Below are 72,089 nucleotides of genomic sequence, written 5' to 3' on the forward strand. Positions count from 1 at the left end.
TATTGAAATAAGCCCTTCATATCTGATTCTTATCTACTTTAAGCTTGGGAGAGGGTGTTGAAATGTACCAATTTATGATTGTTAGGATACATGTAACATGAAGAGTTGCCCTCAGGTATTAAGTAGCCACATTTACAGGCTTAAGTAAATTTTGAAACAATCTTATTTCATTTATCTGGTAATTATAGAACTAAGTTTATTATACAGATTATAATTCTGTACTAATTTCGTTTCCACATTAGCAAGTATACATACATCTCAGCAGTGTTACTAATTGATACTTAAAAATAAAACATAAAAAATTATATTTTCTAATTCCAGAATACCTTACAGAAAAAATGAAACCAGCTTTTCGTTAGTATCTGTGGAATGAAGTTATGCCAACTTTGGGAACATTTTCTAACTAATAATCTTCTTAATATGAGCAACCTTATAAAAAGCATAATTAACGAACACAGGGGCGATGTTCTTGAGGACAATATTACGGAAATGGAAGAGGTTGTAGATGAAGATGAAATGGGACAAATGATACTGCGTGAAGAGTCTGACAGAGCACAGAAAGACCTAAGTCGAAACAAGACCCCGGCAGTAGACAACAATCCACTAGAACTACTGACAGCCTTGGGAGAGCCAGTCCTGACAAAACTCTAGCATCTGGTAAGAAAGATGTATGAGACAGGCGAAAACCCCTCAGACTTCAAGAAGAATATAATAATTCCAATCCCAAAGAAAACAGGTGTTGACAGATGCGAAAATTACCGAACTATCAGTTTAATAAGTCACTGCTGCAAAATACTAATGCGAATTCTTTACAGATGGATGGAAAAACTGGTAGAAGCCGACCTCAGGGAAGATCAGTTTGGATTCTGTAGAAATGTTGAAAATATGAGGCAATACTGACCCTACGACTTATCTTAGAAGAAAGATTAAGGAAAGGCAAATCTACGTTTCTAGCATTTGTAGACTTAAAGAAAGCCTTTGGCAATGTTGACTGGAATACTCTCTTTCAAATTCTGAAGGTGGCAGGGGTAAAATACAGGAAGAGAAAGGCTATTTATAGTTTGTATAGAAACCAGATGGCAGTTATAAGAGTTGAGGGACATGAAAGGGAAGCAGTGGTTGGGAAGGGAGTGAGACAGAGCTGTAGCATCTCCCCGATGCTATTCAATCTGTATATTGAGCAAGCAGTAAAGGAAACAAAAGGAAAGTTTGGAGCAGGCATTAAAATCCACGGGGAAGAAATAAAAACTTTGAGTTTCGCCGATGACATTGTAATTCTGTCAAAGACAGCAAAGGACTTGGAAGAGCAGTTGAACGGAATGGACAGTGACTTGAAAGGAGGATATAAGATGAACACCACAGAAGCAAATCGAGGATAATGGAATGTACTCGAATTAAGTCGGGTGGTGCTCAGGGAATTACATTAGGAAATGAGACAATTTAAGTAGTAAAGGAGATTTGCAATTTGGGGAGCAAAATAACTGATGACAGTCGAAATAGAGGCGATATCAAATGTAGACTGGCAATGGCATGGAAAGCGTTTCTGAATAAGAGAAATTTATTAACATCGAGTGTAGAATTAAGTGTAAGGAAATCGTTTCTGAAAGTATTTGTATGGAGTGTAGCCATGTATGGAAGTGAAACATGGACGATAAATAGTTTACACAAGAAGAGAATAGAAGCATTGGAAATGTAGTGCTACAGAAGAATGCTGAAGATTAGATGGGTAGACCACATAACTAATGATGAGGTATTGAATAGAATTGGGGAGAAGATGAGTTTGTGGCACAACTTGACTAGAAGAAGGGATCGGTTGGTAGGACATGTTATGAGGCATCAAGGGATCACCAGTTGAGTACTGGAGGGCAGCGTGGAGGGTAAAAATCGTAGAGGGAGACCAAGAAATGAATACACTAAGCAGATTCAGAAGGATGTAGGCTGAAGTAGGTGCTGGGAGATGAAGCTTGCACAAGATAGAGTAGCATGGAGAGATGCATCAAAACAGTCTCAGGACTGAAGACCACAACAACAACAACAACAACAAACACATTTTATGAATTTCGCTACAAAATGTTAAAAGACATGCTAAACACTATGTTGCAATATGAGAGTAGGGAACTATTATGTAATATAGCGATTTCAACCTGCATGTACCAGCGCATCTTTTATTCCAATCCATAATCTTCTATTTTTAATCACAAATGATGTAACTAGTAATTGTTAAAATAATATATAAGGAGTGTAGAACCCACCATCAGAGTCTTAGTTTTCCACCATTATCTATGAGCCCGTTTTGCTACAGGTTTGTAACAATATTACACATTAAGTATGTAATACTGCGAATGGAACATCAGATCAACAAGAATTCCTAATAGTAGCTTCATTCATCTGCAGATCTCTTTTTGCAACTATATAAGATATATCAAGGTGTTAACCAGCTTAGATCAATTTAAGATAAGGTAATTCGTATGCATATATATTTACAGGTTTCTAGTTAGACATAATCATTAGATTTACTCCTGGTATACAAAAAGTTTTTACAAATAACTTATTAAAATAATGAAATGCCACACCGTTCACTCATATGTCACTATCAGTCGCTGCACACACTACACAAACATTGTATCATAACGCTTCACTCACTACACACACTCACACACACACACACACACACACACACACACACACACACACACTGGTGATCTCTGGGCCATTTTCTGTAGCTCAGCTTCCCATTTGCTACCCTGAAAAACTCAGTCAGCATGCTTCCATACTGATTGAGATGTTGAGCTTAGAAAGAGGAAGTGGTGTTAGTATTGTGCTATGCATATCTTGGGGGTATGTATTTCCAGAAAGAAAAAAAGAAGGAAAGAACATAAATTTAAAGTGTTATGTAGAATGTTCGATGTTTTATAGTCATAATTACTATTATTATTTATTTGTATGACATTTTTTATCAAAGCCCTACTCTGTTTTATCTAAGTAATCATTCAATGTATAAAATGTATTGCATAACAGGTACTTTTTAGCTGTCCTTTTAAGCAAGTGTATTTTTGCAATTTCATTAATCTTTTTTTGTAATTTATTGTACAGTTTTATTCTTCGGTAGAAAATGCTGTTTTCAGTTTTGTGTTCATCTTTTCTTAGTAAATTTAAGTTGAGTCTATCTCTTGTTGCATGGTCATGAACAGAGCTGTTTGTGTTGTAATTAGCAATGCTATTTTAGATGTGTGTAACGCTGGTAAATGTATTCACATGGAACCGTTAAAATCCCAAGTGTTTTCAATAGATCTTTACAATGAGCTCGATCAGTATTTTTGGTTATTATTCTTATGGTTCTTTTCTGGTGTTTGAAAATTGTGTTCATTTTTTGTGCGTCTGTTCACAAAAAAAAGAATGCTGTAGTTCAGAACTGAGTGTACATATAAATAATATATATGTAAAAGACACTGCATGTTACACACTGATGATAGGAATCTAAGGGAATAACATGCTGATGACATTCTGTTTGCAAGTACCTTTGTGTGTTCACTCCACTTCAACAGAGAATCGATATTCATTCCTAGAAATATTGCATTTGTTACACAGTCTGTAGAAGTGCCATCTACATTTACTTTAACATTGACATTATTCCTCTTCAGACTGATAGTCGTGGCATTAGTTTTCTTTATATTCAATGTCATTTTATTGATTATTGACCAATCATAATCTTCCTTGAGAGTTTCATTTGCTTACTTGGCAACGAGTTCTCTTGTTTTCTAAGTGACTGCAATATTGCTGTCATCAGCAAAGAGAATTTTTTCACCATGAGTAACACTAGTTGGAAAGTCATTGATGTATATCAGGAATGGTATTGGCCATAATATGCTACCTTGCAGAATCCCTATATTAGTGTATTTTGGTTATGATAAGTGTTTTACTAAATGTTTGGATCGATTTGAAATATGTGTTATCTCTTGAAACTTTTCTTGGCTTTCCAAAACATTAGCTACATTTTGAAGAATGTAACAAATTGCAGCATATTTTAGTGGAGGCGATACGCGCAAAAATATTTTACAGCCACTGCAGCATTGAAGATCGACTAGAAACGAAGATGAATACTTGCTGTTAATTGCTACACCTTGTTGAGCTTCAAGCAGAAGCAGCAATGCATAGGTGAAGCAAATCATAAAATCATTTCACAAAGCATCACTATGCTTACACAATGAAAAACTGGTAGGAAGTGTTTTGGACTGAAACGGTGCAGGTAAGCAACATAATATGCCATGAGAGGACTGTGTGGTAGTGCCAATATAGTAGACTATTTTCTTACAATTCTGCTTCAAGGCCAGCGAAAGTTGGCTAATTAAGTTGTGCATAAGCAGATGCTGAGGTTAAGTAACAGATGGCATTTAGTGGTGGTTTCTAATGTTTCATGCAGATGTCACTTGAGTGGCAAAGGCGATGTGGGTGTCTCTCATGCTCAGAGGGTCCAGTCACAGTTGGTGCAGTTGGGGACGACTAAGTACAGTGTGTCCCAGAGCCTCTGCGATTAGCATCTCGCTGAGCCTAGTGGATGGAAACTTGACGTCAGGTTCTGTGATAAATGTGCAAAGGATATACTACCAAACAGCAGCAGGTCATCAATTGACATCGTTTTGCTGTACTTTGGCAGTAACCATAAACCAGTCTTCACGAAGGAGGGCAACACTCTTCAATTCATTCAACAACACTAAACCTGCTTAGTGGAAGCTGACTAGTGGCGAGCTGCATCCAACCCGTCTATACTTGTGGGTGCACTTGCTGGGTGGAGCCAGTGCCACCACCATATGCCGTGCAACTGATGCATTCGAGACTCAACACCATTGTGAAGCCAGTGGTGGCAGAGCACTAACTGCACATAGCCACAAACTTGAGTTTCCAGTATGACGAGAACTTTGAATGTCAGTGAGAGCAGTGAACGTAAGCAAAGTGCAAATTTATAAAAGAATGAAAGGCATAAATATAGAAAATGAATGTTCTTTCGTTTATTTCCTTGACTCTTTTACAGTAGACTCTTTTACTGGAAAGGTTATCACGCATAATTTACTGTTAGGCATAGTACCTTACTTAGTAATAGGATTTTGGTGGACAATATTTTAAAAGGACCTGAGCTCGTGTTTAGGGGTTTCCTGGTTACTGACAGTTAGGTAGTTGTAGATTTAAAACTGCCATTGCAGAGGAGCTTACGTGGATTGTGTTGACAGTTTTTATTATTAACACACTATATGATTTTTAAAATGTTACTGAACTGCCTTTCACAACTGGTTTATTTACATTCGATGTACGGTCTGTGAGTAAATTTGTAGCATCACCGGTTTTTTATGTAGTCACACAGAGACACACCAGTTACTATTTGCATCATATACCATATTATATCCTTTGTGTTCTTTACCCTCTTGTCAGTGAATACTGTCCCGTGAATCTCTCCTTGGTCTTAACCCATCCATCTCTGACATTTATGGCAGGAACAGCCACTACTATTACAGCAAAATCCTTTCTATCCCACTCCATAGTTCAGTCACATTCTTGTAGTCCTTCTCAGTAGCAAGAACTAGAAACAGAAAAAGTTTCCCATCTTATATTAGAGAACTGGAAGACATCTCCAGCTTCAGAAGACAGTTGATGACTTATCGACTAAAACAACATTATCTTTGAAATGCAGACGTTACCATGCACATTCCTCTTTCTTTCCTGATCTTTCTATTTCCCGTATTCTCAGCCAATACAGTCTCATTAAATTTCCTTTCCCCAGAACTCGCTGTATCAAAACCATCTATTTTGTTCACCTTCGAGTTCTTATGTCCGCCACTATCATTATTGTTATTATTGTCACTTTTATTATTACTATTACTGTCACTGTTAGTGGTAATAGCTGAAATACAAGTAGTGCCAGTATTAACTTTGATGTTCTATTGTCATTTTAATTTACTCTCACTGTCACTTCAGAACCTCAAATTATTTAGTACTATTTCTCATATTAAAATGATTATTTCTTAGGTAACTACGAAGCAGAAAATGTTCTCTAAGTGTGGAACCCGTGTCTGATATGAGAGACAGCTTCATGGTCCTAATATTAGTTTATATAAATAAATAAATAAAATATTTATATAGCTTTTTCAGTGGTTTAGCTCATCCCATATTCTTTTCACAAAACCTGTATGAATGATATTTCTGTTTCAAAATTATTTAACGCTATATATATAATAATATACCTGCTTGGATATCAGTCACATGAATCAGTCCAAAGCGAAGTGGTAAACAATTGTAAACATTTAGTGAATGAATGAGTTTTTGTGTTAATCTGTCGAATGTTGTACGAAGCTGCAGACAATTGATCATGTCATAGCTTCTAGTACACAACAATCACAATGAGTTTCGAGAAGACATTTTCCTGGATTTTTGTCAAGTAATTTAGATAAGGAAGTGTTTTACACACATAACATTGTTTTGTAAATTTAGACATCCTGCGAAACGATAAATATACATCCTAACACTTTGTAGTATATTAAGATTATTTGTTAAGTATTGATCGCTGAAATTTACAAAATGTAAAGGATGCTACTTGATAACTTGTCACTAAGTAGTAATATCATATATCTTTATGTACAGTTTACATTGAACGCTCAAATTTATTTTTTACTTGATATATTTATTCATATGAATTAAGAGAAGTAAGAATTTTGTAACTAATAATATTTTAAAATTCCTACACTACTTTGTAGTAATGAAGTGGAGTGTCCACAAGACTGTACATATGATTACTTTGTTCTGCAGTGAGTCTGTACTTTTGAATATCAGGATCCAGTAAACTAAATTTTTATATTTTCTTCCATGAATTTTGGCAAAATTATCCAACAGATGATTAATTCATTTCCAATTTCATCTCCATGATCAAGAAAAGTTACCTAAAGTCCTTTTTCACATGTTGGTCTACAGAATACAATTAAAATTAACAAAACAGTAATTTATTCACTACTGGCTCCAGGTTTGAAGAATCACTAGATTTGATCTTTAGTCACCCAATAAATGCTACAGGTAATATCACACTACCTAAGTGGAAAATCTGTTATGTCTCCAGTTTCATTTCATAATATTTACAAAGAATACAAGGAGTTCCAATAATGATTATAAAATGTATGAATAACTTACATATATTCCTTCTATGTGTCATCTTTCAAAATGAACTATCAGTTCATTTATCATTTCAGTTGATTTGCCAGTCTTTAGTACATTATTGATGTCACTGATCGTTAGGTTCCATTGACAGGAAGTATAATGAAAATACACATATCTTAGAAGTTTATCTAAAAAATCCGCTGTTGAATACCATTCACTGTACCAACCCTGTAGAGCTCCTATCAAATCATGAGGCAGCAAAACTAGTCATTTCTAATGATATTACTTCCATGAATCATAGAACTGTCTCTGCAATAATTTCTGTCTATAATTTATCATACTCAACAAAAACTTTGAATTTTTACTTTATTGTTCAGTTTCTTAAATGTATCTTATCCCAGGAGGCATTAGCTCATTGTCCACAATGTGAGGGGGCTCATCTGCCAACACTGAAAAAATTCATTTTGACTGACATCTTTTACAATTGATTCCTGGGTTAGAAAATCAAAAATGTCGATCAACTCGATCTTCAATCAGGGAAATTCATCTCCAAGAATTTCATATGCTGTGTCAAAAGGGGAACAAGGCATATCTTCAAAAGTCAGAGCACAAAATATTATTATTTTCGAAGGTGACTTTAGAGCTCACATCAAACTGAGAAAAAAGTTCAGTAATTTTTCACTAATATGACTTACGTTCAGCTCTACAGAATAAGAAAATATTTTGTCACTAACAGTTGCTTCTTAATGACTATTTGATTATTGGATGGGTGTTGCAAGTGTTGAGTGTTAAACATATCTCATTTCTCACAGACACTAAAATGCCAGTGAAGTTAATTACAGGAATAAACTTACCTTCAAATAACAAAATTGCAAATGTGGTTCTTGATGAGAGAAATTAGATATCAAAATTATTTCCTGGATAATTCAACAAATGACGAAGTATAAAAACCTTTAACAATTTGTATTTTATGTTAGTGTTATGGTTGTCTGAAAGTTTCTGTTTCTCTTAGGAATTTATTTAATAGTGCATTGTTTTTAAGTAGATTTGAATGAAGTTCATTCGTGTCAGCATCTAATTATATTAATTTTGGTTGTAGTTTCATCAAAAATGTGGTTGCAGGAATGGCTAGTGAAGTTGATGGTACAGGTTTCCTCCTCCTCTCCAAATTAAGTGCGACACTGTTGAAACTGGAAACAAGTAAGATTCATCCATAGAGTTCAGATTGGTTACACATTTATTCAAATGTCATGAAACTTTATGCATATGAAGATTTGTTAAATAGCTCTTTTAAGGTCCAAAGTAATCTATGCCTCTCACCTGAACAACCTATTTATTTCGGAAATCTCATTATGTAGTATTTTTAAGTGCTGTATTTCGAAAATAAAGGGTAAGGCTGTTACCTGAAGATGGAACTAAGTTTCTATGATGAATCCTAACTTCATATTTTGGAATATGTGTTGACTAGTGGAATAAGAGACACTTTTTCTGAAAATGATCTTTTGTAATGTGTTGATAATTCCAGGAGAAGTCAGTAATGTAAGTTTTTTTCATAAATATAATAAACTGGTGATGAAGAGACACTAGTTATGTTGATGTGATTGTTTTGTCTATGGAGAGTCTAAGTTGAGATGGATATTGATGTAGTGTGTGCATGATGTTGCAGTTAAGTGTGAGGTAACTGTGAGCTGCACTACTTTGAATTATTATGAAGTTAGTAAGATTATTACGAGATGACGTTGCAATGAAATTATAGGTCTCTTCATGGATTACTGTAAAGTCAGAGGGATAAAAATGTAATATAAATAAGAATATTAACATTGCATTTTAGAAGTTTATGAGGTATCATGAGAAGTGTAGAGTGGGATGTGATACTGAATTAAAGTTCAGGGGATAATATACGTTATAAGTATTGGATTATATTCACTGAGTCATTTTTCACAGATAAATAAAAATATTTTAGGAGGGCGCTTGAAGTTATGCTCAGCGAAACGGTGACCTATATTGTGTTATCAGTGTAACTATTACTCTTGTGATGAGAAGCAGTTGTAATACAAGCTTTAAACTGGCATCTAAATAACAATTATAAGTATCTAGGATAGCAGTCTACTGATGATTAAATGATGTTCTTATCTATAGTTGAGAAACAGCTGGATCTAATGTTAAAACAAGTGCTGCCAGGAGAAATATTAAACATAAGGGAAAATTAAGTAGGGGGATAAGTGACTTTTTCTGCTGTGAAATAAATGGGATGATGTCTATATACTTTTGTTACTTAACATTTTAAATAGCTTGTTATGACTCAAAACTGAAGAAGGCTCGTTTTTAAAACGTAAATAGTGGTTGTGAGTTCATATACCTGACTTTGTTGTAACTTGCTGTCATATTCTGAATATACTTGCACCTGCCTGTCATTTCTAGAACTAGCCTTGCATACACATTCTGTTATAATGATTTTATTTTAAATCACACTGCCATGAAATTTTTTAGATTTATTGGTTTTAATATGATGATTTTGACTGATGATGTTTCTTATGTTTGATGCTAATGGCAAAATGTATGTTTAGGTGTGATGATTTTTACACATTTTACATACATCAGTGACCATTATCTCATATTTTTAATTTACATGATTATTTGAATTATAATTTGCCTTTAAACTGTGGTTAGTCAATCTTGAACACATGCTATATTATATGTGAATGTATAATCATAAGTTTTTCATTTAGATGTGTGCCATAATTTATTTTAGTATGTGTACATCTGGTTGGAAAGCGTACAATAGTTAGTGATTAGATTTATCAGAAAAGTATTGTAAAATCTCTTTGGTGATGCTGAAAGTTTCATAATTTTGAATTTCGTTTTGATAATCATTTAGTAAATGAAATAACTTCAGTATTTTACTCAACTTACTAAGATATTATTATAAATGAAAAATCATATAAATTTTTTTTAGAATCATGAAAATATCTGTATGTAACAATACCTGTATTCAGATTTAAAAATCTATGAGATTTACTCATTCACTGCATGCGGAAATGTCTCTAAATGGAAAGGGGATCATAAAAGTACTTTAAGTTCTGGTTGATAAATATTGAATGGGGAAGAATTTGTAAGGAATGGAAATCGAATCAGGAAAGGACAACAAAAACAGCATCTAAAATTTTTAACAAATATTATATCTTATTTATTTATACAATGCTAAAACTAACAATTAAATTTTGCTGGCAACACAGCCACAGATAAATTTATTTGGACACATAAAGACTCATACTGATTCAGTTTTACCAGCATCTACTATTTCACATCATTTATTCACTTTTTCATCTCTTTATTTTTTTAAAAAACGACTCTCACTCATAATAAGTTATGTGTAGAATAATGAATTATGAGTGTAATTAAATTTACAACTTTGTGTAGTCATGGAGAATATAATACAAACAACTAATATAGCTCACAACGCTCATCTATGTCCCATACTCATGAGTTACCCGTTGTGCTAGATGTTTTGGAAAGCTCTTTTTCTATTTTGATGATGTCTGTGCAATATTATACTCATTATTCTCTAAGTGTTGATTATTAGTAAGCATATGAAAAACAACATATTGTTAATGAGTTATAACTCATGTTGTTTTCTGAAAGGAGATCAGTTTGTAACAATTATCATTAACAAAACAATGAAAACATACTGAAGGGTGAATGTTAAAGCCTTTTTTTACAAGTAAGAAAAATGATTAAATACAGTGATGTGGGAGGCAGTGACACAAGGTTATGCAGTCTGGTCAGAAAAAAGGGATGTTACTCAAAATTTATGAGTTAAATTAAAGTGATAAGTAATACACAGAGTGACCCAGCAGCAAAGGTCAAAATTAAGTGGTATGGCTGTAATGACTTTTAGAAGCAGAAGTTTCTAGTAAACATGGGTTCTAAGGTAAATACCTTAAGTACTCCGAGTACTTCTTCATCTTCGATATCGTCTAACAAATCTCTTCTATGGCAAACTCTTCACTTTCCTTATTTTGGGAGGAAGTAGTATCGATGAAAACAAGAAAAATACTAAGTTGAGATCTTAGATGTATACTTCAGGAGCTATAAGAACTTGTTTACCATAAGAGGCGTGTTTCACAGTATGAGGTGGTCTTAGCTCTCAAGGTATTTATTTCTTGCTTCAAACTATCATTTCTTTCATATCTATGAATACTGACCATTCCTCTTGGGACAACTTATATAAAAAGTAATTTGATGTGAAATTATTTAAACATTTAATTACATAACTTGCAAGTAAAACAAATATAAGCGGATTCTCAAAAAGCTACCAATGTTGGTGCAGCTGTGGCCATGTGTCTCAGTACTCTGTTAGGGGAGCTTCTTTCAGTTCAGATTATTTTTGCTGAAGACTGGACTTGAATTGGTGTGCAGCTAGAATCAAGCACAATGGAAAGTTGAATATTATGTTTGTCACACCTGTAATGAATATATGAAGTCACAGGCTGATTCTAAGTCGTGTTTTTTCTTTATACTGAAGATATTACATGTACCTATTCAGACCACCTTTGAAATTTAAAGCAAATTGTTTGCATATATGCAATATTAGAAAACAGAGATAGTTTTTGAGTTATTTTGTTATTGATATAGTGATAGCTGACATATAGTGTTGAGTTTAGTGATGTTCAACCAACAACATCAATGGCCAAATCAAACATTTTGTAACACTTCAAAATTCAGTATTAGGAAGCATAAACAACTGGGATATCATGTTAGACTGTATTAGTAAAATTACTGATGTGAAAAGAGATATTCAATCACACTGCCTATTGTATAGACTTGCTTAATTAATGTCATGAGTGACACTTCAGTTCTGTGTATCATTTATTCCATATTCAGGTTTTAAAATACCATTTTCAGGTTTATATAGTCAGTGTGTATGGTAATGCATAACATGCAGTTGGGCCAGTCAGTGCGAGTACATGGTATAAATGCTGATCAAATAGTGTGCATTTTATAAGCCACTATCAGTGTGAGCATTGTATAACTTATTACTACCACTGATTTTAATCGTATATGTAACCGTTCTATACAAACACTTAAGTCAATAAATAATATATATATATATATATATATATGTTAATAAGTAAAATGGTTAGATTAAATTCATAGAAGTAGTGAAAAAATGAATGTTATATGCTGAAATCAAATGACTACTGAATGACTGATATTCACATTCCTGTGGATGATATCCTCACATGAATTGCAGATTTATATAAATATAAAACAATTATACAACAATTATAGAATGTAGTGTGAGCACAGCATTGGACACATGGACTAAGTTCAGTTAACTGCACAGTAATTTACGAAAGTCAGACCAAAGATTCACAGACCAAATGTTCAAAATCGAAATATAACTTCCAATGTAAAAATAACATTCATTATCCTGAATAAACATGAATATAAGTAAGAACTACAGCAATAATTATATTTCACAGCTGCAAAAAGTTTCTTAAACAATGTTAAAGTTTTGTAGTAGAACAAAATCAATTATAGAAATCGATATCCAGTGACATGCTGAAATCTGTAATTCAGATGAACAAAATTATTCGAATTCCTATGAAAGGATAAAGTATTAATGTTCACAAAGTTATTAAAAAAACGGTAAGTATATAAATCAGGTTCAAAACAGGTGTCCCAGGTCTGACAAAAAATTGAGGTACATAACTCATGCAGCCGCTGGGCCCCATAGCCACTCAACATCAGAACACTCACCTACTCTGATTAAAGACAAAGGATGAGAAAAGTTCATATGGACCCTGCTGCTTCCCTTAAATGCTTTCCATTGTGTCATACCGTGCTGGATCTGGGTTAGACATTAAGATAATGACCACCTTTGAACTTTAAAGCTAATTGTTTGTATATGTGCAATATTAGAAAATAGAGAGCGTTTTTGGGTTATTTTGCGACTTCTTATTAATAACTTCTAATTAATAACCCAGTGTAATCAAATTATGAACGACGTTCACAAATTGTGCCTGTATCTGCTTTTTCAATCTGACGGAAATTATATAAATACACACGAAATAGTAAATTGTGGGCACTCATCTACTAGGAATATTAGGTAAGGATCTGGGATAATCTGCCTACATACTATACATAACTGTAAAAGAAATTATGGTACTGCCACATTTGCATGTAACTTTTTAATAAACTTCACCTACATCTCCATCTACATGGATACTTTGCAAATCACATTTAATTGTCTTCACAATTCTGTCATTCCAGTCTCGTGTAGTGCGCAGAAAGAACGAACACTGTCTTTCTGTACTAGCTCTGATTTCCCTAATTTTATCATGGTGATCGTTTCTCCCTATGTAGATCGGTGTAATCAAAATTCGGAAGAGAAAGAAGGTGTTTGGTAGTTCGTGAGGAGATTCCTCCGCAGCAAAAAACGCCTTTGTTCTAACGATGTCCACCTGAAACCTTGTCATCTGATGCTGTCTCCTCTGTTTCGCGAAAATACAAAAGGTGCTGCTCTTGTTTGAACTTTCTCGATTAACTCCATTAATCCTACCTAGGAATCATCCCAGACCATGCAGAAGTAATCCAAAAGGCTAAGTACAAGCGTAGTGTAGATAGCCTCTTTAGTAGATCTGTTACTCAAAGTGTTCTACCAATAGAACGCTGTTTTTAGTTAGTCTTCCCCACAACATTTTCTATATGTTCCTTCCAGTTTAAGTTGTTCATAATTGCAATTCATAGGCATTTAGCTGAATTTATGGCCATGAGATTTGACAGATTTATTTTGTAACCGAAGGATTCATGTTGATGACCTCACACGTTTCGTTGTTTATGCCCAATTGCCAATTTTCGTTCCATACAGATGTTTTATAAATCGTTTTACAGTTGGTTTGGTCTTCTGATGACTTTATTAGTCGATAAATGACAGTATTATCTGCAAACAACTCAAGATGGTTGCGCAGATCGTCTCCCAAATCGTTTATATAGATAAAGAACAGCAAAGGGCCTGTTGGGGATTTCCAGAAATCACTTCTGTTTTACTCGATGACATTCTGTCAGTAACCACAAACTATGACCTCTCTGACAGGAAATCACGAATCTAGTCACATAACTGACTCGATATTCCATGAGTGCACAATTTCACCGCAAGCCGCAGTGTCAAAAGCTTTCCGGAAATTCAGAAATACGGAAACAGTTTGAAATCCCTTGTCAGTAGCACACAACATTTCGTGTGAGTTGAGTACTAGCTGTGTTTCACAAGAACGATATTTTGTAAATGCGTGTTGACTGTGTCTCAATAGACCATTTTCTTCGAGGTAATTCATAATATTCGAACACAATGTATGTCCCAAAAATACTGCTGCACATCGATGTTAATGATATGGGGCTAAGATTCAGTTGATTACTCCCACAACCTATCTGGATGTTGGTATGGCCTATGCAGTTTTCCAGCCTTTGGGTACGGTCTTTCGTCGAGCGAACGGTTGTATGATTTGATACCTCAATTTCTACCGGCGTAATTGTTGCTCGAGAAGCCCACTGGTGTACTGCCGGTTCATAGTGTCCAACGGGCACAATATTTCGGCGATCAGATATGTCGCCATCGTCAGGTGCGCTGACGAACTGAGCTGTTGAGCGCGGGCGGCCGATTTAAATCCCCTCCACCCGCGGGCCACTCTCTTCGCCGTCCGCGCCCGCGCGCCGACGGTCGCGAAGACGTTGGCGTCGGAATCTGTCGTAGCGTCGATGTGCTTGCTACGTCCACCCTGGTCGCCAGTTCGTACTTCTTGCTGAGAGTCTTCTTAGTTACATTCATTGCTGGGTCCCAAGCCTCGCTGAGATTGTAGCCGCAATCTCGGTTAATAAGATCTTCCCTGGTGCGGATTTCGATAGCCTGGCTTATAACGCTGTATTCTGACGTCTCTCGAATAAACCATCGCTGGAGGCACCATGAAAGACGATCATCAACCTCACTGACATGGAGCTATCTCATGAGGCGGTTTCGATTCTGCGGAAAGGACTCAACTTGGCCCCCACCCCTAGGTTCACGCCGGTCGCGGACATCGTCAGTGCAGTGGAACAGGTTGCAGCGCGATTACCACCTGAAGCAGCTGAAGAAGTGCATCGGGAAACCTGCCGTGATCTGGCCAGAACTAAACCTACGAAGACTAACATTACCAGTAGAGAGAGGGCGGCCATTCGGGACCTAAGAGAGTGCTCTGAGATTGTTATCTTACCTGCTGACAAAGGCAATGCCACTGTTGTTCTTTCCCCTTAGGACTACATTGAGAAGATGCAGCGCCTGCTAGATGACGACTCCTATAGGAAGATCAACGCTGACCCCACGAAGAAGGTGGAGAACAAGACCAGCGCTCTACTCAAGGACGCGGATCTACCAGAGGGGGACGCCAAGAAATTGTCACCTCAAAGACCTGTACCACCAAGACTCTATGGACTCTCTAAGTTCCACAAAGAGGAGTTACCTATGCGCCCGATTGTCAGCAGCATTAAGGGCACCTACTTACTTGATGGCAAAATATCTGGCTGAATTACTTATCCACTATGCAGGTAAATGCCTTCGCCATATCCGTAATTCCGTGGATTTCGTGAAACGTCTCGACAACTTGAGATTGAAAGACACTGATATCCTAGTGGGCTTCGACGTGGTTTCACTATTCACCAGGGTGCCTCTACGAGAGTCAGTCGAGCTTATTGGGCAGAAATTTGACGAAAAGACCACCGAACTCTTTAGGCATGTATGGACCTCAACGTATTTTCTCTTTTAACGGGGAAAACTATGAGCAAACGAATGGAGTCGCAATGGGCAGCCGACCCTCGGCAGTGGTCGCGAATTTATACATGGAGCACTTCGAGGAGGAAGCCTTGGCGTCATCCAATTGGAAACCTACTTGTATCATCCTCTATGTCGATGATACGTTCGTCATCCGGCCCCATGGTAGGGACAAGCTCCTGGATTTCCTTACACACCTAAACTCCATATATCCAAACATCATATTCACTATGGAGACCGAAGCAGAAGGAAGATTACCATTCTTGGACGTCATGGTCGTGATGGTACCCTGAACCACAGGAAGAAAACGCACACTGACCTGTACCCGCATGCAGACAGCTGCCACCACCCTTCTCAGAGGAATGGAGTACTAAAAACACTAGCACACAGGGCGCGCAGCATCTCAGACGCAGAGAATATGCCCCAGGAATAGGAACACCTAAAACCGTGTTCCGAAAAAACGGGTACTCGGATTGGCAGATTAGACGCGCTCTCCGTCCCAACACCACAGCACAGCCTGTGGAGACGGATGAAGTCACGGAAGAAGAGTTAGTCACAACCTTTATTCCGTACAATGGCGCAGTATCGACGAAAATACGCCTTATATTAAAGAAACACAGAGTAAAAACCGTAATTTGCCCGCTGAATGAAACACGGGCATTACTGGGAAGTGTGAAAGATGACCTCGGTTTGAGGAAGGCCGGCTTATACCAAATTTCCTGTGAGTGTGGGAAGGCTTATGTCGGACAAACAGTACGCGCCATCGAAGATCGTTGCCGAGAACATCAAAGGCGCACTCGACTGAAATATCCAAATAAGTCGGCGGTAGCAGAGCAGTGTTTGTCCGAGAAACACGAGAGGTTTATGAGTGTACCAAGATCCTGGCTCTAAATATTCGGACAGCGTTATAAGGGAGGCTATCGAAATTCGCACCAGGGAAGATCTTATCAACCGAGATTGCGGCTACAATCTCAGAGAGGCTTGGGACCCGGCATTGAATGTAACTAAGAAGACTCTCAGCAAGAAGTACGAACTGGCGACCAGGGTGGACGTAGCAAGCACATCGACGCTACGACAGATTCCGACGCCCACGTCTTCGCGACGCCGGCGCGCGGGCGCGGACGGCGAAGAGAGCGGCCCGCGGGGGGAGGGGATTTAAATCTCGCTGCCCGCTCTCAAGAGCTCAGTTCTTCAGCGCACCTGACGATGCCGACATGTCTGATCGCCGAAATATTGTGCTCGTTGGACACTATGAACCGGCAGTATACCCGTGGACTGTTCGGGTTGTATGATTGTTAAGTATGGAACTATTGGATCAGCAAGCTCTGAAACAAACCTAAATGGTATACAGTACGGACTAGGAGACTTACTTTTATTATGTGATTTAAGTTGCTTCAGTGTCTTTAGTTATTTATACACATACGTGATTTGGGAACTAACTTGTACTGTTTACTGACAATATCAGCTTTCATACGACACAACGTATGATAAGCTCGCTGCATTGGTTTAATTATCGATTTTTAGAGTTTGCTGTAGCTAAAATATTAGTAAACTTCATCACATTTATCCTAGAATTATGCTTGAAGTTGCAACGAACTCGTCTCATGGCTGCGATTTTTTGGGTCTGTTAGATTTTTGTGTGTCATGTTTGTCGCATCTACAACATCATTGATAATTGTGGCATCTTTCATTTCAGTAAGCAAACTTTCCATTGTGTTGGCTCCATCTTTAAGCTGAGAATCCACAATTTGGCGTCGGGCAGAACCCTTCGTCTACCACTGGGTCATCAGCCTATCTACATTCCTAAGCTTTCATAATGCCTCAGATGAATAGCTCCACACGATTTTGTGGTATAGTCTAAAGTTTCTGGTGCATTTCATCAGAACCAATTGTTATGCTATGAACTTTAATTATTGCTGCATCTGTTATTTATATTCATGTTTTTTCAGGGTAATGACCTCTGTTTTTACGTTGCCACTAATATTAGGATATTGAACAATTGGTCTGTGAATGTTTACTCTGATTTTTGTAAGTTACAGTGCAGTTAACTGAAATTTCTTCATGTCTGTTTGTGTATTGAATACTATGCTCGCACTACAAGCAATAATTGTTGTACAGTTGTTATGTATTCATTTAAATCTGTAATTCATGTGAGGATATCATCCACAGAAATGTGAATATCAGTCACTCAGTATTTATATGATTGAAACAAATAACACTCTCATTATGTCACTACTTACCAGTGCACATGTCTGGCATGAAGACCTGAAGAGCACAAAAATGTGGAACAGTTATAATGTAAACTAAATCTATGTTGCCAGTCTTGGTTATGTAAGTTATTAGAAAACTGTGATTTTATCTTACTTTGCTCTCAAACTTGATAGTTTTCTTTGGGTAATCCGTTTTTGCAACATCTGCCTGAAAAACTGTAGTCTTGCTCAGAAAGAACGGTTTGTTAACATTTTAATTTTTTGTTCAGAATTTCTACACACAAGACTGAGAAATATATGACTAAAAAAATTACTGTTCACAAAATCCCTAAAACCTATAATTTTGATGTATTTCAGTGAAACAGACTGCAAAATTTGAAAAATTTTGTGATCCATGATTTCTGAGCTAGCTACTTTAAAAATATTCAGGTTTTACTTACAATTTTCGTAATTTTGGAATGATTTAAATTACTGTGAAAGTTTCCTCGACAATTCCTTTTAAATTTTCATATAAGTGACTTATTCACCCAAGCTGAGGCAAAGAATAAAGAGTAGTTACTATGTAATAGCCAACTGGAGGTTTCATAAGAGTTTTTAAACGATGAAGTAATTTTGATGAAGTTAGGCATTTACATGTCAATTTCTATAAAGTCACACATATTTTTCTTGCATCGCTATCTCTGGAGTTTTCGGATGCGACTATGTGATCGAGAGATATCTGCAAGTGATCTTGTGATTTATGTTGATGTTACCACATCTGACACTAGGGCTTCTCAGTCCCATTTTGGTTCAGTCACATAATTAGGAACAGACTACTTAGAGGTTCCTTGAACATTAAAAATTGACCAAAACCAGTCATACAGCCCTTTATTCTTCAGTACTTCTTGTTTCCATATTCTATAATTATATTATTTTGTCTTATTATTTAAATTTGATAACTAGGTTTACTTGATAGCAAGCACCATGAAAGTAAAAAATTCGTCTTATGCTTTGTTGGCAATCTTACCCTTACCGGCCAATTTGTAGACTTAAGTAAACTCTAAATCAGTAAGCTGACTCGCTTCTAGTTCCACCTTTTCTGTGAATTTCAGCATGGCATCTGCAATACATCTTGCACCCAGCTGTTAAAGCTTGATGAAAGCTATAGGTTCTTCTTTTGTCATATAGGTAACACTGTAAGTTTCTGTAATAAATCTTGCTTCACAAATCATTTGTTCATTGTCACTAATATTAGCAGTCTCATAAGCCTAGAATGAAAACGCTTCATTTTCTTTGACGTCTTTTTATGTGTATGATCATTTCTTAGATTATAGACTCACAAATGTTCTTCAGGTGTACTCTGTAATAATTAAGAATTTTGTCTCCCGTTTCCGTGCACAAACGAAGTACTTCTTAAAAAACTTCCTGGCAGATTAAAACTGTGTGCCAGACCGAGACTCGAAATCGGGACCTTTGGTTTTTGAAGGCAAGTGCATTTTCAACTGAGATACGCAAGCCCAACTCACTACCCTTCCTCACAGCTTCAATTCATCCAGTACGCCTTCCTACCTTCCAAACTTCACAGAAGCTCCCCTGCAAACCTTGCAGAACTAGCACTCCTGTAAGAAAGGATATTGCAAAGACTTGGCTCACCAACAGCCTTACTCGCAATATCCTTTCTTCCAGGAGTGCTAGTTCTGCAGGGTTCACTGGAAAGATTCTGCAATGTTTGGAAGGTAAGTGACGAGGTACTGGCAGAATTGAAGCTGTGAGGAAGGGTCTTGAGTGGTCTTTGGGTAACTGAGTTGGTAGAGCACTTGCTCGCGAAAAGCGAAGGTTTCGAGTTCGAGTCTCTGTCCGGCACACAGTTTTAATTTGCCAGGAAGTTTCAAATCTGAGCACACTCTGCTACAGAGTGAAAATTTCCGTTTGGACTTCATAAAAACTCTCCTCTACACTGCATTCTCCAGGAAGCGAAATATCATGAGTGCTATAAAATATTATTGTTTTCAAAAAACACTCATCTTCAGAAAGAAACGAACGCCTTGAATGACTAGAGACAGGACGTTCTTATTCACAGGACGTGAACATTAGTATGTTATACAGGAGTGATGGGGATTTCAGTCACCTCCGTTCAGCAAGTGACCTGTTTCCTATTAGATATAGGTCCTCCATAGGCCGTGATAACTTGTCCCATGCGTGAAGCCATCGACATGTATAACGCGAGAATGGTGTTTGGTGGTATAACCATCCACGTTGCTTTCACCTGGTGTATCGGTGGTATTTGGCACTGGCTTCCAGTGCTGCACCTCTCGTTTCACTGTACATCGCGCTTTTTAGATTTACCATAAGTCTTGTGATCTGGAGAGTCAGGGCAAAAGACTGACATCCTGTGACACAAGGAAGGCACCAGTTCATGCAGCAACATGTGATAATGCATTGCCTTCCTGAAAAATAACGTCTGATGTGTTGGCTGAATGGGTATTGCTATGGGTCGCAGGAAGTTATTCACGTAAGTCACGCTGGTCAGAGTGCCCTGGACTTTGCTGTCGGTCGCATTATGTCATTCACGTAGGTCACACTGATTACACTGCCCTGGGCATGGTTATGGTTTGCAGGACATCATTCACGTAGGTCACATGGTCACATTGCCCTGGACACTGCCCCCGTTTCATGTACCATTGCTGTCTAGCATATTTCTGCACATTTATCAAAGGCAGGGAGAGAAGTGGACGATGCGCACTTAACCCATGCCATAATAAACAGCGGAGGACTGCCACCGCTGATAGCCTGCGATGTGTTCCACTGTTCCGCCAGAGGCGAGGACGACGCAGATTTGTCTTGTAGTGCCTCAAGGATGAGGTGTTGATCTCCTTGGGGGGTGGGGGTGGTGTGGGCATAGTAGTACGACGTGACCCATTTCGTTGCGTTCTACAGCTTTCCGTCAACCATTCTGCACACTGAACTGCAGAAACACTTCGTCCCACAACTGCGGCAATTTCAAGGATGGATGCAGTATTTTACCTTATGCAAGTAATGCACCCTCTATCATACTCATTGATTTTACGGTACGGTTTGCACGTACATCTGCGAGGCAACCTGCATGTCTGCTCTGATTGCTATGATCCATTACTTTCAGTTTATAGCGACAACTAGTGCCGCAGGCACATTTTACTTGTAGGTGATGTTGCGCCGCGGTATCGATGTTGACTTTATACTAGCGGGCCGACATGGTTCGCTGCTAATCACTTCTGCAGAACATAGTAATATACATGTCCGGTGAATATAAACTGTATCTATAGTAGTTCAAGAGGATCTGCTTTTTCTGTACCCAAATGTAAATGTGAGTTTTGTTCTGTTTATCCCCGGTGGTTTAGGCATGGGTGGGAGTGATTTTTGAACAAAATTTTATCATTTCAGCTCCACAAAAGACAACCGTCACGTATTTTTTACAGCTATGTGCTTTTAGATATACCCCAGTTTCTTCAGGAAAGATTTAACTATTAAGTTAGTGCCTCATCTGTTCATGGATTATAAGTGCATTTTTATAACAAAAGATTCCTCACATAATAATATTAGTGAATAACGAAGTCACAAATACCTGTACAGTATCGTAGACCTAGATAAGAGAAAATCGATAGTAAAACTATTTCGCACATTTGACGACACATTGCAGAGGAGAACCGAATTGAAGATGAAGTCTTTGTATTGTAGAAGTGTCTGCATTTGTCAGTGGTGAAATACTTCGCCAAGTTAGATATTTCATTTAATATATGTTGCTGTGCAGTCACTTTAAATGAAACACAGACGTATCAACATCTCTGCATATCAGACTAGGTTATAGCTTGAAAGAGGTCCATAATTAAAGAATTTGTTGTTAGCGCATTCGAGCAGATGTAATTTCGATGGACTGCTCACGCGCTGCCTGCGATATGTAAGCTATAAGAGAATCTGAGACCAAAGAGCAGTGTTCACTGCAGTAGGAACTGTGTAGCGCTAGGAGTAAGTAGATGCTAGCGAGCAGTCATGTGAATGGAGTTGCCTGGGCCAGTCGTGGGGAGCGATGGCGGAGCCTGAGTGATATAATGTAAGGTAAAAGCAGCCTCATGCATATGTAGTATTGTTATCTCAAGTCCCATGTAAATGTTAAAAAAAACTCTTAATAATAATCTTTCTCATAAAAAGTAACCTTTGACAATCATTCATTTCAATGTAAAGAATTTACTAATTTCTCCAATCCTTGGTCATCCCGATTATTGAATAGAAAAATCATTTGTTTCCTTTTATACATGACAAGTCTATTGGGCAGCATTGCACAGAGCTGCGCCAAAAAAAAAAAAAAAAAAAAAATACTTATAGGAGCAGATATATATGCGTTATCTGGCGACTTAATTGAGGTAAGATTTTTCAATTTATTCAGAATCAATTTTCAGGGCCATGACGCAGCACTGCTGATGTTCTAAATTTACCAGTTTAAATTCACAGTTATTAGTGAAAGGTTATAAGTGAGCGACAATTTTATTGAGAGGTTAATCACATTGTATTACTGGTAGGTTACGGATTTTTTCTGTTGGGAGGTTACTCTGAAAGAAATAAATAATTATTTTGTTTTTACTCTTGGAAGGTTACGGAATTTATTTTATGTTGGGAGGCTACACTAAATGTCAATGCTAGAATTATATTTTTTACTGTTGGGAGGTTATTGAATAAGGATCTTTGGGAGGTTACACTAAATGTAAATATTATTTATATTATTTTCTTATTTTTTGTGGGGAGGTTACACTTGGCGACCCTGCCAGGATCGTATTTTTGTGAATTTCTGAGAAGTAGTTATATATCTGCTCTTATTTACTTAATATTAAATGTAGTTTGCATCCGGCACAACGCATTTACTAATTTGTCACTCTTTCCTTCACAGATCATCAGCAATTCATTGCTCTTTATTGTAATTGTATTTGTTCCATTTTTGCTTTACCTTTGTTTCATTTTGTGCTTAACTTTGATTTATGATAATGCCGCAAAATACTACTAACAGTACATCACGATGTGCAGTGAGTGAAAAAGCTGACTCAAATAATTTGATCGATATTACTAGCGACACTCAGTGTAATGGTGATAATCCCCTAATTACAGATAATCAGTGTGTACCGATCACTAGTAATGATATTGATCCTAATGATGAGCAAACAAATTCAATTATGTCCACCGTAAATGTAACAATTGATGATGCAGCATGGTCCGTTACAATGAACGCTTTCCAGTTTGACATGCTTGATTTGCAAGATATACGTAGCGAACAGATAATTGTTTCTAACGAAGGTGAACATTATACACAAAACACGTCAAGTTTATTTCATTCCGATGTAATGACTAACAGTGCACATCCGACTCACAAACCTTTTTGTGAATCAGACAATGACCAAATGGTTACACAAAACGTGACACATGCAGATATACCATCACACAGCACAGAGAATACAGCATGGATCGAGTTATAGCATTATTGCTACAACTTAATGAAAATTTCAAACAACAACTTAATGAAAATAATGAAAATCTCAAACAGTCAAATGATAAACAAGACAACAATTTCAAACAACTTAGTGAACTGACTGCAGCCATTGCCGTGCAATGTCATGATACTAAAGAACAATTATGTGAGGAAATTAAGGCTTGTGCTAGGAATAGTAGTGAAGAAATTAGATCTGTTGCACAAGAATTAAGTAATACACATGCAGCCACAACGAAATTACTTAGAGATGAATTTGGTGCAGTCGTTAAACAATGTTCTGAAAATGCAACACAGTTACCCGACGAGTTTAAATTAATGTCATCAGAACTTTCATGCACACTTAATGCGAAAGTAGATACGAAATTTAAACAACAAAACAGCCAAATTGACGAACGTTTTAATCACCACCTACAAAACAGTGAAACGCGTTACTGTAAATTTGTACAGGAACAGAACAATGTAAAGAAACAAGTCATGGAAACAATTACTGCACAGAGACAGGAAGATAAGCGTAAATTGTTTACGAAAGCAAAAACATATGTAGACAACAATATTGCTACAGTATCAGACGAAATTAATACTATCAAACAGTTGAACACTGAATTGCATGATGAAATCTCCACTCTTAAAACAAAAGCAGACACTCAAATAGTAGACTTTCAGACAATGACCAGCAGACTTGAACAGTTTGAATTAATACGGGACCCCAATGCCATCAAAGCAGACGTTAAGAACTTGAACAAAACCACACATAAAATACAAAAACAAATTAATGCCTGTGACACTAAAAACGACGATCACGTAAAAGCACTGACTGAAAAATTTGATGAATTGGCCAATCGTATTGAGGTTATCGAAAATAACAACGACACTAAATCAGACAATACGTCACCAATTTCGTTCAATCAAACACCCGAACTCCAAAACTTACAGCAGACAATCAGTGAGATAGGTTTGTCGAATAATACATTACGTAGAAAATTGTCATCTTTACAGCAAGAAGTGACAGAGATGAAAAATTTTTCAGCCTTTAACACGGCACAGCATACGCCACATTCCAAACATTTGTCACACTTACACAGCCAGAGTAATTTAGGTAATTTACAGAGTGTACGTGACTTAGATTCCGAACAGTCACAGATAAACAGATTATCATACAATCCTGAACCTGCTCAGACATACAGAGACGATTATTTTGATTATAAGCAATTTTTATCCTTAAAAAAATCTAAGGTATTTAAAAATGACAGAACACAAATACATCCTTTGGACTGGATACAACAATTTGTTTTTGAATTTTCACCGGCATTGCCTGTAACGCAGAAACTAAAATTTATTTGCAGCTCGTAAGTGACCTCAGGGGATTCATTACACTTCGATGAATATGTGCCGTAGCGTGAACAGGGCCCTGAGCCTTAGCAGTGCTATTTCATCTTTAGTTTTCTGCACTGCTGCCTTCTCTTATACTATCCTTTATATCTATCAAAACAGCTCTTCAACTATCGATCTATGTAGGATTAGAATTGAGTAATGAAAACCTGATATGACAAGTTTTAACTGAAAGTGACAGTTTTCATGAGACACTCGCGAAATAAAAAGAAATACCAGCATAATTTTAATAAGACAAAATTTTAATCATCAGTATGTACAAAATTTTCAGCAACCGCAAACACAATTTGGTAACAGTAGAGGCTTTCACCGCAACAGCATCAAAACCAGCCGGTTAGTATACCTAACCAACAATGTAGTCTGCAAGGTCAACCAAGCTTTAATGTTTCGCCGCCTACACGTATAGCGTCGGCTCCACCAAATAGTAACAAGGAAATGGGTACGTACAGAAAACACATCATTTCAATTCCTATCGCAATGCGCCGTATAGCAATGATTATCATGACAGACGTAAAAGTAATGAGCACAGTTTTGAGCGTAACAGTCAGTCCTACCAGCAGCAGAATCATCCACAACAACTGATTATTATGAATAAACAAGACAGTCGGTATCATCCCGAACGTAAAACGTCAGGAAGAAATAACAGAACAGTACAAAAAGTTGAAATGCCACAGCATCCTCCCGCAAATAACAGCACGTCAGAAAGAATTTGACTAGATACAGTACAGGTTGCATCTTCCAGCAACGTAAGCACTACATTTGACACACATACTCTTGTTCACGAAAATGTTATTACTTTTGACGACATACGAGACACTCTTTTGCATGAAAAACCTGTTATTCAAAAAACTATTTCCCACCCTGTCATTGAAGTAAAGATTGGATCATGCAAATTTTCAGCAGTAATCGATTCTGGATCACCTATGTCAGTCATAAATTAAGAAACCTTCAATGAATGTAACAAAGAGAATATTTATCCTACGTCACCATTAGGCAGAAATAAAATAAAGGGAGCAGTATCTAGTAAAGGAGTAGATGTAAAATTTCAGATACACTTATCATTTTGTATTGCAGGTCATACGTTTCACTCAAATTTTTGGATTGTGCCCTTATTGACAACAGACGTTATTTTAGGTACGAATATTCTGGTACAACACGACGCAATTATTGACTTTCAAAATTCCTATTTAATGTTAAATGATGAAAATGTACGGCATTAGAATTTCAGCACTCTTTATCAGCAGAAGAACAAACAATTAATCGGACAGAGGTCATTTCAGCATCACGTAACATAGACTGTCATTCCACATTGTTCACAGATACGTATGTTCGCAACTACAATACACCAGACAAAGCCGACTATGACGTTATACAAACGATTTCTGATAAGGTTAAACAGAGCAGTGCAAATACAGACGACGAACGTAGAGAGCTACGCAATACTCATTTACAGCAAGCTCCAGTTATTGACAACGTCCCTGGTACTATGTCCGGTTTTATGTATGAATTTCAAGTTAAACAGCATGACACATTTAAAGCCAAACATTATCCCAGTCCTTATATCCACAGAGAACAAGTTAAGAAAGTATTACAAGCTATGCTAGACCAAGGAATTATTGAACCGGCAGTTAGTCCGTACATAAACCCGCTCCATATTTTTAAGAAAAAGGATAGTTCACTTCGACTCGTGCTTGATTCGCGTCAAGCCAATGACATGATTATTAATGAAACAGATCGCCCACAGACACTAAAAGAACTTCTACAGAAATTTCATGGTACGGCTGTTTATTCCACATTAGATTTCAAGTCGGGATTTTGGCAAATTCAGCTCCATCCGAACTGCAGAAAGCTCACAGCTATTCTCTGTTTTGGTGACTGTTACCAGTTTTGCAAATTACCTTTCGGTTTAACAATTTCTTCAGGAGCATTTATTCGCGGTTTGAATACTATACGTCCGACAGAACTTAAAGACAGAATCACAACATATGTAGACGACATTCTTATTGCAGAAGCTAACTGGTCTGAACACAATTTGATTCTTGAACAACTGTTGCAAACTTTTCGTGCACATGGACTCACAGTTAATCTTAACAAATCGCACTTTGGCAAAACTTCCATAAAATTTCCAGGACATGTAATTTCAGCAGAAGGCATTGCGCCTGACCGGAAAAACTTCAAGCTTTTCGTGACATTACTGTTCCTACGACGAAGATACAACTACGCAGCTTTTTGGGATTGATTAACTTTTTCCGTAAATTTATTCTTTACTCTGCTTTAGACACCCCTAGATTATGCCAATTGACGGGTAAATACGCTATTTGGTCCTGGGATAGCCAAGCACAGTCTGAATTTGCTAATCTGAAACATGCTTTGTTGAATGCACCACTTTTATCACATCCAGATCTTACTAGAAATTTTTCCATTGCTACCGACAGTTCTAACACCGCTTTAGGCGTACACATTTTTCAGGAAATTGAGGAAGACGGTAATACAGTAATTAAAAACATCGCCTTTGCAAGTCGCATTCTGTCACCTGCTGAACGCAATTATTCTGTTACAGAACTTGAAACATTATATGTTGTATGGGCCTTTTCGAGATTTAGGCATTTTCTTTATGGAAGACACACTACCGTTTACATAGATCATAGAGCTATACAGGTTTTACTTTCAGATAAATTTACACATGACAGGTTAAGCAGATGGAAACTTTATTTACAGGAATTTAATTTTACAATTGCTTACATTCCCGGTACACAAAATATTGTAGCAGACGCACTATCCCGTTCTCTCAGCAACCAAGACATCGCAACCAACTTCTGCCAAGCAAATTTTAGCGTCATGTATATTCAACAAGTCGCATTTGAAAGTTTCATTTCGTCGTCATTACGAGACATAGCACAGGAGCAGAGCGAAGACAACGTATGGAAAGAAATTAAACATCTTTGGCAAGATAGGAATAATGTTACTATGAGAAACCATTACACAGTACGCAATAACATTCTGTTTCGCCGCTCTCACCCTGACAGCAACAATTGTTTAGTATGAATTCCTGACGAACTTCTTAACAAATTAATTTGGTATACTCATTTAAGTTACGCACATTATGGAGCAAGAAAATGTTTTGTTATACTGAGACAGAACTGTTATTTTGCTAACATGGAGAAACGTATTTGACGAGTTTTAGCGTCATGTAAAATCTGCCAGAAAGCTAAAACAGACACGACTTCACATATTCCTTCGTTACATCCTATTGTACCCGTTAAATTAAGACACATGGCCGCTGTAGACATTTTTGGTCCGATTCCCAGATCTAATAGAGGTTTTTGTTACATTTTTGTCGCTGTTGAACTCACTTCGAAATTTGTTACCTTCACTCCGTTACGCAAAGCTACTGCTAAATCTATTTCGAATGCATTTGTAAAACATTTTTTGTTCCTTGTAGGGCATTTATTGAAAGTAATTTCCGACAATGGACCACAATTTCGATCTGCAATATGGACCCGCATGTTACGAGCTAGAAACATTTCTCCGATCTATATATGAAAGTATCACGCTTCTTCGAACCCTTGTGAACGACTAATGAAAGAAATTGGTAAACTATGTTGAATATACTGCCATAAAAAACATATCGATTGGGATACACACCTACTCTCACTCCAGGATGTAATTAACTCCATACCAAATGAATCTACTATACTATCTCCGACTGTTATATTGAAAAATGTTGAACCACCTAACAAAATTAAAGAATTAGTATCCTTTCCTACATCTCGTCGACTACGCCACCATGAAATAATTGACATTGCGCTCAACAACAACAAACGTGCCGCAGAGCGGCGGAGACGACAGCAGAAACAGGTTTGTAGACGCCGTGACTTACACATTGGACAGGAGATATTAGTACGTACGCACTATTTATCCAACAGAGGAAAGAGTAGATGCAGTAATTTTGAGCTTCTATACGCAGGTCCATAATGAATTTGCAGCATTCCTCACCCCAATGTTACATATTACCAGTCCCAACTATTACCAGTATGTAACTAAATAATGCTACAAGTTTAAGATATATTTCCAGTCCTAAATGTACACGTCGAAACTTTGAGAACCATAAAAAGTAAAGGCAATCACCATGTCTCCAATATTAAACCCTTTACTGAATGAACATACTTTATGATTTATCACACTGTAATGCCATTTCCAGATATTTATATGACCACTTACTGATAATGATCGTATTTTTTCGCGGCAAGTGCCCGGCAAGGTAAGGTTAGCAGGTCGCATTTCTTGTCGTTAGACATCAGACCGTGCACATTTTCCACTTTTTGTGTATGTGTGATTGTTTTCCTATCGAAAGTAGAGTTTTTGTCTGTATGCACTATGAAATGCTTAAGATGTAACAAACATCAGCTGATTTTGACATTTTGCCTTATGATATCTCAACATCGTGACTATTTTACATCTTTTGCTACTACATTAGGATACTGTGTGTACATTTTTTGCACTTGAAAACTGTCTAAGTTTTTGACATAATACGTGTTCTGTCTTGCTATGCTGTATGCTTAGTTATATCACTAGAAAGAAGTTTTTATTTAATGAGTATATGATTTAAATGCAAGATATTATTCCATATTCATCATTTTCAGAAAGCAATGAGGTGTAAAAGAAATAAATTAAACAAACCACAGTGGTTTACTCTGAAATGGGAATTTCACCATCGGAACGAATGAAAGAAAATGCAATAACTTGCCATGAAGAGTAAATGGATCAGAATTAACAAGCATTAACCAGAATATACTATACACATCGTATGATAGCAGTCTTGACTAATTATTTTTCTTTCAGAATACGAGGCGATTATTGAAGGCTGTCAGACAGAACTACAATTGTTAATTTTAGTCATGAAATATGCTAGAAGTAAGAAACTCTATACTATGAATAGTTGTATGAAGTAAATGGTAATATGAATATGAATAATGAAGTGTCTATTTTTTGCAGATGATAATAAATGATGATGAATAGTTATATGAAGAATATGGTATTATGAATAATGAAGTCTTTCTTTGCAGATGATGATAACGATGAGGTTTATGTATTTTGTATTAGTTAAGAGATGCTATGTAGTTATTTAAATATTTGTTGCAGTTCCTTTTGACAATATGTCTTATGTCGCATAGTCTAATGACTGAATGTTTTGGGAAAGACAGCTAGAGTACATACATATTAAGTACACATTTCATTACCTGTTAATTCGAAGCTTACTACTTTTCAGCATAATATGCATTTCTTCTTTCATCTCAATAATCCATTTTGTATTTTTTCCAGATGAAGCTTTTCATGCTGTTAATATGCTATAAACACTTTGTTATGAAACCTGTTCTAATACTTGCATTTTTTTACCCATTTGTGTGTATCATTCATAAATGTGATCACATATACTGCCTTTGTTTCATAACTTTGCTACAGCTGGCTCATGACAAATGACGTTATTAATCCTTATTTCCAGCAATAAGTCAAAAGCATATATTTTCATGCCCCAGCAATTATCGATCCCAATGCAATACATTGCTAGCAAAAAAAATTATTACCAGTCCCAACTATTACCAGTATGTAACTAAATAATGCTACAAGTTTAAGATATATTTCCAGTCCTAAATGTAAGGCAAATTTTTGTGATGTATTGATTCCATTATGTCTATGTATTAGTGGACTATAGACCTTGACTAATAGTTACACTGTCTTACGTTTTAAATATGTCTTATGTCACTTACATGGTATCATATATAGTCACTAGCTACTTGTTGCTACACGCAATAACTCTTGTTTTGAATTATGACTTGTGAATAATGCTGAATAATGTTTTGTAAAACTATTTGAATACTTTGTAACTGGCCAATGAGAGCCAATAATTACTGCAATCAGATGAGTTATGAATAGTGTTTTGTAATACTCAATACTAGCTACATGTTTAGTAACTGGCCAATGAATGCCACTGTTTACTGTTATATGATGACTTATGTATAAATGCTATGCCAATAATTCCTATAAATAATATTTGGTTATACTCCATAAATGCTATGCCATTAATTAACTCTTGCTTTGAATGATGACTTCTGAATAATGCATAAAAATGGTTTGTAGCTGGCCAATGAGTGCCAATAATTACTGTAATTAGATGACTTCTGAATAATGTTCTGTAATAATTACTGTAATAAGATGACTTATGAATACTGTTCTGTAATACTCCATATATAGTACAGAAATGTTTAGTAACTAACAAATGAGTGCCAATAATTATTCAAATCAGTTGATAGACTAATATAATTCTATGATGACTAGCATAAGACTTAATGTCCTTCACCTTCTGACCCAATTACCAGCAATTACTGCAATATCCGTATGTCCTGTCCATCCTCATGATCATGGAGCACTATATTTGGTTTGTGCACTAATTCTATGTTAATGTAGGTGTATGGATTCTACCAGAATGTAGTGTTGACATGAAAGTGTCCACCACTGTGACTGAAGGAGATGTTATTATGGTCCTACTGTTTGGTGTACCTAATGTACTACAAAATGATAACATTGAATATTAATACATTTCAGTGTCTTGTCTACACTGATAAATACTTCAGGGAAGAGAACTTCAGATTGTCTCACTTGGTGTTGTGCTTCTGTAGAAAGTTATGGACTTTCAGTGCAGCTATGTGCAACCTACTGTGCTACAACCGTGATGCAATCCTTCCCATTCCTTTCCTAGTTCTTGTAAAATGGTAAAGACATATACAGTGCGTGTGCACTTCATTCCATTTGTTAATAAGATCAGTTGTCCTAAATATGCTAAAGACTTCTACAGTGTGTGTGCACTTTATTTCACTCCTTCATATGTCTAACCCATGTAAAAATGCTAAAGACTTATACAGTGTGTGTGCACTTTATTTCACTCCTTGATATGTTTAATTGTTATAAAACTGCTAAAGAGTCTTACAGTGCATGTGCACTTTATGTCATTTGTTAATATATTTTGTACTCAGTGCGTGTGCACTTTATTTCACTCCTTCGTATGTCCAGTTCATGTAAAAATGCTAAAGACTTTTATAGTGTATGTGCACTTTATTTACTTAGTTCTTTTAAAAAAAATGCTAAAGAGTTATACAGTGTGTGTGCACTTTGTCATTTGTTAATATCTTTCATACTCATTGCGTATACACTTTGTCAATCAGTTATGTTTATACTCTGTGACTGTAGACTTAGTAAACTAAATAGTTTACAGAAAAATTTGTTGCTCATGGCAAGTCCAATTGACTCACCATCGCTGCCAAATTTTGCCCCCCCCCCCCCCCAGTGGAGGGTTATGTAAGAGGTCCATGATTAAGGAATCTGTTGTCAGCACATTCGAGCAGATGTAATTTCGATGGATTGCTCACGCGCTGCCTGCGATATGGAATCTATATGTGAATCTGAGACCAAAGAGCAGTGTTGACTGCAGTAGGAACTGTGTAGCGCTAGGAGTAAGTAGTTGCTAGCGAGCAGTCGTGTGAATGGAGTTGGCTGGGCCAGTCGTGGGGAGCGATGACGGAGCCTGAGCGATATAATGTAAGGTAAAAGCAGCCTCGCGCATATGTAGTATTGTTATCTCAAGTCCCATGTAAATGTTTTTAAAAAATCTCTTAATAATAATCTTTCTCATAAAAAGTAACTTTTGACAATCATTCATTTCAATTTAAAGAATTTACTAATTTCTCCAATCCTTGGTCATCCCGATTACTGAAAAGAATAATCATTTGTTTCCTTTTATACATGACAAATCTATCGGGCAGCACTGCACAGAGCTGCGCAAAAAAAAATTACTTATAGGAGCAGATATATATGAGTTATCTGGCGACCTAATTGAGGTAAGATTTTTCAGTTTATTCAGAATGAATTTTCAGGGCCATGACGCAGCACTGCTGACGTTCTAAATTTACCAGTTTAAATTCACAGTCATTATTGAAAGGTTATAAGTGAGCGACAATTTTATTGAGAGGTTAGTCACATTGTATTATTGGTAGGTTACGGATTTTTTCTGTTGGGAGGTTACACTGAAAGAAATAAATAATTATATTGTTTTTACCGTTGGAAGGTTACGGAATTTATTTTATGTTGGGAGGCTATACTAAATGTCAATGCTAGAATTATATTTTTTACTGTTGGGAGATTATTGACTAAAGATCTTTGGGAGGTTACACTAAATGTGAATATTATTTGTATTATTTTTTTATTTTTTGTGGCGAGGTTACAAGCTTTATTGGAAATAGCTATGCGAACGACTGAAGGAGGGTTGCTGGAGCCTCCACCTTCATTGTGGATTCCACTATCGTAAATCGGAAATGAATAGGGTTCCATAGCTAAAATAGCTTATTTCCATTCTAAAGTATAAGTGGCAATCTTCAGGAAAATCTAGTGCATTAGGAAATCTAAAAACTTTTTGTTTATATGAGTTATTGGTTGTCGTGTCAACATGTAGCCACATCTCCAGTATGGACCTATTTACTGAATATAAATGTTGCAGACTGGTGATATCTTATTTCAGTAGAAGAGATAGAAATAATCTACAACATCTTTAAGTAGCGACATCACGTTCCACAATTTCTGAGCAAGTATGTACCGAGAATACTGTGCTACCTTGGCAGTAATAACATGCTTAGTTCAATGACACTACATAATTCTTAAATGAAATACATTTTCTTGTAATCAGCACCCATTAAGAGCTCAGCATCTTTCAAATGCCTGTAAACTGACAGATGTTCCGTTATTACTACATATTACACATCTTGTTGCAAATATTTATTTATATAGTGTACATATAGGAAACATAAGAGACAATTTAAACACAATGATTAGCAACTTTCAATGAAATTCCAGTCATTCCAGTACCGTATATAAATAACAGTTATTCAAAGAGTGTAAATACATACACAATTCCCTTGTCTTAGGGTGAAACATTCGAAAAAATTAGTAACATTCCTTATTAAAAATCATCATATATACACCACAGCATAACAAATTTTTATTGTTACTGGTAAGTAAAGCTATTAAAACAGTGAGAGGATTAATTTACTAAAGATTAAACCTTGCAGATGAAAATATTTTGCTCATTTATTATTTACACTGTACAGTTCGATAATGAGAATATTATTCTTCTGCTATGGCACTGCTAAAAACATTGTCAGGCAGCTGGAGAAACTGACTTTGGTAGAATACCATTCTCCTGATGAGTTAAAAGAGAGTAGGTTATAAACATACCACAAAATTCAGAAACAGTTTACTTTCTTTGTACTAATTACTCAAAATTAGAAGTGATGATCAAACATCATATTCAATTAAATTTGGGTCTTTCACTCAAATGTGGTGTTTGCTGATTCTTATAAACTGTGTGGGAGTAGAATATGATGTCAGGCATGATAAACACCCTTCTTACCATTATGCTGTAGTTTAAGTTAGCAGTTGCTGTTAGTCCTAAAGAATTTAACTTCTGTTAACCTTCAGAAGCTATGTCATTGACAGTTCGGTTTCATTCTGAACACTTATAGTGTCTTCTATGTTTAGTTATGTCCTTGACACTAAAGAAATTCTTTCGATCAATGTCAGCATGTCCATCCTGTTACAAGAAAAATTTAACATCGTTAAAGTGAAATTAAGTAAATTTCATACGCGACTTTCCAGTTCTTTTTAAATTAAGATTTAGATGGTTCACTGGGGAGTCTGTCCAAACCAAACATGGGTATAGAAGCGAGCAGCCCTGTATGACCCAAGACGCTCTTAACATATATCTTACCAAAAGATATTTCCAATAAGAGTGAATATTTTCTTGATTCCCAGCTGTTCTCTATCGCATCCTGCATAATGTCATGAGAACTGGATATTGAAATAATCATAGATATTAAATGGAAAGGAGAAAATCAACATGTTTTGGAAAAGTTATATCAATATCTGACCATAATTATAGCATAAACCATTTTTGCAGTGTTTCTAGAAACAAAATAGTGAGAAAAATTTTTTCCATAAAAGAAAGTGTCCCTTGAGCATTTTAAAAGGATGTTTACTTTGCAGTATAAATGTGTTCCATGTTCACCTAACTATATATTAAGTGTCAAATAAAATGTTTTGTTATTTTGCCTTTCCTCATACACTAAAAGCGGTCCTATCACTAAAGACGGAAGCATTTGACATTCAACCAAACAGAGATATCATGCCATACATATATTGAAACAATAAAAATTAGACATACATGGTTGATAAAGTTCTGTAAATTTACATAATCTTGCTCTAACTATGCTGATTTCTATAGTGCTCTGCATGTAGCTGATCAATCTGGGCTGATAGTTTTAATGATTATGGTGTTATAGGTTATATGTAATCGATTGTTGGCATTTACAATACCAGCTCTTCGTATGATAGTTGCGAAGAACAATTATAATGAGGCAGATAACAATTGAATGGGCAAAGATAGCATAATTTGCTTGTGAACCAGAGAAGAAGTTTGATGTGCAATATCAGAGAGGAAGATTCCATGCTAATTAATGATACTGAGTGCAAAAAAAGAGAGGAGGATAATCCGAGTGTATCTCACTGAGAGAAAAGAAAATGTTATTGTGGAATACATGTTGCAGGAAGCTTAGGAGCAATAGTGAATGCCTGACCAGTGTGAATTAATGAAGGGTGTGTGTTGAAAAGTGTGGCAGTACTTCTTTATTCTAAAGTGCAGTGTTACTGGATTTAAAAGTTTTTGTTCTAATTGGTTAAGACAGGTGAACGAGTTGAAGAAGTTTAATTGGTAATGAGAATAGAGTCCATAAAGTAATTGATGATGTGTTTCTGTTGTCAGTCAGCGACTGTTACGCAGCTGATGAACTTGAGAACGATATCGAAGATAAAGGTAAAGATTTTGCAACAATAGCTGTGAATCTTGCTAAAGATTTCGCAACAATGGCTGTGAATGTTATGTAGGATGTTGACCAACCTGATGTTGAATATTATGTTGATGCTTTTATTAGTTACTGTGTTTCAAGTGACGTTGGTAGGTTGGTATTTCTGCTTCATATGTAAGAGTCACAATATTTCCGAAAGAAAAAAATCATTGTATTTGAAGTTTGTCAATATGTCAGAAGCAATGTCCCCACTGATGATAAGGTAATAGGGAAAGTGGGAAGTACAGGCGGGAAATGTATATGAAGTTGAATGTATATGTCGCTGCACGAATGAAGCAGAGGCTGCAATACGTATTGCTGAGCCAACAAAAAACACTATTCACTGTCCACTATGAGACTGGATGCCATCTGCAGGCGTTGTGGGCAAATGGCGCGATAAGGAAAGAATACAAGCATGGAAAAACGAATGGAGAATCACTCGAGTGATGACACGAACTGCAAATGGGGAAATTCACTGAAATAAGCGACATGCACAAAGGGCACAGTTTCATGGCGCGACACCTAAAACGAGCATCTCAGTACATGTGAGGGTAATCGAATGTCGCTTACTACTAACGTGAACATCAATGAAATGTGGGTGAAGAATGTTGAAACCATGAGTAAACAACAAGGGTTTGGACGTTCATGTCCCATCACAGAAAGTGGAGGCTAGAAGCTGATCGGTCGATGATCTGACAACAGAGAACATAAATTATGTAGACACATGCATTTCAGGACACACCGTTCAGGGAAAGCTCGTGAAAGTGAGGCTGCGCAGCAGACGACCCCTATACGTTCCCATGTTGACCCGACGACATCGTCCATTTCATCTATATTAGACACGGAGTCACTGAGATTTAGTATGTCGTCCGACCAATAACGTTTCAGGTTACATCAGGCTGTGCCCGAATAGGCCATCATCCAGGTCAACGATTACTATAAACAGGCACGCTGCAACTATGTGGCAGTATTATACTATGTGTAATTTCGTGTAATTTCGGTTTTACAAACGCCTTTTCATTTTGCAAAATGTGGTAAGCACTATGTTGTTGCATGTAGTAATCCCGTCGCCGTTCGTTTGTTTTCGAGAGAGTTTGGCGGCGAATTTGAATTTGGTTTACTTTTATCTCTCTCTTTCTGTGTATATAAATGTGTGTACGTGTGTACGTGTTTACGTGTATGTGTGTGTGTGTGTGTGTGTGTGTGTGTGTGTGTGTGTGTGTGTGTGTGTATGTGGGTAAACATACAGACGGTCCTGCATAAACATATAATGTAAAATCACGGTAAGAACAAAAACTGTCTTTAGGCCTCCCTTTGATAGATCAGTTACAACCTAAAATATGCCTTCACTTTTTACAGTTTTCAATAAGCAAAACCCACTGATGTTGGCAACGGGTGCCGAAAGCTGTTTGGGGAACAAGAGGAAAAGAGTGTTTTTGCATATAGGACTGAACCTACACACAATAATTATAGCTGCAAACACGAAAAAAATACAAGAGCTGCTAATTGAAATGGGTGTGAGATCTTCACATGACAGCCGGCCCAGGACATCCGACTTGTGTGGCAGTTATCCGGAAGGACCATCCTGCTGCTCGGAAGGCTACAATTTGACCCCTTTTAAACTCACTCAGCCGGCTGTAGGTAGCTCGAGTGTATCTCCATAAATTATAATGGTTGCCTGCTTGCACCATACTGAGCCTTTTGGCTGTGGTTATTCCCTATTATTTAGTAAGGGCAGATGGTGCTCTAGTGGCTGTCACTATGCTATCTGTTGGCGGACGACGCTGAAACCTTATCAGTATATCCACTGTCCTCCAGGTGGCATGTGCCACCATTGGACCAGAATCGACGTGGTCTTTTCAGGTTTACTATTTTTTTCCGGCGGTGTACATAGCAAGTAGGCGTAGAATGGTTGAGTTCCTCCAAAATCTGCGACGTAATTCTGTTGTGATGGCATAACCACGCGCCTTATCTCCTCCCCCCTTCCCCCTCACCCCCTCTTTTCTTGGCCCCAGGAGTCCATTTATTTTGCAATTACAAGACTGCCGAGCCGTTAAATGAGTTTATTTGGGAAACTAACATCTATCCGTTTCCACCCCTGCACTCTACTCTGTAACTGAGTCCGCTTAATGTTAGGCAAAAGATGTGGCAAATGGTATTCTCCGCTAAGCAGATATTGCACTGAATCACATGCGCATATAAATATATTGTCAGGACCTAGCAATATTTACAAACTAATTTGTTATGTGCAAGTAAAATGACTCGTTCCACACCATTACGAATAATTGTACAAATTGCCATGGAACATGAAACTACCGAAGTAACATTTCCTTAACAAAATTTCTCAAGTGTTGTAGATCGTGGTAAAACACAGTGAGATAAAATTTAGCATTTATCGGAGTTCAGGACACGCGCTTGAAAAAGTCTGGGGCCAAAGGTACACGCTTTAAGAAAGTAATTACCTCTTCCTTGGTAGCAAATGCACGGGTAAGCCATTTCGCTACTACTAGCTGATCGACATTCTTCCAGCTGCTCGAGAGGCTATGAGGTTATTTAAGAGCTCCAATAGGATCCAATAAATTGTAGAGATACTGCTGTGTGGAGGTTCTTAAGAAGTCTCGGGGGTGGCTCATGGCCACCATAGGTGTCCTAAGCGCCTGTATGTTTTTCAGATATGAAGACATCATTGACCAGCTCTTCAGCTGGCAAAAATTTCTTAAACAGAAAAAGTCGATGTGTAAGATGATATCTTCACCCACTGTAACACTGAAGACTGACATGCGTAGTTGAAGAACCTCATCTCTGTACCCCTGTAGGTTAGCAGAATATCTCCTAACGAGAATACTGATTTGAGGTTTCGTAGGCTCATGAGACATCATATCTTTCCACACCAGAATATCATTGCCACAAACTGACTTCATTCACTATGTAACTGTTATTGTACCGGCTAACAATTCCATTCCATGATGTAGTTTCTTCAAATTGCAAGGGGGTGGTGGGCGCGGAAAACTGCTTATGTAACCAGCAGTACATCTCCACATATTGACGGTAGATACTCAGTGATTACCATTCTACAATAGACAAGGCCGTCACAGCACTGGGATGAACGGTTCACACTACATCTAGCACGTAGATCGACCTCTGTGACCAGTGGTACCTCCTTAGACATCTGTACGCTCTGCAGACATTCTTTTTGAGGACATTGTTGACCGCCACCGTGCAGCTTCGGCCGAAGTCGGTCCGGTTACGCAATGGTAACGTCGATTAATTCGACAACGTACTAGCGCACAATTAAAATGCACTGTGTCTTATAACCGTAGCCAGATCCTTGTAATGGTATCTTGTACTACATTAACAGTTGCTTATGCCGTTGCCGATATCTGACCCACTCAAAGGGTACAATGAATGTAGTATGAGAACTTTAAGTTGTTAAGAGCTGTTGAAACTACAATCTATTGGCAACGGATGTCCAGAAACAACAGCGGCACTATGAGTCTAACGAACCGTCTTTCAATATCTGGGTGTCTAATATAAGTAGGAATATCTCATATCAAATACAGGCAAGACGTCTCTGTTATGGGCGGTAATCATCACTGTCATTTGTACTTGTTCCTCATATTCGTTCTTTGTACGAGTATTATCAGATTTTGCCTATTAGGCTGTGGGAAACTAACGTATAAGCCAAATATGACATCGACGAATGAGAAAGAACATTTGTTGTGCCGTGTGATGGGATGATTCTCAAAGACGTTTAATTATAACGTAGATATGGAATAATAGACTGTAAAATTTTTATTAGAGGAGCTGTGTAGGTTGCTGATGCACACTTCATTGCAGTGCTCCAGAGTTTCAAGAAGTTCCTAGGCGAGCACTAAGAGAATACCTTGAACTGGTCGTAAAATATCGTTGTATTTCGTATGTAGAGGCTGCATCATATTCTCCTTTAGATAAATCTACTTACATCAATGTTTTTGCTTTTACTAGACTCACCTACATTTTGACTGTTCTGTAAAATACCCATAGACAACTTTCAATTACTTTTCTTTGGAGTAGACATATTTTCCATTCGTGAGTTACGTCAAATGGAATTTGGAGAAGTCTGACTCGCTACGTTTACATACGACAAATCTCTCGGAAGACGAAAACTGAAACCGTTTTTCGCTGTCACGTTTACATTTTAAGGCCTGAACCGGATTTGCTACCCCAGTCAAATATGGCGTCTGTAAATCAGCTGTTCCTGTTTCTCATTTAGTCGGTGAGATTGCTACGTCTCTTCAGTTAAATATTAGAAACAGACAGCTTCACGCTCAGTGTAATACTTCTACTTCTCCTTTACTGTGCAAAAAGTCACTCTTTCTATATAAGTCGAAATTTTTTAAAACAAATCGTAACCTGACAGTCCAAGCACGTTTCAAAAACGGTTGTGCGTTTACATGGTAGTGAAAATCGAATACGGCAAGAAGCGGATTTCCAAAATGGATTTAGGAGTGTCTACATGACCAAATAAAAGCGGTAGTGGGTAGTCGCTGTACGCAATCCGGTTTTGGGATCTCCTTCAAACATAGTAAGTGCGTCAGATATTGTGAACGACGTGAGTAGTCTAGCATTTCGTACTTCAGGTATTTCAACTTGCTCAATGCTAAAACTTCTTCTTGAACGGGCAATTCCAACGAATAAGGATTTTCTTTTTTTTTAAATTTGGGACTCTCCATTTGTATTCTAAATCTTGTTGGCCCAGAATATTTGTGTAGAAGCCATAACATCGATTTCACTCTTTCGAAGGTATTACTCAAGAATAATTGCTTTTGCATCCTCTAAAGCAATGATCATAAGCTTTCAGGCATATGGAATCGATTGTGCCTATTTTAGAGTAGCACCACTGGCTTCCACCTACTTCCTTGCCGGCTGTTTCGTTCTAAGTACAGAAACAAATGGGTGCACTAAATAATTTGGTTCTCTTCAAAATAGTCCAGACATTGCTAAGAAATTTACTTTCTCATCTACTTTTCTGGCACATCAAAAACATTTTTCTGTATAACTTGTCATGTTATATTCACCCTCTTTCTTTCTCATATATATATCGTGTTACGTATTTTACAGACCTTTAGACAGTTGTCATCCAGTATCCAATATTATGTGCTTTTTCAAATGTGGCTATAGTTCTGAGAGATTTGCGTGGACCGTTATTAGGAACCATTTGAATTCTGTCAATCATTCTTAATTTTTGAAAATGGATAGTAGGCTTCTTATACAACCTCCATTATTTTTACTGATATTCTATTGACGATAGCCTTCCAAGACAGAGAATTTTACTACTGCTTTGTTTTCAATTTCTTTATTTGATCGAACAACGCACAAGACGATTAATTTATAATTTCAATAGACAAAAATATTCAGGAGCTAACGTTGACTTTCCGCTTTTGTTACTTCACAACGTGTACTAATGCTAGATAATCAATAGCCCACTGATATAAACGCCATCCCCGTACGCCACCAGTAAATTTCTCTCACGAGCCAATTTGTTGGTGTACAAAAACTTTGTAAGTGAACATGTTCCGGTTACCTGCTGACATCAGATTACAGCGTTCAATAAGTCGTTAATAGGTACCTCAGAACCATCGCGAGTGTGAAGCTTAGATTTCGGAACACAATAATTTGTCGTTGTCTTTGTAGTCCCCTTACAAATGGCGTTTTTTTCAGGTTATTACTTTCTGTAGGCAACAATGTATCCTCCTGGCTTCTTGCGGCCATGAAAGATTTTACAGTTACGTTGTGCATTTAGATGAAAAAACCTTACATTCAGCAACTATATTAAACTGATGGAATTTATGAGTTTCGAGGATACAATAATTTGGTACAATCCTTGTGTATAAAAGAAATATACCTAAGCTGAATATGATTTGCGTCATCGTCCCTTGTTGAGTTAATGATTATTTCTTTCTTAGTGAATAACCAACTTCACAATAGGTAAGACTCTCCCAACTGTCTTCCGGACACTGTAACTGTCCGCAAACGTGTTTTGTCAACCGGATATCTGATAGAATATAACTACGAATCTTTCAACAACAGATGTTTGTCGTAAATTTCTTTGATCGTTCAATAGCTGATGTAAGCAATAGGTTATTCCGAATTCTGTGTTTCCTTATTACATTTGGAGACTCCAAAATTACGACGAATATCTGACTGGTCTATCAGAAATTAGAAACTCAAAACTGATCCTCATTCTTCTTTCATATGAGGCCAGGTTTAAATTTTTATTTTATATTTTTTGATTATTCTTTTCTTTCTTTTTAGTAATTCATTCAGAAGTGTAATTGGTTTGGTTCCCAATGATTAGTAACGCTTCCTTGTTTGATAAGTCTGAAAGCAGGGTGCAACACATAATGGGACGTTGCAAGTTTTGCATTGGTATCTAGTTCTCAGTGCGCTTCCTATTTCGTGCAAACAACGCATATGCACATCGGCGTACTTTTCTGCGGATGTCACTTACAATAATAACGGGAAAATGTGTCCCTGTAAATCGCAGAGGATTCTCGTCATCATATCGCCTTCCCCTTATAGCTTTTTCCCGTTCTGTAGCATATTTTTCTACAGTCAGAACGTGAAAGTAAGCGAGTGCCCTGTTACCGACCAACGGAGAGCAAGAAAATTTAGAATGCACAAATACAGAATGTTAAAAAAGCATATCTTGTACCATTTCACAGTCTTACGCACTGTTCCCACTGAGCTCAGTAACATGTTACAACGGTCACCTGCACCCTTACTCGAATTGTAATCTACAATACACTCCAGGTTCTTTATTTTTTCGCCATTATTTCTGTCAGTTTTCTCTATTTCAATCATTTTTGTTGTGGACTTGTAGTCAACATGCACATCTCTCACTTACCACTGTACTTTACAGCAAGGATCTTGTCAGTGGACCTAAACTAAGTTTCTCGTCGTTTTAATTTCTTCTGCAGTTTTGGCATGTTGCGCCTACTCTTACACAGTGCCACATGCGCTGTTCGATGGTTGTGAAGCCAGAGGAACAGGTCCTGGCTGGAGTACCAATTATCGACATATAGATATGACCCTGTCCAATAAGGACGTCGCCACTTTTCTCTAAATTGTGGAACCCAATTTCTGTAGTTGCGCCTGTATATAGGCTACAATAAAATCCAAAATATTCCCACTCTGACAGCCACGCAGTGCAAATGTCTTCGCTTGGTTGGAATAAATTGCTTAAAAGATAATAATCGTCATTTGAGCAGCAAGAGACTTTAATCCATAGAAAGCTTGTGGTGTGGACTAAATGAATTACGAAACGTCTTAGGAACTTTTTCAACAATCGTCCAAATTTTAAACAGACTGTCGTCTCCAGTACTCGCAGAGTTATCACTGAAGTGTATCATTCTCAAAAGTAGTCAAAAACAGTCTCTAGACATAATTTCGCTGAAAACTGATGTGTTCAAAAGTGTATCTCTGGGCCTATAACTATTTAATTTTAACTTCTTAGGCCGGCCGCTGTGGCCGAGCGGTGCTAGTCACTTCACTCAGGAACTATCTGGGTCGAGGGATTGAAGGAGGAGGTCCTCAAACCGGGCCCACACGTTCATCCGATTTGACTTCTGCCATTTTTTTCCTGTGGGGATGGCTAAAAGAGAGAGTTTATATGGATTGCGAACAACTCCAGATGGTATTCGACAGCGAATTCGCATTGACTCTGCAAACATTAGAGCAGAGACACTAATAAATGTCGGACTGTCGTTCAGACACTGAGTTTCAGCATACATTTGAGACAACGGACAACATTTCTAACATCTGATACTTTGAAGCACTTTTAACAGGCCAGAGGACTAACAGTAATCAAGCACCCCTAGACAGTGAGATGCAACGGGACTCAGTAATCGAGCACCCCGAGAGAGTGAGATCCTAGGGAGCTCACAGTAATCAAGCACACCGAGAAAGTGAGTGGCAAGGAGACTCACAGTAGTAAAGCACTCCAGGATAGTGACAGGCAAGGGGACTCACAGTAATCAAGCACCCCGAGATAGTGAGAGGCAAGGGGAGTCACCAAAATCAAGCACCCTGAATGGAACACATTACTACTACGTCCATTTCGTTGTTCCTGGGCAGCGCTAAATGCAGTCTAACCATGTATTGCGGGAGAGGAGACAATGTCACATGATAGCATTTTCCCAAATATCAAATAATGTACTTCGATTTTCCTAATCGGATGTGAACTTGTGAGGCATTACAGTTTTGCAACAATTGTCACACCGTTTTCATGTGTGCCGATTACAGCGCCAACTATAACGAAATTAAAGAAATGTTTCTTACAAAAGTCACATATTTTTCCACGGAGAGACCAAATCTGGAATAAATAATAGGAGTTCCTATTTAAGATTTCTAAGTCACCCCCCCCCCCCCCCCTACTTCCCTTGGGGTGGTGCAGGAGGGTCGATCGTAACGTTAAACGATGTCCCTCTTCGAGGTGAACAGGTTTTATGAACCTTTTTCTAATCCGATGTGTATTTTTCCAAGTATTCTGACGAACAGTTTTGAATTCATCACCCTGTCTATTGCCATACCTTGACTCCGTGTTGACCGCACCCACTTCAACCCCATGACTGCTGTTTCCCATGCCCATTCGAGCTAATATAGTACTACTTTCGAAAGCCTTGTAAGTTCACTTTTACAGCTTACTAGAGGAAACTGTGAAATCACTTCTTTTAGTTATGGACCACGATGACGATTCATTAATTAACAGATTCAGTGGTCATGAACCAGATCCTGGTGGGTTCTAATGCCTGCTGGTAACGTCGGATACTATTCCAATGGCGAAGGTGTGTTAACAATTGCAATAAAACTCCTGTTCACATGGTTTCAAGTAACCAAATCTGATTTGCATGAATAGCAACATTTGTTATTCGTGGATTTTAATTTTATTAAGCCCTTTTGGTCCACATTTCATAAGTAAATAAACCACCCCGTTGTTCACCTCCAGTATCTCCTGAAAACTAGAACATTTCATTTATTAGTATGCGATGCACTGATCAGCTAGAACATTACGACGACCACGACCTACCTAATAGCCGGTACGTCCAAGTTTGGCACGGACAACAGCAATGACGCGTAATGGCATGGAAGCAGTGAAGCCTGGGTAGGTCACCGGAGCGAGCTGGAACTACATCCGCGCACGAAAGTCACCTAATTCTACACTACTGGAAATTAAAATTGCTGCACCAAGACGAAATGCAGATGATAAACCGGTATTCATTGGACAAATATATTATACTAGAACTGACATGTGATTACATTTTCACGCAATTTGGGTGCATACATCCCGAGAAATCAGTACCCAGAACAGCCACCTTAGGGCGTAATAAAGGCTTGAGTCAAACAGAGCTTGGATGGCGTGTACAGGTTCAGCCGCCCATGCAGCTTCAACACGATACCACAGTTCATAAAGAGTAGTGACTGGCGTATTGTGACGAGCCAGTTGGGTGGCCACCATTGACCAGACGTTTTCAATTGGTATGAGACCTGGCGAATGTGCTGTCCAGGGCACCAGTCGAACATTTTCTGTATCCAGATAGGCCCGTACAGGACCTGCAACATGCGGTCGTGCATTATCCTGCTGAAATGTAGGGTTTCGCAGGGATCGAATGAAGGGTAGAGCCACGGGTCGTAACACATCTGAAATGTAACGCCCACTGTTCAAAGTGCCGTCAGTGTGAACAAGAGGTGACCGAGACGTGTAACCAATGGCACCCCATACCATCACGCCAGTATGGCGATGACGAATACACGCCTCCAATGTGCGTTCACTGCGATGTCGCCAAACACGGACGCGACCATCATAGTGCTGTAAACAGAACCTGGATTCATCGGAAAAATGACGTTTTGCCATTCGTGCACCCAGGTTCGTCGTTGAGTACACAATCGCAGGCACTCCTGTCTGTGATGCAGCGTCAAGGGTAGCCGCCGCCATGGTCTACGAGATGATAACCCATGCAGGTGCAAACGTCGTCGAACTGTTCGTGCAAGTGGGTGTTGTCTTGCAAACGTCCCCATCTGTTGACTCAGGGATCGAGACGTGGCTACACGATCGATTACAGCCATGCGGATAAGATGCCTGTCATCTCGACTGCTAGTGATTCAAAGCCGTTGGGATCCAGGACGGCGTTTCGTATTACCCTCCTGAACCCACCGACTCCATATTCTGCTAACAGTCATTGGATCTCGATCAACGCGAACAGCGATATCGCGATACGATAAAGCGCAATCGCGATAGGCTACAATACGACCTTTATCAAAGTCGGAAACGTGATGGTATGCATTTCTCCTCCTTACACGAGGCATCAAAACAACGCTTCACCAGGCAACGCCGGTCAACTGCTCTTTGTGTATGAGAAATCGGTTGGAAACTTAGCTCATGTCAGCACGTTGTAGGTGTCGCCATCGGCTACAACCTTGTGTGAATGCTCTGAAAAGCTAATCATTTGTATATCACAGCATCTTCTTCCTGTCGGTTAAATTTTGCGTCTGTAGCACGTCTACTAGAAGAGGTCAGTGAATATGTCTACCTTGGCCAGATTATAAATATGAAGGGAGACATAAGGCCAAAAAATCTTTCGACGCATCAAGCTTGGCTGGCAAGCATTTGGGAAGAATTGAAAAGTATTCTGATCAAAAATGCCAGTAAATCTGAAGAAAGCAGTATTTGATCAATGCATTCTTCCTGTGATGACGTATGGCTGCGAGACATGGACACTGAACTCATTTACAAAAGGCAAACTTACCACAGCACAGAGAGCCATGAAGAGATCAATGCTGGGCTATACTAGAAAGGACAGGAAAAGGGCAGATGACATCGGGTCTGTGACGAAGGTTAATGACATCTTAGAGAGAGTAGGTTCCTTGAAATGGCAGTGGGCTGGCCACTTCGCAAGAAGAAAAGACAACAGATGGACGAAGCTAGTACTGGAGTGGAGTCCGAGAGAGCACCGGAGGCCTAGAGGAAGACCACCAGACAGATGGGACAGACATCAAGAAGATCGCTGGTAACACCTGGCAGAGAACTGCCCAAGACCGTCCCACTTGGAGAAGACTTCTGAAAGCCTACCTGAATCCACGACTCGAAGAGGCCACATCATCTAATGATTGAATTGGCTGATGATGATGATGATGAGCTCGTCATCTTGGTGGTGTAGCAATTTCAATGGCCAGTAATGCAGTAAATTCTAAGCAGGGGAGTAGTGAGCTCTGGGGCCACGTTCAATTGCATCTCAGATGTCGGGCCAGCACATCAACTGGAACTCGCCACTGTGCTCCTCGAACCTCTCCGTCACATTACAGGACCTCTGACGTTAACCTTTACCTTCTTGAGAAATGCCACTGACATGGTGATACAAGATCGGTATGAAGGGGTGTACGTTGTCCTGCAACAAGTGTAACATAGTCATTGTCCGACATTGTGCCTAGCATGTGCTCCACTGGACCAATGCGTGCCCATGTGAATGTTTCCCTGAGTATAATGGAGCCACCGACAGCTTATCTCTGTCGCTCATAGTGTTAAGGAGCTGTTCCCCTGGAAGAGAACGGATTCGCACCCTACCATAGGCATGATGAAGAAGTTATCGGGATTCATCAGGCAATCCAACGCTCTGCCATTGCGCCAGCGTCCCGTGCCAATGCTCCTGTGCCCGTTTCATTCATAGTTGCCGATGTTGTGGTGTTAACATTGGCACATGCATGGGTCGTCAGCTGTGGAGACCCATCGTTAGGAGTTTTCGGTGCACTTTGTGTTCAGACACACGTATGCTCTGCTCAGCATTATAGTCTGATGTTGATTCCACAACAGTTCACCTCTTGTCCTGTTTTACCAGTCTGCCCAGCCTACGACGTTCAACATGTGTAATGGCCGTCCAAACCCATGCGTCTGGACATGGTTTCACCTTGGTTTCGCCATGTGCTAAAGACATTCACTGCATGACACACTGAACGCCCGACAATTCGCACAGTTTCCGATATGCTCAAGCCGAATGTCTGGGCCATCACAGTCTGCCCTCGGTCAAACGCTGATAGATTGCGCAGCTTCCCTATTCTACACATGGACAGCACACTCACTGATACTACATGCACCGTGCCTGTGTCTGACTTACAGCTATTCCCCACCAGGAGAGGCTGCTACCACCTGGACGCGCTTATATCGATAATAGATCGGTGGTCATAATATTCTGGCTGATCACTGTGTATTCAAATTGGTAATCATTCATTAGTTACTTACATCGACTGCCAGAAGGTCTGGCTATTTCTAATTACTAAGCTAGCACTACTTGTTATTTTACACTATTTTGTCCAAGAGTAAAATAATAAGTTATAAATCATCAAATGGTCTCATCTGGTGCGATGTTTTTCCAATTTACTCCAATATATCATCTCGATTATATGCATTGTGTTCATGATGGAATCCAAGAGCGTGCAGGAATTCATGATATATAGTCCCCCTCCGGAGACATTGTGGAGACTGTAGATTAAGAACTTGTTCTCCACCGATTCTCCCAATGAACGAATGGCACCCGATCCTCTTGCCTATTGTATAAATATAATCTCCTTTGCCTGCCGTGGCATTCCGAATCTGCACACACGAGAGTCTCTGTTCGTCATCCGCTGCGCAGAAAGAACATTTCCATGAGTTATAAACTTTGCTGGTTTGTGTGGTGAAATAGTACATATTTCATTAAACTATGACAAAGTTTAATTTTCAGAAGCATTCTATGTATGGTAACAATATAGTAACTGTGACTTGAAAAACAGACATCTTCTTGACAGAGACTGAATTCTAAGGTTTTCGAACATACGTACTGCATGGTAAATTACCTACGGACTTTCATTACTGTTCAGTCTAAATGTGTCATCCATGTAACTAATAGCGTTTAGTTCCTCCTCTGAGTGCTACTACTGCGTTCAATTTACAGAAATGCCATCCATTGCAGTATGATCATCTGGCCACGCCGTGCAATCTGCGGCGTTCAGCTAGGGTCCAACAAAGCCACCTCATATTGTTCTGGTTAATAATATTAACGTCTGAAACATGTGTCTAAACAGTTACATTTATTATGTGATATCATTTGCAAACAGTCTCACTGCCTCTACCGAATACGCTTATCGTCCCAACGCACTCAGTCGTCCTCATCGTCCAAGTACCACCTAACCCCAGTTGACTCATTATGCCATGAAATCTGCTACCAGTGCCCCACAAATGACTGTGTACGTCGCGCCACTTTAAGCACTGCCACAAATTCATTACGGTGGTCAGCTGGGACTGGCCAACAACATGACCTTGAGAATTTTGGTGCATCGCCTCTTGGCAGCCTCTTCTGTGAATGACATTTGCACGTGAACTGCGTGGGAATATATAGCATGCTCCAGCGTTCCCTGTCAGTAAACATCATAGGCACAGCAATGTGGTGATTTTATACAGTGTATTGCTGTAGTTTACAGTCTCCAGTACTGCTAGCAGTCGACCTGGGAACATGTCGCTCACGTAAAGATTTGTGACAAACTTGTGTGTCGCTGGAATCATGCCTTGTTACAGCTCACTCTGGTACTTGCCACGGGCCCTACATACGAACCTTGAAAGGCAGCGGATGTATTGCCCAACGAGACACAGACAGTGACAACTCATGTGTCTGGTGAATGTTTGCTGATAGTTTTGCAAGTGGTGCAGTTTCCCACATCTTGTCCATAACGTAGTGCTGTGAATTTTTTGCTGAGGTCAATGAAACTTCTTAGACCAAGATGTTTTTCTAACATTTTCTTTAGTATTACACAACACAAAACATTTACGTTTCGTTTCTGACGCTAGCACTTCGGAATTTATCTTGTCAATGGTCCTTGTTTGAGTATCATACCTCTATGATTGTGAGCTACAATTTTATGAAGCCATAGGTTACTTAGAACTCCAGTGCGCCTTATTAATCTCTGCCTTCTTGTAAGTTTAATATGCTGCCTTCCTCTGGATGCTGAAACGCTTCAGTGCACCGGTTGCAAAGAAATGTAGAGTCTCCTGTGGGATCAGAATCAAAATACACTGATGAGCAAAAACGTTTTGACAACCTGCTTAATACCTTGTTTGTTTATGTTTTGAACGAAATACATCACTCGTTCTGCTTATCGAGGTTCCGACACTTTGTTGGCAGGGGTTAAAGGATATGTGGAAGCATGCGGCATTACAAGTCTACGCTCAGGTCATGTAATTCGCGTAAGTAACGGGCCCTGAATTGCGTACGTGGTGATGGCGCCCGATAGCGACCCAGATGGGTTCCATAGGATTTTCAGCAGACGAATCTGGTCACCGAGACATCAACGCGGATTCACTATAGTGCTTCTCTAACCACTTAGTGCTATTCTGGTTTCGAGACTTGGACAATTATACTGCTGAAAGAAGACATCGCCTTTGGGGAAGGCATCAACCTTGAAGGGAGGCGGGTGTTTCGCAGTTGTCAGCGTGTCTTCGATTACTACCATAGGTTCCATGCAAGCTCAGGAAAATGTCTCTCATAGCATAATACTGCTCCAAACAGCTTCCATCTGTGGCGAGCTACACTTTTCGAGCCGCCATTCCTCTCGATGATGGCGTTTGTGGAGAGGACTGTCGACCTATTGTAGGAAAAATGTGATTCTCCCGAAAAGCCCACACATTGTCATTGATTGTCGGCAGAATCCCGAAGGTCCTGCACCCACTACAATTTTTACTGACGATGTCGTTGAGTCTGCACGTGAATACGTGTGGCTGTCTGGCTGTTGAGCTCCATGTCCAATAATGTATAATGAACGGTGTGCTCCGAACACTTGTGCGTGCACCATCATTGTGCTCTTTCGGCAGAGATGCAACAGATCACCATCAACTTTACAGAGAAGACAACCCTCCCAACCCAACGTACAGTGAAGAGTCGTCTAACCACTTAGCGCCTAGTGGTAGTTTCACTGCCCTTCTACTTCTTTTCGTAGATGCTCACGATAGTAGCACGTGAACATACGTAATAATAGTGCGTCATTTGTGAAAGTCTCTTATCACTGGTTTCCCCATTTGCAGCCCATATCTTCGTTAGGGTGATCCCTCGTACGTGTCTGCTCCGATTTCATTTATTACGGCGTAACGTACCTTCATCGCCATCACGGCGTCCAACGTCGCGGTGGGCACTGGTCATGGTGTTTTGGCTCATCAGTGACAGTTTGTAGCTTTTCGATAAAGCAACATTATGACAGATTCGAAGGTGACGTTAGGTGCCCAGGGGACACGGGACTCAATTCTGTCATCATTTTATCGCGGCAGTTGACCGCTTAGGGGCGCAGCCCATGTGACGCTAATATTGTGTGAGTAAGAGTTTATTATAACGGGACTGGTACGAAGGGCGCCACGAATTCATCTCCTGAGACAAACTCTTCATTTCAGGACAGCACTTACTCTAAAGCCTTCTATTATTTGTTGCATAGGTTCCAATCTATCTCTTCGCCCAACCGGTTTTACCCAGAACCGCTCCCTCTAGTACCACAAAAGTTATTTCCAGATGTCTTAACACATGTCTAGTGTCACTGTTTTCCATGTTCCTTCCTTCACTAATGCTGCGGAGAACCTCCACATTACTTATCCGTCCACCTAATTTTCAACATTTTTCTATAGCACCACATCTAAAACGCTTTGATTCTCTTCTTTTCCTTCACTTCAGCTACTTTGCTATCGTAAATTCTGCTGTTAAGTTTATCGCTAATTTTAGTTACGCTAACGGTCATTACTTTCGTCTTTCCTCAGTTTAGTCTCACTCCATGCTCCGCACTCATTTGACTGTTCGTTCCATTGAACAGGTCTTGAAATTCTCTTTCATTTTCACTGAGGATATTAATGACATCTAATCCACGGTTCCTGAAGAGAGGCAGCAGATTCTTTGCAGGGGCAACTGTCCGGATTATTGGCATATCTGGCTTTGTATCGTAAGCCAATAAGCCCTTACTGTGCTGGTACCGCAAACAGGTGAAAGTGAGGGAAAACAAAAAATATTCCGGAGGTGAAGTAACCTCCATTCGGATTTCGTGGCGGGAATTACTCAGGAAGAAGTGATCGTCAGAAAAACAAAACTGACTTGGCTGTAACTCAGTAGTAAGGAAAGAAAGAGAAGGAAAAGTTGTAGGAAACGTGTACTCGTCCAAGGGAAAGAGAGCAAACCGTCTGATTGAATTTTGCACAGAGAATAATTTAATCAGAAAGAGGAAAGTATTTGTCTTGAATATTCCTGGCAGATTAAAACTGTGTGCTCGACCGAGACTCGAACTCGGGACCTTTGCCCTTCGCGGGCAAGTGCTCTACCATCTGATCTACCGAAGCACGACTCACGACCGGTCATCACAGGTTTACTTCTGCCAGTATCTCGTCTCCTACCTTCCAAGCTTTACAGAAGCTCTCCTGCGAACCTGGCAGAAGTAAAGCTGTGAGGACCGGGCGTCAGTCGTGCTTCGGTAGCTCAGATGGTAGAGCACTTGCCCGCGAAAGGCCAAGGTCCCGAGTTCGAGTCTCGGTTGGGCACACAGTTTTAATCTGCCAGGAAGTTTCATATCAGCGCACACTCCGCTGCAGTGTGAAAATCTCATTCTGGAGTATTTGTCTTGTCTGTGCTCTGATGGAAGCATTTTCCCTCTAATACCTCCTTTTTCCTGCCAAAGCAGGGTGAGTTGCACGTATCAAACGAAATCTGACATTAGTAAAGTTTTGACAGTTTATTTATATACTCAAAATATTTATATACTTCGACACTTACAAACAACAAGTAGGTTAACACTATATCGTTTGCTATGCAGTTTTTCTGGATACTTTGGTCATAGATCTCAGCTCATCAAAATGCCTGACTTATGAGTTATATCCTAAACGGGTACAAAAGTTATTAGATAGATTTTACTGAATTTGCAGTCTTTCAAATTTTACACAATTTTTGGTACTCATTTTAAGTTATTTTCAGGCCTGTTAAGACCCTTTTAGTCCATGTTTTTTCAGTGCAGTTCCCCTTTGGGAGTGTTTGTACAGGTGTGAAATACCTATCGTCTTGTAAAGTTTTATTGGTGGAAAATGCTGACGAAATGCATATATTGTTGACCTCAGAGCCACATTCCATATGTTCGATGTGTCAGTTAAACTATATTTATGAAAAAGACCTGATATTATATGCATATTTCAGGGGCCAACGGCTATCCACAACACTTGACCCCTTATCTCTGTGATCAGTATAACTGGAAACGTGAGCCCCTGAAAAATCGCATTTTCATGCGCTGCTTTTTGGAACATTTTGGTACCGTTACTAGATGCCAACTCAGTGCCCTAGAAGCCACTATTCAACGCAGTGGGTTCATATGAAATAAAGGACATGTCGTACAGTAAGTAGCCTATAGTTATTGCTATTTTGTTTTCAAAATCCAAAATGATCAGTAATAACTTAATTGGCTTACAGAAGTCCAATGTTTCAATGTGATATTGAACTACTCCTCCTGGCCAAATGCGTTCTGGATTCGTAACCAGCAGTATCAGTTCCTTTTCATGTAACACCATTATATCACCTTCTGGTAGATCACCTAATTCCCAAGGCCTAACTGGACTACACGGCTTCCATGAAGAAACGGACTCTGCTGAAAGAAAAGAGAAAATATACAGCTTTTTAATTTAGATCTCCAGGATTAGTTCATGGCAAACTTCTATGTTGACAAATATCTCTAAAATAACAGTATGAGGTTGTTACAGTAAGACTCCTTCTTCATCGACACGTGGTGTTACTTGTCTACCTCTGAAAGACAGAGTTGTCTTCACCGTCAATACTGAAGTCTATTACAGATTTATGACATAGTGCTCGTTCTCTCAATGGAAGATACAAATATATGATTTTTAATCTGTTCGGAGCTGTTTTTTTCGAAGTTGACAAAAGGACATATTTTACGTGCGATAGAACGACAACCGCAGGCAAATTTTTAGTAATTGATAAATAAATTACATCCAGCACTTGAATGCTATGCAATAACAACATAGTTCAAATTAGATCTGCATGGTAGAGCGAGATACTTTTTATACAGTTCTGCATGAACACCTACAAATAGAAGCTGCAATAATATTTTGCTAAACATATCACTATACAGTGTTAAACCAAAGAAAACTGGCCCAATAGTATCGAAACAAAAATATAATATCAACGAATGAAAATTGTATGACATTTATTTTTTAATTGCAATGTCATAGCACATGCTGAATCAGGAGGAAAGGTATATGCATTCAGGGGCAACATACTGACAAATAAATCGCAACACAAAAAAGTAATGAAATTTCGGGAGTAATGTTACACAAGTAGTTACTTGTTCTTGTTGTCTTCAGTGCTGAGACTAGTTTGATGCAGCTCTCCATGCTACTCTATCCTGTGCAAGCTTCTTCATCTCCCAGTACTTACTGCAACCTACATCCTTCTGAATCTGCTTAGTATATTCATCTCTTGGCCTCAGTCTACTATTTTTACCCTCCACGCTGCCCACCAATGCTAAATTTGCGATCCCTTGATGCCTCAGAACATGTCCTACCAACCGGTCCCTTCTTCTTGTCAAATTGTGCCACCAACTCCTTTTCTCCCCAATTATAATCATTACCTCGTCATTAGTTATGTGATCTACCCATCTAATCTTCAGCATTCTTCTGTAGCAGCACATTTCAAAAGCTTCTATTCTGTTCTTGTCCACACTATTTATCGTCCATGTTTCACTTCCATACATGTCTACACTCTATGCAAATACTTTCAGAAACGACTTCCTGACACTTAAATCTATACTCGATGTTAATAAATTTCTCTTCTTCAGAAACTCTTTCCTTGCCATTGCCAATCACAAGTTATGTAAGTGTTAGATAAACTACAGAAAATGTGTAATGCTGGTATATTAATAACCGAAGTAACCGCTAAAATGTTGAATGGAAGGATGCAAACGTGCACGCATTGTGTTGTACAGGGGCTGGATGTCAGTTTGTGGGATGAAGTTCCATGCTTGTTGTACACGGCGGGTCAATACAGGGATCGTTAATGCTGTTTGTGGATAATGCTGGAATTTTCGTCCGAATATGTCCAATATATGCTCGATTTCACGCAGATCTGGTGATCGAACAGGCTAAGGCAACATGGCGACACTCTGTAGAGCATGTTAGGATGCAACATTTACATGCGGGAGAGCATTATCTTGTTGGGAAATGCTCCCTGGAATGCTGTTCATGAATTACAGCACAACAGATCGTATCAGCAGACTGACATACAAATTTGCAGTTAGGCTGCGTGAAATAACTGCGAGAGTGCTTCTGCTGTCAAACGAAATCGCATCCTAGACCATAGCTCCAGCCAGGTGTAGCTCAAGTGTGTTTAGCCTGTAGACAGGTAAGTTGCAAGTCCTCAACTGACCTGCCTCTGACCTACACGTAACTATCACTGGCACCCAGGCCAGAAAAGCTTTCATCAGAAAATACGTTAGACCTCCATCCTGGCATTCAATGAACTCTCGCTTGACACCACTGAAGTCGCTAACGGGCTGGTATGGCGTCACTGGAATGCACGCTACAGGGCGTGTGGATCGGAGCAGTCCTTGAAGTAATGGAATTGTAATAACTCTTTGTGTCACTGTGATACCAACTGCTGCGCAGATTGCTGCTGCAGATGCAGTACGATGCACCAGAGCGATATATCGAACACGATGGCCATGGGGCAGTCCGGAGCCGAGTCTTCTTGCGACCGTATATTCCCATGACCACTGAAGCCAGGAATCATTTAGAGTGACTACATTTCTGACAATGATTTATGGAACATCGCAGAAGGAATATCCACCTTCTCGTAGCCTTATTACACGACCTCGTTCAATCTCTGTGAGGTGCTGAGAAAGGCGTCTTTGTCGCCTTAGAGGCATTCTTGACTAACATCAACTCGCCACTTTCAATCGCAAACGTAACTAACGCTCACAACCGTTGCAGTATGTATTTAAATCAAACATGTCTTTCATCGACATAGTGGCACTGCCAGCAACATTCTTATGCGATTGGCGCAAAATCTAAATAGACAGCATCTATCAGATACGGAAAAACGCCTATGAACTTTCATTTATGTCGCACAGCTCCTTCTTAGTGTTGCGACTTTTTTCCGTTAGTATATCTGAACAAAAAATGAATGATCATATATCTTGCTCTTAACAGTTTCTGAGAAGCTATTGAAGACATTGGGGAAAGGGCAAAAACATCGTGATCGAACGTTTTGTTTAACTGTGAACATTCACTAAAAAAATTTTCAAAAATTCCACTGTCAACTGCAGTACATTTTGCAGCTCTTTCAGACAGTTTCTGTGTTGCTGATCTTAGCTGATTCATACAGTGCTTTACATGAGCCATAAACATTTAAAATACGACAGAAAAGTTTCTCCTTTGTGTCTACTCTGCGCTTGTAGACTTTAATCATAAAGGGTCAGAAAAAAACAAGAAGTAGATAATGTAGCTTTGGTTGCATGCGCATGATGCGACTGATGCGTGCGATTTTCAAACAGTTGTGTTTGGGATACGGTTAAGAAAATGCCATAAGTCCATTTGAAGTTTTTTGTTCACCAGTACTATCAACCCTCAAAGCATGTAACTTTTCTCTTGACGCAACCTATATAATACACTATGTGATTAAAAGTATCCGTACACACCAAAAATATACATTTTTCAAATTAGGTGCAGTGTGCTGCCACCTACTCCCAGGTACTCCATATCAGCGACCTCAGTAGTCATGAGACATCGTGAGAGACCAGAAAGGGGCGTACCGCGGAACTCACGGACTTCGAACGAGGTCAGGTGTTGTTGACTGACAGAGACCGCCGACTGTTGAAGAGGGTCGTAATGTGTTATAGGCAGACATCTATCCCGACTATCACCCAAGAATTCCGAACTGCATCAGGATCCACTGCAAATACTATTATAAATAGGCGGGAGGTGAGAAAACTTTCATTTCATGGTCGAGCGGCTGCTCATGAACCACACATCACGCCGGTAAATGCCAAACGACGCCTCACTTAGTGCAAGAGGGTAAACATTGGAGGATTGAACAGTGGAAAAAAAGTTGTGTGGTATGACGAATCACGGTACACAATGTGGCGATCCGATGGCTGAGTGTGGGTATGGCGAAAGCCCTGTGAACATCATTTGCCGTAGTGTGTAGTGCCAACAGTAAAATTCGGGGACGGTGTTGTAATGGTGTGGTCGTGTTTTTCATGGAGGGGGCTTGCACACCTTGTTGTTTCGCGTGGCACTATCATAACACGGACCTACATTGATGTCTCAAGTACCTTCTTGTTTTCCGCTGTTGAAGAGCAAGTCGGGGATGGTGAGTGCACCTTTCAACACTATCTAGCACTTGTTCGTATTCTGCTGAAGCTGTCCGCTGCTGCGCCTTCTTTGACAAATTCGTTGGCAGAATGAGGGTGACTACTAATGTTGGAAGTCTTCGGCGGCCAATGTCGATCATTAATCAAAATTTTTAAGCGATGGCAGTTGTCGAACGCGGGACCGAACACGTTTTCATTACTCACCAAAGACGCTACCACCGTTTTCTATATCAGTGTGACTTGCTTCTATCATGAAACTTCATTATGCCATAGTCAATATAAGCTGCCTATGGGAGAACAAATTGATTAAGATAACAAAACAATAATAAAAGGAGAAAGAAGAAAAGCCAGGTAACATAGCCGGAAAAGCACAACGATGCTCTCATGAGATAGATAAACAATTTCTTATTGTTTCTAATAGTTTATTTTTTTTAAATTTTTTATTTACTTTACACACACACACACACACATATCTACATCTGTATAAAAGTTTTTATATGGAATCTAAAAGCAGAAAGAAAAGGAATCAGGTTATATTCTAAACAGCAAACTAAGAAATATTTCAACATTATTTCAAGGATTGTATGCGCTCATGTGTATAGATAATACATCTACACACATTTTAAAACAGAACTGGGGCGATACTGAGTCAAAACACTAAACAAAACGAGCAGGTAAACTAGGAGAGAACAAACTGAAGCCACTCAGATGGGAAACATACATAACAAGGAAAATACCTATCATCAGAAAAATGAAATTAACCCACACCTTGCCGACGGAAAACAAGATTCAACTTGGTGGCGAAGAGGTCTCGATATCGAGGCATTTGCAAGCGTCCCCAATAGGCAGTGATCATTTTGTGCATGAAGTTCATGTGATCTTCCCCTTCGCCTTTTACAACATAATGAACGAAGTGTCCCATCAACCACATAACGCTATGGGTTTTCGACCGTTGAAAGAAAGAAGAATCTAGGTGCGATATGGTGTTCGTAGTGTATACAGTATCAGAAGATCGAGTTAGGAAGGCCAATTGCGTTCTAATCCAAGATCAATTTGCCATATGACCTCCAAAATTAGAGCGAAGTCGTATCGTATCCGTAGACGTGCAACGTCTACATAAATACGTGTCACTAAGCCCAATACGGAAATGTCGCTCGTTCGTTGGACTCAAGTTATTTACTACCTTGTACCAAGAGGACGCTACGCGCATCGGCAAAATTGGAAGACTGATATTGCACCAAACTGTCGCCCAGTTTGTTTGCGGCGATCCTCTTTCAACGAGGTTCAGGAAAGGGACTGCTTTCCAACGGGTCTGTAGGAATTTCATGGTGAGGACGGGTCTACTTAAAATGTCAGCCCCTAAACAGTTCAACGCAGGACAGAAGCCACGAATGTGTTTTAACATCAACATCAATAGCGGGTTCATGACTATCAGGACGGACACAGAGAAATGAACGAGACGTGAATGTGTGAGATTCTTAAGTGTGTCGCACATACACTCGTAGGATCTGCGTCTTCCTTTGTATGTCACCCAAGCCCAAACTCCAAAAGGAACGAGGTTTCGTGACCACTTCATACCGTAAACGAAATATATATCTTTCCCATAATAAACGACCGGTCAATTGTAGTTTCTTCGCCACCATCGACGGAAGCGGATAAACATGGGTCACGTAATAAGCTTTGTAGAGAACATATGTATCCAGTGTTGCGACTTTCATGAGCAGAGTAAGAGAACGCCTTTCATGTTCTAGTATCGCTTCCTTTTCCATAACAGACTTCCAGCTGAGAGTCGCCATTTTGAGTGGACAACGATCAATGACGATACCGAGAGACGCATGTCCAACCACAAATGAAGCCCATGGAAAAAACAGCGTAATCAAAGCCTTGCAAAGTAAGAAGCCTGAATTTACCTTCATTAAGTGGTGCACCTGAACTCGGACAATAATCATCGATTACAGCTTTCAGTCGAGTTATCTCCGCAGAATTGCAAGCAGAACCGTCACGTCATCCGCGTATGCACAAACAGCTATAGTCCTTTCAGAAATCGTCCAACCTTTCAGCTGGGGAGCTAGCATCCAAAGTGTGGGCTCCAGAGACAACAAAAACAAAGTTATGGACAGCGGGATTCCTTGAGATACTCCCCGACGAATATTTATCGGGAGCGTTTGTTGGCCATAAATAACCACCGAAGCCAAAATACCCATTAACAAATGGTTCAAATGGCTCTGAGCACTGTGGGACTTAACATCTGAGATCATCAGTCCCCTAGAACTTAAAACTACTTAAACCTTACTAACCTAGGGTCATCACACACATCCATGCCCGAGGCAGGATTCGAACCTGCGACCGCAGCAGTGGCGCGGTTCCGTACTGACGTGCCTAGAACCGCTTGGCCACCGCGGCCGGCCCCATTAACAGATTTGAGAGTACTCGCCACGTGTCAACAGTATAACAAACTGCCGAAGCAGATATCTTGATTAACACGATCAAATGCCTTATTAATGTCTAGGAAACCAAGGGCACAAGGGACGGACGTTACAGCAGCAACCGAAACCACGTCAAGACACTCGACTATAGACGTAAGAATCGTACGACCAGGTACGAAGCTTTGATGTTTGGCAACAATCACTTGCTACTGTTAACTGCCATCGCCAAAGTCTTATAATCTAAGTTTAACAAAGTAATTGGGCAAAAGCTATCAGGGGACGCCGTTTCGGGATTAAAACAATTTTTTCCACTTTGAACGAGAGCGACATTACTCTACCCTGTAACACTTCATTCAAAAGGGCCGTAAAGGTAGCATCCAAAAGGGGCCAAAAGCGCACGTAAAATTCCTTGGGAAGTCCATCCAGAGACGGAGACTTTTGAGAAGGACATCCCACTATAAGTTTGTAAACTTCCTCAGGCTGGAATTCAGCTAAGAGCGTGTCATTATGTTCAGGTGTGATTGTAGTATACAAGATGCTGACTAGTAGGTCGTAAGGGGTTGCACTGGTCTCATCGATGTCGTATATCTCTACGTAATATTGGTGTAAGACACGCGCTATATCGGCTTGCACCTATACCATACGTCCATTATTTGTCATGAAAGAACGAATACAAGTGCGTTGACGACGGGTCTGATGCCGAAGAAAATGATATAAGCAAGTCAGTTCTTCCGTCACCAATGATCGTGGCTTGGATCGCATTTTCCACCCTTCCATTTGTATTCTTTTCAAGGTCAACAATTTCGCCTTTACACGCCTGAAATTCGCAAAGGGGAGTGATCTGCAGCATTATAAAGTTCATGCTAAATGGAATAGTAATATTCGTAAGTTCTCCGAAAGTCTCGCGCTTTGGCAGCAGAGAAAACTATGATAGTTTGCCGAGCCTCGGTTTTGCAGCTGTGTCCACCACTCAAGGATGGAAGAGTACTTCCCAGTGGACCGTAGAGTACGCTCCCACAAATCTCACATCACGTCATCGAGAAGGCTTAGCTAGGAGAGTGACGTTGAACATCCACGGAGTGCCAAACAGTTTGACTGGTTGCCGTTCTAAATTGAGGGTTTTAGTCACAGCACAGTGATCTGTAAAGGAAGCTGGATTGAATTCAACATTACGAATGTCATGCAATGAACTAAAGTCGGGTATTTACATACCCAAACGTCTTGCAGGCGTAAGGAGCGGACCAATTCATGTAATTCGTGACAGAAATTAAAATTTGGAAATTGTTCTGCAGGACGCAATACACAGTTAAAATCACCAACCAACAGTATACCCAGAGGACTCTGTCGCAACAGATAAACAATATCCTCTTTGTAAAAACGCGAACGATCCACTGCACGACCAGTGCCAGAAGAAGCATATAAAAAGACCGAAGATAAGATTAATAAGCGGACATCCTATGCCCCTGCAAGAAACCCACATATCCACCTCAACAATAGGAATGCCTTCGCGAAAATATTCGGGTGCTACATTAAAGATCATAGGAAAACCAGGAACGGAGAAATGACTAAATTACATCTCATAAGAAGACTATGCTCGCACATGAATCATAAATGAACTGACGCAGCAAAACCAATCACAATTCTGATGCCACGCGATTAACATTTAAGGAAAAGAACGTGTAGGTTTGGGTCATTGATCACAGCTATACAGGGATGTACGTAATGTGTAGTCTTGCTTCCACTATCAACCGCAATGTCAGAATTTCCTCTCTGCTGAGTTTACCTCTCCTAAAGCCAAACTGGTCGTCATCTAACGCATCCTGAATTTTCTTATAACATATTTACTACAAATTATTGAAAAACTATGGAAATCGGAATAGAAACGCATTTAGAATTTCTTGACTGAGAGAAGGCGTTTGATAAAGTAAAAAGTTGCTTATTTGTGGGAAATACTCGGACTAAATAGTTTTCCAAACCCTCTATTAATATTTTAAGGAGTATATATGCAAATACGCAAATAGCTGTAACTGCAGGTCAGAAATTGTTGGATTAAATTTACCAAGTCATGATGTTGGAGAATGGTGCAAACTACCATACCTTTTATTTAATTTATTAATTGACGGTCTAATTATGTATTGGAAAGGTGAAATACAGTTAGAATTTAAAATGAAATCCAATTTAATATTAAATGCTCCGTTATACGCTGATGACCAGATAATTATACAGCAAACAAAAGCTAATGTACAAGGAGTAGACAGAGCCGAAACACAGTATACTTTTTTTTTTTTTTTGATCATCAGTCTACTGACTGGTTTGATGCGGCCCGCCACGAATTCCTTTCCTGTGCTAACCTCCTCATCTTAGAGTAGCACTTGCAACCTACGTCCTCAATTATTTGCTTGACATATTCCAATCTCTGTCTTCCTCTACAGTTTTTGCCCTCTGCAGCTCCCTCTAGTACCATGGAAGTCATTCCCTCATGTCTTAGCAGATGTCCTATCATCCTGTCCCTTCTCCTTATCAGTGTTTTCCACATATTCCTTTCCTCTCCGATTCTGCGTAGAACCTCCTCATTCCTTACCTTATCAGTCCACCTAATTTTCAACATTCGTCTATAGCACCACATCTCAAATGCTTAGATTCTCTTCCGTTCCGGTTTTCCCACAGTCCATGTTTCACTACCATACAATGCTGTACTCCAGACGTACATCCTCAGAAATGTCCTCTTCAAATTGAGGCCGGTATTTGATATTAGTAGACTTCTCTTGGCCTGAACTGCCTTTTTTGCCATAGCGAGTCTGCTTTTGATGTCCTCCTTGCTCCGTCCGTCATTAGTTATTTTACTGCCTAGGTAGCAGAATTCCTTAACTTCATTGACTTCGTGACCATCAATCCTGATGTTAAGTTTCTCGCTGTTCTCATTTCTATTACTTCTCATTACCTTCGTCTTTCTCCGATTTACTCTCAAACCATACTGTGTACTCATTAGACTGTTCATTCCGTTCAGCAGATCATTTAATTCTTCTTCACTTTCACTCAGGAAAGCAATGTCATCAGTGAATCGTATCATTGATATCCTTTCACCTTGTATTTTAATTCCACTCCTGAACCTTTCTTTTATTTCAATCATCGCTTCCTCGATGTACAGATTGAAGAGTAGGGGCGAAAGGCTCCAGCCTTGTCTTACACCCTTCTTAATACGAGCACTTCGTTCTTGATCGTCCACTCTTATTATTCCCTCATGGTTGTTGTACATATTGTATATGACCCTTCTCTCCCTATAGCTTACCCCTACTTTTTTCAGAATCTCAAACAGCTAGCACCATTTTATATTGTCGAACGCTTTTTCCAGGTCGACAAATCCTATGAAAGTGTCCTGATTTTTCTTTAGCTTTGCTTTCATTATTAGGCGTAACGTCAGAATTGCCTCTCTCGTCCCTTTCCTTTTCCTAAAGCCAAACTGATCGTCACCTAGCGCATTCTCAATTTTCTTTTCCATTCTTCTGTATATTATTGTTGTAAGCAGCTTCGATGCATGAGCTGTTAAGCTGATTGTACGATAATTCTTGCACTTGTCAGCTCTTGCCGTCTTCGGAATTGTGTGGATGATGCTTTTCCGAAAGTCAGATGGTATATCGCCAGACTCATATATTCTATACACCAACGTGAATAGTCGTTTTGTTGCCACTTCCCCCAATGATTTTAGAAATTCTGATGGAATGTTATCTATCCCTTCTGCCTTATTTGACCGTAAGTCCTCCAAAGCTCTTTTAAATTCCGATTTCAATACTGGATCCCCTATCTCTTCTAATTCGACTTTTGTTTCTTCTTCTATCACATCAGACAAATCTTCACCCTCATAGAGGCTTTCAATGTATTCTTTCCACCTATCTGCCCTCTCCTCTGCATTTAACAGTGGAATTCCCGTTGCGCTCTTAATGTTACCACCGTTGCTTTTAATGTCACCAAAGGTTGTTTTGACTTTCCTGTATGCTGAGTCTGTCCTTCCGACAATCATATCTTTTTCGATGTCTTCACATTTTTCCTGCAGCCATTTCGTCTTAGCTTCTCTGCACTTCCTATTTATTTCATTCCTCAGCGACTTGTATGTATTCCTGATTTTCCCGGAACATGTTTGTACTTCCTCCTTTCTACAATCAACTGAATTATTTCTTCTGTTATCCATGGTTTCTTCGCAGCTACCTTCTTTGTACCTATGTTTTCCTTCCCAACTTCTGTGATGGCCCGTTTAGAGATGTCCATTCCTCTTCAACTGTACTGCCTACTGCGCTATTCCTTATTGCTGTATCTATAGCGTTAGAGAACTTCAAACGTATCTCGTCATTCCTTAGTACTTCCGTATCCCACTTCTTTGCGTATTGATTCTTCCTGACTGAAGTCTTGAACTTCAGCCTACTCTTCATCACCACTATATTGTGATCTGAATCTATATCTGCTCCTGGGTACGCCTTACAATCCAGTATCTGATTTCGGAATCTCTGTCTGACCATGATGTAATCTAATAGAAATTTTCCCGTATCTCCCGGCCTTTTCCAAGTATACCTCCTCCTCTTGTGATTCTTGAACAGGGTATTCGCTATTACTAGCTGAAACTCGTTACAGAACTCAATTAGTCTTTCTCCTATCTCATTCCATGTCCCAAGCCCATATTCTCCTGTAACCTTTTCCTCTACTCCTTCCCCTACAACTGCATTACATTCGCCCATGACTATTAAGTTTCCGTCCCCCTTTACATACTGCATTACCCTTTCAATATCCTCATACACTTTCTCTATCTGTTCATCTTCAGGTTGCGACGTCGGCATGTATACCTGAACTATCGTTGTCGGTATTGGTCTGCTGTCGATTCTGAGTAGAACAACCCGGTCACTGAGCTGTTCACAGTAACACACCCTCTGCCCTACCTTCCTATTTATAACGAATCCTACACCTGTTATACCATTTTCTGCTGCTGTTGATATTACCCGATACTCATCTGACCAGAAATCCTTGTCTTCCTTCCACTTCACTTCACTCACCCCTACTATATCTAGATTGAGCCTCCGTATTTCCCTTTTCAGATTTTCTAGTTTCCCTACCACGTTCAAGCTTCTGACATTCCACGCCCCGACTCGTTGAACGTTATCCTTTCGTTGATTATTCAATCTTTTTCTCATGGTAACCTCCCCCTTGCCAGTCCCCTCCCAGAGATCCGAATGTGGGACTATTCCGGCATCTTTTGCCAATAGAGAGATGACCATGTCACTTCTTCAATTACAGGCCAGATGTCCTGTGGATACACGTTACGTGTCTTTAATGCAGTGGTTTCCATTGCCTTCTGCATGCTCATGTCGTTGATCATTGCCGATTCTTCCGCCTTTAGGGGCAATTTCCCACCCCTAGGACAAGAGAGTGCCCTGAACCTCTATCCGCTCCTCCGCCCTCTTTGACAAGGCCGTTGGCAGAATGAGGCTGAGTTCTTATGCCGGAAGTCTTCGGCCGCCAATGCTTCACCTAACATCCGAGAAACGCGACGTTTTCTTACAGTTGTCAGTGTTAACAGAGAAGCAGCTCTGTGTGAAATGAGCGAAGAAATCAATCTAGACGTGCGACGGACGTATCTGTTAGGACGGTGCGGCAACATTTGACGTTAATGGGCTGTGGCAACGGACGACCGCCACGAGTGCCTTTGCTAACAGCACGAAATTGACTGAAGCGCCTCTCCTTGGCCCGTGATCATATCGGTTGCACCCAAGACGACTGGAAAACCGTGCCCTATTCACATGAGACGTGATTTCAGTTGATAAGAGAAGATGGTAGGGTTCGGCTATGGTGCAGGGCTCAAGTTCTCAACAAGACTCTGTGCAAGGTGAAAATTCAAATGGCTCTAAACACTATGGGCCTTAACATCTAAGGTTATCAGTCCCCTAGACATATAACTACTATAACCTAACCAGCCGAAGGACATCACACACATCCATGCCCGAGGCAGGATTCGAACCTTCGACCGTAGCAGGCGCGCGGTTCCGGACTGTAGTGCCTAGAACCACTCGGCCACAGAGGCCGGCTGCAGGCTGGTGACGGCTCAAAAAAATGGGTACTGTGTTTACATAGAATGGACTTCGTCGTCTGTATGTTCAACTACCACGGTTATGGAATTTTTACAGATGGCAATGCCACATGTCACCAGGCCACAATTCTTCGCGACTGGTTTCAAGAACATTCTGGACAATTCGAGTGAAAGATTTAGCGACCCATATCGACCGACAAGAACTCCATCGAACTTTATGGGACATAGTCGAGGGGCCAGTTCGTGTTGAAAATCCAGAACTGACCACATTTTCGCGCTTGTGGTCAATTAGGTAGGCAGCATGGCTCAGTATATCTACAGGGGGCTTGCAAAGACTTGTTTTTACCATGGTATTTCGAGTTGCATCACTACACTGAGGAAAAAGAGGCCGGACACTGTGTTAGGTGGTATCGCGTGACTTCTGTCATTTCAGTGTACAACTTTTCTTCATGGTCTTCACTACTGGGCATGGTTCCGCAGCTGCGACAAATTGTTTAAAAGATAGAATCCCTTCTGCGTGCGTGAGTTTTTCGTTACTCCTATGCTACTCTAGAACACCTGTGTTAGACCATTTTCACCCATCTCTTCAATAATTCAGCACTTTATGCTATAGCACTGTCTGCACAGTGATATCGTTGAATATTTTACATAGAATGCGTTGCGTCCTCCGTATTTCAACTGCCACAGTTATGGAAATTTTACAGATGGCAATGCCATATGTCACCGGGCCACAATTCTTCAAGATAGGTTTGAAGAACATAAAATCTACATCTACATCTACATTTATACGGCGCAAGCCACCCAACGGTGTGTGGCGGAGAGCACTTTACGTGCCACTGCATTACCTTCCTTTCCTGTTCCAGTCGCGTGTGGTTCGCGGGAAGAACGACTGCCGGAAAGCCTCCGTGCGCACTCGAATCTCTCTGATTTTACATTCGTGATCTCCTCTGGAGGTAGAAGCAGGGGGAAGCAAGTTTGCTAAACGTCTCCGTAACGCTATCACGCTTACCAAATAACCCTGTGACGAAACGCGCCGCTCTTCTTTGGATCTTCTCTATCTCCTCTGTCAACCCGACCTGGTACGAATCCCACACTGATGAGCAATACTCAAGTATTGGTCGAACGAGTGTTTTGTAAGCCACCTCTTTTGATGATGGACTACACTTTCTAAGGGCTCTCCAATGAATCTCAATCTGCCACCCGCCTTACCAACAATTAATTTTATACCATCATTCCACTTCAAATTGTTCCGTACGCATACTCCCACGTATTTTACAGAAGTAACTGCTGACCAGTGTTTGTTCCGCTATCATATAATCATACAATAAAGGATCCTTCTTTCTATGTATTCGCAGTACATTGCATGTGTCTATGTTAAGGGTCAGTTGCCACTCCCTGCACCAAGTGCCTATTCGCTGCAGATCCTCCTGCGTTTCGCTGCAATTTTCTAGTGCTGCAGCTTCTCTGTATACTACAGCATCATCCGCGAAAAGCCGCATGGAACTTCCGACACTATCTACTAGGTCATTTATATATACTGAGGAAAGCAATGGTCCCATAACACTCTCCTATGTCCCGCCACGTCTGTAGAAGTCTCTCCATTGAGAACAACATGCTGTGATCTGTTTGCTAAAAACTCTTCAATCCAGCCACACAGCTGGTTGCAAAATACTTGGACGAATTCCTTACAGATTAATGGAAAAACTGGTAGAATCCGACCTCGGCGAAGAGTTTGGGTTCCGTAGAAATGTTGGAGCACGTAAGGCAATACAGACCATACGATTTTTCTTAGAAGATACATTATGGAAGGGAAAATATACGTTTCTGGCATTTGTAGACTTAGGGAAAGCTTCTGACAATGTTGACTCTAATACTCTATTTCAAATTATGAAGGTGACACGGGTAAAATACAGGGAGCGCATGGCTATTTACAATTAGTACAGAAACCAGATGGCAGTTACAAGAGTCGAGGAGTCGAGGAGCACCAAATAAAAGCAGTGGTGGAAAAGAGAGTGAGACATGCTTGTATCCTATCTCCCATGTTATTCAGTCTGTATATTGAGCAAGCAGTAAAGGAAAGAAAAAGAAAAATTTGTTGTAGGAATTAAAAATTTCCAAGATTGCCGACGACATTGTAATATTGTAAGTCAGTCAGAGACAACTAAGGACCTGGGAGAGCAGTTGAACGGAATGGACAGCGTCCTGAAAGGATGATATAAGATAATCATCAACAAACGGAAAACGAGGATAATGGAATGAAGTCGATTTAAATGACAGAATTAGATTTGGAAATGAGACACTTAAAGTAGTAGATGAGTTTTGCTATTTGGGGAGCAAAATAACTGATGAAGTCGGAGTAGAGAGGATATAAAATGTAGACTGGCTATGGCAAGGAAAGCATTTCTGAAGAAGATAAATCTGTTAATATCGAGTATAGATCAAAGTGTCCGGGAGTCTTTACTGAAGGTATTTGTATGGAGTGTAGCCATGTAGGGAAGTGAAACGCGGACGATAAGCAGTTTGGACAAGAAGAGAATGGAACCTCTCGAAATGTAGTGCTACAGAAGAACAAATATGGTGCTACAGAAGAATGCTGAAGATTAGATGGGTAGATCACGTCACTGTTGAGGAGGTACTGTATACAATTTTAGTATATGTACTGCCGAAGCGAGTACGAGGAGGTACTGAATAGACTTGGGGAGAAGAGGAATTTGTGGCACAACTTGACTAAAAGAAAGGATCAGTTAGTAGGACACGTTCTTAGGCACCAAGGAACCACCAATTTAGTATTGGAGGGAAGCGTCAAGGGTAAAAATCGTAGATGATAACCAAGAGATGAAGCAGATTCAGATGGATGTAGATTACAGTAGTTATTCGGAGATGAAGAGGGTTGCACGGGATAGAGTAGCATGGAGAGCAGCATCAAAGCAGTCTCTGGACTGAAGACCACAACAACAACAACATGAAAATAAAATAAAGAAAAAAAAATGATAGCAGTAGGAGATATACAATCGTTCAGTCAAGTAGTTTGCCATAGTCTATGTATACTCCCAAGTAGAAAGCAAAGGTGGATTTGGACCAGTACCACAATGCCCGAGGATCGTAAGTATTATCTCCAGACTCTCCATCTGTAATGGAACTCGGAAACAGTGTAACTTACCCTTGCCATACACTTTAATGTGGTTTTGTAAGAATAAGTGCATTTTGTAATTAAGAACCCGTGTTACTGCTCTATTGCACATATCAAAGCAAAAGGCGTGTATTATCTGTGAACATGGTAAAGTAATGAAATATTCCAGTCCCGCCCACTGAACCCTACATATATTTCTGAGCCTGAGTGAATTCAAAATGCACCGCACGCTCAGGTGAAATAAAATAGCTACTCGTTCGTGAAAACGGGAAGGGAAAAAATTTCCGAGGAATTCGAACTTGCAACTTTCTGTGCTAAATGCGGTTCGGCAGGAGCAGAGGCAAAGTAACAAAGGGTGGCGAAAGGAACGTGCGATGGCGACAGCTACAGGTCGACTGCGGCGAAATAATGGCTGCTGCGGCGAGACGACAGCTTTTGTGCCGTCGGTGCGCATCAGGAAGCAGAACAAAGGAGCCAGGTTCGGTGGACGCGTGGGTGCGGCGCGGCGGTCAGCCGACGACTGCAGCCAGACAGTCAGGTATTAAAAGGGTGGCTGCCTGCAGGCTGCCGTCGGTGAGGGGCTGATGCGACGCACCGCCACTCCGTCCTCTCCCAACCGTGTACATAAGGGCCGACAGTCGGCTGCAAGTGGGACACTGAGCACGCACCAGCGGAAGCGTCATCGGACACAAATTGCCATCGGTTGCACTAAGTTTTAATGCTGAACACTCGTAATTAATTTTATATTTGATTGCGGTTACTTGTCTATGATCGTGGTACATTCTGAACAGGCAAGGAGTAATACAAAAGAAATATTTTAGAATGGTATTAAAATTCAGTGTGAAAGCATACCAGTGATAACATTCAGGAAACACGTTATTATCCCCAGTGAAACTGTGGAAGACATGCAGAACGTGTTGAATGCGATGAACACTCTAATGGGCATATAGTATGGATTGAGAGTAAACTAAAACGATTGGCCCACGCGTGAGCAGAGCTTGCGCACTGGGGTTTCCGTACAAAATTAAATATGTAAGTAGCCAGTTCATCCGTTCCCACGATTTCTGTCTGCTGTCGGTATTCATACTGGCAAGATTTCGCTCCCATTCATTTCAAAACTTTCGACGATATTTTAATTTTTAATTTGAAGTCGAATAACATATGACTGAAGCAGTACTTCTCTGTGCCTGACATGTTTACCAATTAATAATTTTCTGATTCTTTCCCATCACTTGTAGTGTAAAACATTTCTTCTAGCCAAATTTCTCATGAATCTACACCTATAGGAAGCATACTATAGGCTTTAATGAGTGAGGTGGCGAGTATCAAAATGTGTGACATAAATGGCGGCATCGTTTGACTGCGTGGACATAGAATCTTAACATTTTTACACAAAGGAGTGAGCGTAGACCTCAGTGTGTGACATAAATTTCAACTTGATCCGTCTATCCACTCCTGAGAAAAAGGCATCTTAAGACGGAGGGATTCACATATAGTATGGTAACAAGGGAAGAAATATTATTCGCCTGATATAATTACAGATTAACAGTTTTCGGATTTTTTCTTTGGGTGTACAGTGGAACCTTTCTTGTTGGCAAATTTCATGACTCGAGGTCAGTCGGATATATCCTGTGGATTTTGATGTTTGGATTTCCGAGTATCAAAGTATGTGACGTAAATGGCCGTATCTTGTGATCTCGTCGGCTTTAAAGCTAACATATATTATACTGCCAATAGACATTATACCTTAATATGTGACATACATTTCAACTTGATACGCCTACCCGTTCGTGAAAACAAGGGATCTCAACAGTCGGACAGAAGACAGACACAGGACAAAGTGATTCTACAAAAGTATCACTTTTACCGTTTGAAGTAAGGAGTACTAAAATGACGAAAATTATTAGGACTAGCAGAAACTAGATTAATAACAAACGTAACATCAAACTATAGCGCCACTATGAAGACAAAGTGGAGGAACTCTGCTACTTTTGAATCAAAATTGACACATAACGGACGAAACAAGGACGATAAAAAAGTCTAATGTTACACTCAAAAAGGACATTCCTAGACAGCGGAAATCTACTACTACAAGATATCGAATTTAATATGAAGAAGAAATTTCTAGGACTGTACGTATGGAGCATAGCACTGTAGAGAAGTGTCATGGTGCGAAAATCCGAAATATGAGCAATCGAAAATCAGAGTTGCGGCGCAACGGTTGGATATTGAAAATTAAATGGACCGATAAAAATGAGGAGGTGTTCTGCAGAATCGGTGATGAATGTTTCGAATACATTGATATGTAGGGTCAGGATGACGGGACATATATTTAGGTATCAATGACTGACGTCCAAAGTACCTGAGGAAGATGTAAATGTTAAAAATCTTAGTGGAAGGCAGAGACAGGAATATAACCACCAAATAATAGAGGACGTTCGGTGCAACGAACTAAGTAGCACTTGCAAGCTACTTCCTCAATTATTTGCTGGATGTATTTCAATCTCTGTCTTCCTCTACATTTTATACTGTCTACAGCTCCCTCTACTACCCTGGATGTTATTACCTGATGTCTTAACACATGTCCTGTCCTCTAGTCCCTTCTTCTTGTTAGTGTTTCCCATATATTCCTTTCCTGGCCTATTCTGCGAAGAATCTCCTCGTGCCTTACCTTACAGACTACCTAATTTTCAATATTCTTCTGTAGCACCACATCTTCAGTGCTTCCATTCCCTTGTTTCCCAATTTTCCCACAGTCCATGGGTCATTACCACTCCATCCTGTGCACCAATCGAACATATTCAGAATATTCTTCCTCGCATTAGGGCCTATATTTCATACTAGTAGACTTCTCTTGACCAGGAATGCCCTTCTTACCAGTGACAGTCTGCTTGTTATGCCATCCTTGCCCCGTCCGTCATGGATTATTTTGCAACCTAGGTAGCTGAATCCCTTAATTTGTTTCCTTCTCCAGTTACCTGCTCTCTCCTCTGCATTTAATAGTGAAAATCCCATTGCACACTTACTGGTACCACCCTTTCTCTTAATTTCACCGAAACTGTTTTAGCTTTCCCATGCTGAGTCCGTCCTT

The sequence above is a fragment of the Schistocerca serialis genome, chromosome 1, assembly GCF_023864345.2.
Source record: "Schistocerca serialis cubense isolate TAMUIC-IGC-003099 chromosome 1, iqSchSeri2.2, whole genome shotgun sequence".
Taxonomy (NCBI): domain Eukaryota; kingdom Metazoa; phylum Arthropoda; class Insecta; order Orthoptera; family Acrididae; genus Schistocerca; species Schistocerca serialis.